The following is a 70,985-nucleotide window of genomic DNA, read 5'->3' on the forward strand; positions in this document are numbered from 1 at the left end:
TATATGATCGTCTATCACGAAAAACTCTCCCACGGCTTGAATACACACCTCCTTCCCTAGAACATCACATGTTAACTGTCAACACCCAATTTTATCCGGATTATACTATATATATTTTATTTATCTATTTATTTATTTATTACTTTTTGTTATTATTATTTTTACTTATTTATTTATATTATTATTATTATTATTTGCTTACTTTACTTTGATTTTATTACGTCCTTTTATCTTATTTTATTTTATTTTATTTTATTTTTTTTTATTTTTCTTTTTTCTTTGTTTTCAATTTTCTTCATATTTATTTTTATTTTATTTTCATTTTATTACTATTTATTTTTTTATTATTATGTTTTTTTATTTTTATTTTATTTTATCTTATTAAAAAAAAAGAAAAAAAAAGAAGCAGATTTGAAAAAAGAAAAAAAAAGGTAAAGAAAAAATAAAAGGTATGGAGCATTTAATTTTTTCTGTAGCCTGAGTTGCCTGTTGCGTGCTGCCCTGCGTTACTGGTTGCTACCACTTTCCTTAATTGATACCCTGGAACATGCATTAATGGAGCTGCTGCTACTTACCATACAAAAAAGGAAATTGTATCAGTGAATAAGAGATGGCACGGTGATTGATCGGAGGGGTGGATTGATTGAAGGGAAAAAAAGTGGTCTGGCAGAGATAGAGTAAAGGGAGAAAACAGCCGCCACTTCACACCTCTTTACATCTCTCAAACCATGAAAAGGGATGGATATTTTTTCAGAACAGAAAAAGGGGGGAGAAAGAGGATTTTTTTAAAGAAAAGAGGATACAGTTCCTACAGCAGAGAAAAAAACGGATAGCGGGGCAACGAAAAAAGGAGAGTTGGGGGAGATCGCAGAGGTTTGGGAGAACAAGACAAAGCCACAGTGAAAAGAGAAAGGGGCTGCACGAGTGAAGGAGCATCAAGAGGTAAGTATCACTGCCATGGAAATGAACTGAAAATGTATGTGACTTGTTGTGCATGGTTAAATGACCGAATATGATGTTCTATTGTGCTGTTCTGTTGTGCTCTTTTGGTTGTTGATTCATACGCCTGTGTTGTGATGTTGTGGTCTCCATTTACACCGTGTTTATGCCATCTAAATAAAAACAAAAAAAGCAAAGAATCAGAATCCAACTACAGCTACTAACTTCAATGTCACGTAATACACTCCATCCTCCTTCACCTTCACCATTCTATTCTCCTCCGCCATTCTATTCTCCTCCGCCTGTACACATGTAACATGACCAGCTTTACCTTCTAACCTTCCACATTCACTTCCCAACCGAACCCCATAGCCACACAAATTACCTCCATTTATCCCTATCGTCTCCATTCCCCAAAGGCAGCCAAATACACACAAACACCAATCCTTCCCATTATCACCACCTTCCCGCCGCACTCATAGAACCACCACCTCAACATCACAGCACCATTCCAACCAGAACACATTATCACTCTCACAACAAACATTCACTCACTTCCATCCATTCGTTCATTCACCTTCGTCGAATCCAACCAACACCATTCCATCCTGCAAACAGAACACAAAGCAAAAACCATAATCACAATCCCACCTCTGCAATCCAATACCGCACCGGATCAGAACCCCTTTCCAGTCTCATTTTCTCCAATCAGCCATATCCAATCAGAAAAGAGAAGAAAGAGAAGTCGCCGATGGCGGGTCGGAGTTCGAGTGGGCGAATCATCGGTGGCTTTGATCATGGCTGGTCGCGCGACGGTAGAGCTTGGTGATGCGGACTCCAAACCTTGGTGACTCGTTGGGGCGCAGCGGTGGCGATCTGGGTCGCGAAGGCCAGGGGTTGGGTTTCCATGGTGCTCGCGTGTCCCAATTGCGGTGGTCGGTATGGTGGCAGCGACGTTGGTTGGTCGTCAGAGCTGCGAAAGACGCAGTAGCCAACTGGTTCTGTGGTGCGCGAGAACAAAGACGTCGAGCCTCCGGCGGAGGTCGTTGGTGGCGGCTAAAATGCAGACGCGGTCCCAGGGTTTGGAGTTATGGTGGTGGCGCGGTGAAGCAGAGACAAAGGAACGACCCCTGCCACACACGCGAAGGAGAATGAAGGAGGAGAGTGGTCCGAACGTTGACAACTCCTTGACGGTGGTCGGCTCACGGTGGTTGGCTCGCGGTGGTCGGCGTTGTCGACGCGGGTTCTGGCCGGCGTGCGGTGGCATATTGGAGTTGTGGTGGTGTCGAGAAGGAAAGGCTGCTGTTCGGGAAGAAGAGCTGCGTGCGTAGAGAAGTTGGGATCTTAATTAGGGTTTTAGTTGATTTTAGAAAGAGATGGGGCCGAACTTTTTGCTCGTTGCACCTCCATCTTTGTTTTTTGCACCCCTCCATTACCACATACACCCCTGTTTTTACCTCATCCACCTCCATATGCCATGTTATGTTTCTCTCTTTCTTTTCTTCGTGCACTCCCACTTCTTATACCTGCACCCCTTCTTTGTATTTCAGTTGGGCCTGTTCCTATATGCTCTCTGCACCCCTAAGTTTACTAACTCCAACACTCACTTGTGTTCACACCTCATTAACTTCATGCACCTCCCATGTTATTCATGCACCATCCTTTTTAAATAATTTCATCCTTTTATTTATTTATCTTCTTTTTATTTTATTTATTTTTATTATAAAAAAACAAATATATTTGAAAATTATAAAAAAATTGCAAAAAAATAGAAAATCAAAATATAAAAATGTTCTCTTTCACTTCATTGTCTCTGTCTGGTCGCTCGCACCGTGTGACACTTATTTTCTAAAAAACATAAAAAATGATTTTCTTTCTCTTTTAGTGTTTGTCCGGCCGCTCGCGTCGTGTGACACATGTTTTCAACTAATTCAAAAATACCAAAAAAATATAAAATTTCAAAATATAAAAACATCAACTTTTTTTAACAAATATCTTCTTAAGAACTACGTGATCCTTGATTCTCTACTGTGAGATATGTAGGAGCAAGGCCAGTCCTTGTCAGGTTCACCTCCAAAAAATTAACCATTTTCCAAATTATTTTCCAAATCGTTTCTTTAGAGAACTACGTAACCCTGATTTCTCATTTTTAATGAGAATACGTAGGACCAAGGTCAATCCTTGTCGGACCCAAAAAATTTAAAAAATATTTTTGTTTCTTTTTAGCATTTTTGCCTTATTATTTTTGGGGGATATTAACATTTTGAAAATCACATCGTCTTTGCATTTTTAATTAAAGGTACCGCCCTCGGGCGGGCGCTGTAGGGTGCTAACACCTTCACTACTCGTAATCGACTCCCGGATCCAAAATCTGGTTTTTTGCAGACTTGTCTTATCTTTATAGTTTTCCATAGTTTTCCAGAATAACTATGGTGGCGACTCCAAATCTCTTTTCAAACCTATTTTCTTTTTTTGGTTCGTCGTCCCGTCGCGATTCCGGTTGCGACATTAACTATAAGGTTTCCTGTGTCTTATCCCATGTTATTATGCCCTCAATCATATCACGACAATCTATCATGGTCTACAATATTTTTGTAATGCATAAAAATATCACCTACGCTGGTAAAAAAGAACTTACAATTAATCATGTGCGTAAATATTTCTAATTACAATAAATAATGCTAAAAACTTTACTGGACAAGCATGAGAGCCCTTTGTCTTCTTTGATTAGGTCTTTCATTTGAACTATATCGGTGACGCATAGGTAGCACAAAGGGTTGATCTTCATGTTTATGAGATAATATAAGGATGTGATACCTTCAAGTACCACTCAATGTAATCCTCAACACATGCGGATGAGTGGGTTGCATCGTTCAAACCTATAAGGACATGGTCATGAAAATGTAACTAGTGGTAATAAATAACACCCAACTCATCGCCATGAACCTCAATAGGAGATATGAGGATCATTTACTAATAACCAAATTGGCGCAAAACTCGCTCCGAAAGATAACGATGCACAGTTGTAGCCGACTGAATAAATCTAGAAAACAAGGATATGGAAGGCAATGCATAACATAAGGGTTCCATATGACCCCATCACATGTTAGGCGATCTAGTTGTGGCCTAACCTCTTCGACCTTGCAAATATATAGAGAAGCAACAAATCGGTTGTGTGGGGCATAGCCTCAGTATATGACCTAGACATTCTCTCTTTCCCAAGCTAGGAAAGTGCATGTATATCCAAGCATGAAAAAGTACAAAACAAAATTAGACCATCCATTAACAAATGAGACAACAAATTAAATTATATAATGTACACCATTTACCTAGAAGAGCATCGCATAACCAGCTAGTTGCTTTGTACGAAAAGCTTCCATCACCTAGTTGGTCATACATGTGGGTTAATACGACAACTCCCTCGTGCAACAAACTACCAAGTCTCCTCCAAGAACATCTGGTGGTACTTATCTCTCAAACAACTAAGCCTAAGTTATTGTTCATGACATTTTCTCATTTCTGCTATGGTCTTTGACTCTTCCACACCTAATAACTCAACCAAAAGCCTAATAGCAGGTGCAAACTCCAATTGTACAAGTGGACAGAATTGGCCCACAATGGGAAGATGAAGAAGTGCAGACACATCATCAAGAGTAATGGTCATCTCACCTATCAGTAAATGAAAGGAACTTTTTTCCCTATGCCACCTTTCCACAAATGCAGCTAATAATCCCCTATCTTCCACCATATCATTTATGTTGCACAAAGGCAACAACCCATGATTGAAGACAAATTCCTCAATATTTGCACCATAAATCGTTACTTTATTTAGCTTCCAACATTTAGAGACTAGTTTCAACTCTCCCCGATCCTACACATGCAATATTATTATCACATTATATAAATTGACAATTAATCATCAAGTTAAGAACAACCTAAAATTTTTTACTTACCTCACCCTCCCAGAGTTTGAAAGCGACGTGTAGAGCTATCAATTCGCCTAACCCACAAGGAAACTCAATGTGGGTTGCGACCAAAAAAGCCCATAAGGCAAAAAAGTCCCCAATTAAAAAAGTCCATAAAAGTCCTATAAGTCAGCGTTGGACCATGGAACGACCCATGAACTTCCTTTATAAACATGAAAATTATATTATTATTTTTTAAATATATTATTAAATTGGTCCAGGTCGTCCTATCTCGACAAACGACCTTGGACCATCTATCTCATCATCGACCCAGCCCAATAAATATCGATCGTCGGGTCGACCTGTCTCGACCATGGACCCTAGTTGGCACGTCTCTAACGTGGTCTCGAGCTGACACATATTGGTCGTGGCCTTAGGCCAGCCCATCTCGATCGTATGCCTAGGCTTGCTCATCTTGGTCATCGGCCTAGACTGGATCATCTTGGTCGTAGGCTCGGACTTGCCCATCTCAACTGAAGGTTGAGATAAGTTTGTCTTAGTCGTGGATTTGGCTAAATATTCACGATTATGGGCATGGGTTTGTTAGTCTCAACCGTGGGTATAGACTAGTTTGTCTCAATCGTGAACCCGACTACACCTATCTCGTATGTTGGCTCGAACCAGCATGTGTCGATCTTCGACCTGGACCTTGTCCTTCTTGCTTGTCGTCGTCCTGAACCGACCTGTCTCGGTTATCGTCCCGGACCGACCTATCTTGGCCATCGGTTCAAGCTAGCCCTTCGGGTCTATGGGATTGAGACAGATTGACCAATCTGGTATAAGTTCTTGGATCCATTAGTGAATATCAGATTAACTAGTTCGATTGACATTACAATGTTTCTTCTTCTTACTCATTACTGACAATCACTTGCACCTGAAAACCAGAAAACCTCAACTTGCAACAATTGTTTGGCGTACCTGTTCTTTTTCATCGAACAAAACAACAGAAGGAATGGATGGAGAAGTGGTGCATCGTTCTCATCCTATGAACAATGTTCCTCCCTCTTGCGGTGTCTTCTTCAACATTCCACACTAGCAAGAAGATAGATGCAACGAAGGCCACAACACGGAAAACGAATGCAAGTTGACAGTGCAAAGAAAGCTTCACAAGATGAGGATGTAGGACGTTGGATGGGGTGTTGTGATGGGGTGTGGCATCTACAATAGAGGAAAGGTGGAAAAGTATATAATTAAGAATTTTAGGGTTTTTAGTGGGCTGAGGATAAACTTGGGATATCAAACATTAAAAGGGTGCAAGAAGAAAAAGGATGTGCAAAAAGAAATACTCCGATTAAGTGAGTCTAGTCAAATTTGATCCATATTGAAAAAAATAATTTTTTGTCAATCCAACCCACTAAATAACTATAATAAAAAACCTGTGAGAAAATGGTTATAAAATAGTAAAGGATTGTAGTTGGTGGGTTAGTGGATTGATGCACTTAAAAAATTTTTGTTCTTTCAATTTATTTTATATAGCTGTTCCGATAAAAGTAGATTGACTTGACTCACTATTTTATAATAGTACAAACAAATTGTTCACTTGTTGTACCCAACATTATTATATAGATAGTATTTGAAAATAAAAGCGTCAATTTACGTAATTTGTCAAAAAAATAATTTAGCATTCAAATTATTCAAAACATTACTTAACAATTTTTGGTATTTAAAAAGATCAAATATTCAACTTACAATATTAGTACTAGTAAATTGTTATAATAAAAAGTTTTGTAAAAAAATGGTAGAAATCAATAAAGGATTGTAGTTGGTGGGTTGTGGAGTAAAGGATTGTACTGGACTGAGTTCCAGATGACTCAACTCGATCAAGTTCAAGCCAACTCAACTCGACTTTGGTTGGGTAGACTCGGATTGATCTGAGTTGATCATACTAGAACTGACCTCGACCAAGCACAACTCAGATGAACATAGGATGACCCCAAATCATATGAACATGGACTCATCCTAACTCCACTGAATGTGGGTTTGCCCCTAACTCGACTCAGCCTAGTCCCAAACCAACTCGGCTCGACCTGGACCCAGACTAACTAGGTTCAACTTGGCTTTGGACTAACTCAATTCAACCTAGGTCGGATAATCTTTACTTGGGTCTAAATTGACTTGACTTGATCTTAGTTTGGGCTAACTTAGTTTGACCTGCACTCGGGCCAACTCGGCTCAATCTAGGCCCAAGCAAGCGCGACTTAATTAAGGCTTAGGCTTACTTGCACAATCTAAGCCTAGACCGAATAATCTTGACCTAGAGTTTGGTTGAATTGGTTTGAATTTGACCCTAGTTGGCTTGACCCAACTTTACATGAGCTCGACCTTGCTAAATTGAAATACTTTATCCAAACAAGAAAATTAAAATTTGGTAAATTTGAATTCACTTATCCAAACAAAACATTTGAAAAATGAAACAAATTGAAATATGATCAATTCAAATGCAATCAATGTATTTGAATGTCTTAAAAAATATGAATTTCTCTGATAAATCACAAGGTTAAGCTTTCTTTACTAATTTGCTAGGATGAACATAAATTTTGTTTTTACGGGACAAGGGCAAAGTTTAGTAGAATTTTGAAACTGTGCAAATGACGACTCTTGTTTTATTAATAAAAAAATGTCTTTATACAGAAGTGACTATTGCAATTCTTCTTTGTATGTTGAGTAGCTTTAAACTCAAATGAATGTATTATTCTTCTTTCTATTATTGTTTGTCTAACTTGGATGATGATAAGCATTGAATGCACTTCATGTTGCGTTAATTGTTTTTCCTTTCTTTATTAAATTGTTATGATAATTAGTAGTACATTAAAGATTGATAAAATTGTTATGTTTGTGTTAGATAAAGTTAGCAAACATTTTAACTTTATATCAAATCCCAAAAGAAACATTTGAATGAAGCTGAACTTAATATCTTAATGACAAATGGTGAAGACATTCCTCGTGCCACATATTTCAGCTTTAGGGATATTATCTAATTTCACGTTAGCTTAACATATTTGATTATACTTATTATTTTATCATCATCTCTCACTTTTCAGACATGGTAGAACTTTGCATGAGATTTTATTATCCATCAGACAAAGCACGTGTGATCATGATCTATTCCATTTCCATTATTCTTTTCATATTTTACACTTTAAACTTTGTTGTATTTGTCTGTCTAATCAAAACTACAATTGCTTTAACATTGCTTAAATCAAAGAATACAATATTTTTTTTATATTTAACATATCATTTATAATTTGAATGAAATTAATTACAACATAGATTTTTGGTTTGGTTAATACTTTGGTCCCTATATTGAAGGCATATATTCAATTGTTTCCTAATATTTTATTTTACTCAATTGAGTTCCAATTTTGTTTAAAATCGTGCAACGTTGTCCTTTTTCTTAAATTAGTGTTAATGTAGTTTAGTGGGTGTCATGTGTCAATATCTTGAATTTTTATTTTTTTGGTTTTTTTTCTAAGTTTTGTTTTTTGCATCCTTTCATCTCTTTCCTCTTCCTTCCCTACCCACCCCTCACAAAGGCTTATGCAAAAATCAACATGGGTTTAAAGTTTTCAGAGTTACTTGTGGTAAGTTCAAATAAAAGGACGAAAGACTCAATTAATAATTTAGTCCCTATATTTAGGCCTTTGATTTGTTGTTTTTTACTTGATTAAGTCCTAATATTTGTTAAATATAGTCATTGTGGTCCCTTCCGTTAAATTGGCACTAACGTTGTTTAGATGGTAACCATGTGTCAGTTCAATAAAAGACTTAATTAGTAATTTGATTCCTATATTTTTCTTCTGACTCAATTGAGTCCCTATATTTTTTAGGTGGAGAGAATGTGGTTTCTTTCCCACCAGTTGGGTTTATATGTCCATCTCTGACAACGCAATAAATAGAAAAAGAGATCTTGGATTTGTGATATTGGATCTAAAGGAGACGATCTCGAAGAAATTGTGTCACTAGAGGAGAAGTAAATGAAGAGAGTTTGGACTTTCACGTGGTTACCTTCTAATGGTGTTAACGCTTATTTCATGGAAGAGATAATGTAAGACCTGTGGAATTTAATTAATTAAATAAATAAATAATTAATAAATGCGGGTAGTGGAAACCTTTATGACATTAAATTCTAAATTGTATTTGATGGAAAAGTACTAGCTCAAGTGGTCGGGAGTACTTGATTGTGTGAAAGGACTTGGGTTCAAGTTCTATGTATGCCAATTGTGTGTTATTTATTTGTTATTATTTTTAAATTACGTTGATCATGATTGAGAATAATATAATCATTGAATTATATTAGTTATTATGAAATATGAGTTGGTTGAATGACTTGGCATTGACATGGTTGTGGGTTCAAGCCTTGGAGAACTTAAGTTAAACTTTATTTTTGCTAAACTTAGTTTTGGCATGGATATGAAGGGGTAGATGAAACCCTAGCAGCCAGGGGAGGCTGAAAAACATATCATAAAGAATCAATGAATGGTAATTAACATTACCATTAAATCTTAAATTCGTTTTTGGTAATTTACCTAACTTTAAGGCACCACTAAAAGGCCAAATTGTGATAATAGTAAGGGTTTTGGCAAGCTGTGATTGTACTCAGAAACTAGAGCACGAATTTTGAGAGTGGTGAGGTTTGAGGGAAGCTTTGAGGCTGATTGGAGGAGAACTAGGGAGGACATTGGTGTTCAAAAGAAGAACCTTGGAATTCTCAAACTTTTAGCAAGGAAACCAGGTAAGAGGAGTTTTACATGCTAGTTTTTACGTCTTAACATAAATTGTATAATAATTATATGATGATTATGCATGAACCCTTGTTTTTCTGTTAAATTTCGTGTTTTTGGGAAATTTCCAGAAACCGCTAGGCGGTGCATCTTGTTTTTGGGAGTTTCTGGGTTCCTTTGAGGAACCACCTGGCGATGAATCCCTGTACCGCCAGGCGACACAAACCTGCAACCAGTTTCTAGGTTTTGTTGATGAACTGTCTGGCGGTGATGAACACCCGTTAGGCGACACGAGTCGAATTTACTTGGTTTTGATGTTCTGTGTGTTCTGGGGTGATTCTAATCGGGGGAAAATGAAGTCCTACTTGATTATTGATGATGTGATGTGTTATATTGTAAAATTATATATGGTTGGAGGTTCAATTTGATAAATTGCTATGAACGCATTTTAGGGTTGAATGTTGGGGTGTTTTTTTTATGATTCGAGAATGAATATTGTGAATAACATTGGAAATTATTGATCAATGTGATTAGGTTATGGATTATTCTGAATGTGAATGAATTCGGGTGGAGATTGATAAAAATTGCAAGGAAGGGAGAATGGTGAAAGGTTGGGGTCAAGGGTGCTGGAAAAATCTGGAAATGCCCAGATGGTATGCACATCCTGGCAGCATGGGGCTTGCCGCCAAGCGCCTGCGCAAAGGCTGTAATACTGCATAGTTGAGAGGGTATTGAGGGTTTGGGGATTTTCTAGTGAGAATTGGTTCATTATGATGGAACATGGGGTCACTTGATCATGAGCTTATGAATTGAATCCCACTTGAATTGTAGATAGGTTATGTTGAGTTAAGTATAATGGATTAATAGAACATAATAGTTGTGAGACACTGGTGTGATGCATAATCTGGTTTAATTAAAATGTAGGATCCTGATGGACCTTGTTTGAATACCAAAGTGAATGCATGAGTTTTGTAACATCCCTAAGGATTATTATGAAAATTTAATAAATAAAATCCAAGATAAAACAAAGAACGCATTTAATAAAACCATTTCCCAAAAACACTGGAAATTTAAAATTTTAATATAACTATCATAAACCAGGAGTCCATAATCATAAAACTGAAATAAAATTCAATGGCTCCTAAAATGATTACATAACTATCTCAAAACTAAAATATTAGATATATATACAAAAATCCCAAGCTAGCCCCCGCTCCGAGTCTATGCGTCTCCTGGCTCACCTGTCAAATCATCTGCTCCCGAATAACGAGTTATCCGATCATCGCCACTCACACACAGAAAGGGTGAGCTATGCATAATATATAACACTGATATAGAAATATAAATATGTTTACCCAACCCAAATAACATAATTAAAATTCTCATACTTTTCAAATCACCTAACCATGACCTCATAATCCTTTGAGTCACATGCATGAACTAGGTCTTGGGACTTCCCTGTGCTCCCACGAAACTAACTCATTCGTGGTCCAACTCTATGAGCATATCCCGCTCATAGTCCTGCCCTACAGACTCCTCGTCTGTAGTATAAACATCCAAGTCTCATAACTTGGACGCTGACACACACGCAATCACCATACTATGGATTCCTCGCCCAATAGTAGCCGACGGGAACATCACAGTTCCTTGCCCATCCTGTGTCCAACCACCGAGCACATCGCAGACCCCTATTGGACTTAGTTCTTCAAGCCCAAACACCACACCACATGCATATACATCCTATCCTTAGGATAAAACATCCAAAACACACTCACAAGCACATAAAAACACATAGCAACTCGCATAAACTCGCTTAAGCCAGGGACACTCGCCCAAGCTAATCCTTCAGCCTCGCTTAGGCTAGCTCACCTCACCTGAGTGAGCTTAAAACAGTGACCACAGTACGTTATCTCGCTTAAGCGAGATCCTCTCGCCTAGGCGAAACCATCTCTTGCCCAAACACTCAAATCAATCTCGCCTGAGCTACAAATCACGCAAAAATATCACACATGACCACGATATCTCGCTTAGGCGAAGTCGTCTCGCCTGAGCGAGACCAGGCTCGCTCAACACGCTAAACTCCTCGCCTGAACGAGAAGTCGCGCTCAACACGCGTACACTTCCTTGCGACCTCGCTTAGGCGAGCCACTCTCGCCTAAGCGAGAGTATCCATCGCTCAAACCAGGAACCATTCGCCTAGACAAGAAGCGCGATGCAGAGCTAAAAACGAGGTTCTGCAACTCTCGCTTAGACGAGATAACCTCGCTTGGACGAGACTTGCAGAGTTTCCCTCTATTTACGCACACAAACCATCCAAAATCATACCCAAACCACATTCCAATTCATGCCAAACAATGGAGAATCATACACCAAACATGTGCACATAATACAGACCCGAAATAATCCCAATAATCCCAGTTTAAAGCACAATTCACATTTACATTACCCAAAACCCTCATTTTCTTGACACCCAAAACACGCAATGCATAAAAGATTCTTCAACCTATAACCATCTAGCCCATTCATTATTTTGATTATACATGCACGAATTCACCACAATCATATTCCAATCGAGAAGACAATGACACAAAACCACAATTCACATCATGAAATTCATATACTCAAAATACAACTCCCCTAACCTGGAATGAGTGCTCAAAAATTGTGAAGATAGGACCCCCTTGATTCAAAATCCCTTCTTGCTTAAACCCTTGCACCCCTAAAACTCAATTCACCCTCTCAAACCCGTGCTCCTCTCAAAAGCCAATTCCCAGCACTGCCAAAACTCTTCTTTTCCCTTAAAATGGCCTTTTATAGGTGTCTTAATTAAGGGTTTAAAGGTTAAAACGAAAAAATGGGTTTAATTATGTTTTTAATTTCTTATTCATTGTTCACTAACAAGTTCAACTCCACTCTAATCTAGAATTAGAAAAAGTAAAGCCTTCTTTATGCCCCAACAAGGTTTGAACCCATGACCTTCCACTCACAATGCTACAGCTCAACCACTATGCCAATTCACATTTGGTGATATACACAAATCAACATAAGTTTACAATACCAATCACATACTCATACATATCTTTAAAATCAATAATAATACAACAACACATAATTGGCATACATAGGACTCGAACCCAAGTCCTTTCACACAATCAAAGTACTCTCAACCACTTGAGCTAGTACTTTTCCACATCACCCTAAACAATAATTAATGCCATAAAGGCGCTTTCTACCCATATTTATTAATTAATTAAATATTTAATTAATTAATTTTCACGGGTCTTACAAGTTTAGTTGAGATAGGAGTATAAGATGGTGAATTGGTTTTGGTATGTATGTAAGATATGAAGAGGGAAAAGTGGGAGCAAGTCTAGTGAGAAACATAGGTACTACATGGAGTAATTGATGGAACATCCTAACTGGTATTAGAATTAATTCTGGCAGATTTGGAATTCCAAGCGTTGAACTTAATGAAGTCTAAGAATGGGAATTTTGTAATTGGGAACCCAAATGGTTGCAGATACATTAGTAACCAGCTAAACTCCTAATAAATGATGTAGTACACTTAGTGAGTTTTGCAGTGGGTGCTAGGGTCTATTAGCACTGAATAATAAGAGTTGGAGAACCTAAATCAGAAGGCTTTGTTGTACTGATACAACGTCTGGCGACGGAGTGAATCCGCCAGGCGATAGATGTAAAAACAGAGAGCACCTGAATCGCGTGTGCCTGGCGGCGTGAGTGGTTCTGCCAGGCAATAGCTTCCCAACAGGGAGCTGCTGGATCGTGTGCGCCTGGCGGTGAAGGTCTTTTCGTTAGGCGGTACCTGCTGAATTAGAGGCGCTATGCGCCTGATGGTACGCATCACCCGCCAGGCGGTCTAGAGGTGACAACGCTTGGCGTCACGTGTTCCTCGCCAGGAAATTTTGCGGCAGCAACCTTTGGTTGCTAGTTCTGCATGCGTGATCTACAAGGCTTTTAGGATGCTTTACAGGTTGGCTTGTTGGTGTTCCTTGAGTTGAGCTCGGAACGTATCCCTTAAGTTGAGCTCGGGATAAGGGTTAAGCACATGACATTCCTCGAGTTGAGCTCATAATGGCATCCCTAGAGTTGAGCTCGAGATGGCGGATGAACACGAGGAACCCTTAAGTTGAGCTTAGGTTGGCGAGTGTTGTCGGTGTGAGTGTGTTGGTTGTGGCCAGTACAGATGGATCCAGATAGATTGCCCTCCTCAGTAGTTAGCTGACGAGTTTGGTTGTCTTGGGACGTTGCGAACTATGTTCATATTTGGGAACTCCACCTGACGTTATGGTGTATGATCCATAACATGGTTTCCCACACGTGTTCTATCGGTTGTGGCCGATAGGTATGGCAGCAAGTCATCTCGAAGTAATCACTAGAAGATGTAGAACACGAATAACATGGTTGTGGCCATGTGATCTAGAATCAAATGAGGGAATTCCTATGGTGTGATTGTATAATATATATGTATATAAGTGTGTTTTATACATGTATGTACCTTTATATGTTTATTCTGTTAAGGTCACCCTATCTGCTTGTGTTTGGCGATGATCGTGTACGCGGTACACGTGAGCAGATGATGTTGTTGCAGGTGGGTCTAGTGAGGCTTAACGCCGGAGCGGGGATAGCTTGGGAGTGTTTTTATTTTATGATTTATAAATAAATTGTAAACTCTCATGAGATGTTTTGAGACTATTTCCTTTATTTATAAATTATGGATTTTAGTTTCTATTATTGGAAGTAATAATTGATTTAAATTTCCCGTGTTTTTGGAAAATGAGGTTTTATTAAATGCAGCGTATTTTTTTTTTCTATTTTATTATTTAAATCCGTAATATCCTGACGGGATGTTACAAATAACATTGTCTTTATTTAAGCAATATAAGGACTTAGTTGAGTCCATAAATAAATATAAGGATCAATTACTAATTAAGTCCCTTTTAGACTAACGGTCACCTTCCAAACGACATTAATGTCAATTTAACGGAAGGGGAAACATTGATTCTATTTAATAAATATTGGGGCTCAATTGAGTCAAGAAACAAATATAAGGATCAAAACAAATCAAAGGCCTAATTTTAGGGACAAAACTACTAATTAAGACGAAATAAGGAAATAAAATCGCTATCACTTGCTTCCAGACCCAATGTCGTACCCATTATTGCTAGTGTTGATTTCCCATAACTTAGAGGTGGTATAACCAATTATGATGTGTGGGTCACACTATACAACAAATCTAACAAATGGATAGTAGGGATATATGTCGTGGTGATGATACCTTGACTCTTTAGAGTTAGAGGTGTGTCCTTTTGTTCTAAATAATTTTGGTTTAAACTTTTGGTATGAGAAATGATCCATGTATAGTGTGGTGAATGAATGTGAAAGGATAGCAAGATTGAGGGTTGGTGGTGTGAGGGAGGAAGAGGAAGAAGATGGAGGAGTGATATGGGGGATGAGGAGGAAAGGTATGAAACGGGTGATGTGGGGTGAAAGAGGAAGGAGATGAAGAGATAAAAAAGAAAAAAAAATTAATATAAAAACATGTGGCACATATAAAAAATGTTAATGCTAATTTAACGAAAGAGCCAATAGTGTATAATTTTAAACAAAATTGAGAAACAATGAAATACACACCTTTAGTATAAGAAAATAAAGACTAAAATACTAATTATCTTATGGATACTTTTGATGAGTAATTTATTATATATATAACTAGAGTTCTTAATATGAGTTAAAATCTGTGAGTCAATTCGGGTCACCATGGGTTCAAATTGGGTTGGGTTAAGTTTTTTTTACAAATTTTAGTACAGGCTAAAAACACATCTGCCCCATTAAGAATCCAGCTCACCCAGGTTGAACCTATGGTGAGCCAGGTTTAGGGGTGGCAAAACAGGGCAACCCTACTTGTTTTATCCCATCTCGTTGTTAGCTCGTCTTAAACAAGTCAGGTCGCGTTGACCCGCTACTTGAAAACGGGTTAGATAACGGAACCCGTCCCGACACAGGGTGGGTTGGCGAGCAACCCACCATTTTTTTCTACATTTCGAACACAAATAATACTTCTCTAGATAGTGAATAACACTTATTAGAGGAGATATTTTTTCACAGTGCAATAATTCTAATCAAAGTCTCTAATTGGAGAAGGACAAAATCAGGGCAACAAATTAAGGGCATAAACCAAATTAGAAAATAAATCAAAAGTCATAAACAAACACAACAAGATGAGGGAGGAGAGGCTATTGGACCCTATTTCCTTTCAAAGGGTGACAATGCTTGTGCTAATAGATCACAAATTTAGCGGTGATTTGGACTTCCAACCGCACCCACACTTGTTGGAGAAGATGAACGCTAGTGATAGAGTTAGAGTGGTGCCAAATTTCTTCCACACTAATGAATTTCTACCTTAACCTATGATCTGTGAAGAAGAGAATCGTCGGTCTGAGGGGTGTGGGTGGTTTATGGTTGCTCTCGCTTGGGCATTCCAATGTGTTTGCGCCTTGCTCTGTGGTGTGCGCGGACTATTGTTGTGTTTTGTGAACAACAACTGATGCGTTGCAGAATTTTTTGTCAATTACTCACGAGGTTGCGGGTTAACCCGTCTCACCTCGTCCTGTAGCGTAACGAGTTGGTGGGTTAGGTGGCTTGGGCCACGTCATGATGGTGGGTTCAAAAATATAACTCGACTCGTTTGATTGTAGTTGGGTTGGTGGGGTGTCTGTCGGGTCCAATCAACTTTGCCACCCATTGCTAGGTTAGCTCACTAACCCAAACATAAAAATAAAACCCACATCACCTTTAACTTAACCGTGCAACCCAAAACACAAGCAAACCTTTTTTCCTTTTTTAATTTTGGGGGAGAGAGAGGCCCATGTCTATGACACTTCATTCACTCTCTACATTTGTCTCTTATTTAGATTTTATTTAGAATTATGATTTTTTTTATGAATGATTATTTATTGTTTAAAATGAGAAAAATTAAATTTTTAAAATATGTTTGGACTTTTTAGATTTTGGTTACATATAAAAATATGTATGTAAGATTGAATTAAAAAGGTTGTAATTTTTTTTTAATTTAATTGACCCGTTTAATCTACCAACCCATAATAGATTTGACTGAGCTAAAATTTATTGAATTTACTAATAAGTGAATAAGATTGAGTTGATACACTAAGTAGTCAATCTATAGTGGATCAGGCATAACCAACCACGTGACCAAGTATGACAATTCTATATAAAATAATAGTTTGAGGATTTAGAATATTGAAATTTTATAAAAAAAAAAGAGAGGTGTCAGGCTAATATATTTTTAAATAATTGGTTAAAATACCTTTTTGGTCCCAATTTTCGTTAAGTTTTGTCAAATAAGTCGTGATTTTGGTTTTGTGTTCAAATAGGTCCCAATTTTTGTTTATTTTGTTCAATTGGGTCCTTTTTTGTTAACATCATTTAAATCATTAATGGCTATGAATGGTGACTGCCATGTGTCACTTCGTGATTTTTTTGAATTTTTTTTAAATGTTCACGTGTCAATCCAGCAGTGTGCCATGTGTCAAAGTCATTGTTCTATATTCTATCTTCAATTTGGTCCCTATATTTGTTATATTTGTTCAATTTAGTCTCAATTTTTGTTAACATGAACCAATTTGGTCCCTCTACAAATTGAAACCAAATTTAATTTTTATATTAAAATTCATATTTTTTATTAAATACTTTTATATAATATATTAATATTCACATCATTATAATTTTGATATAAAAATTAAATTTGGTCACATCTTTTATAGGGACAAAGTTGGTCAATTCTAAACAAAATTGGGACTAAATTGAACAAAAATAACAAATATAGGGACTAAATTGAATATTGAATATTGACTTTGATATGTGACAAGTTACTGGGTTGATACGTGGACATATAAAAAAAATTAAAAAAAAATTAAAAAAAATTACGAAATGACATATGATAGTCACGATTCATGGTTGTTAATGATTCAAACGCAAAAAAAGACTCAAATAAACAAAAATAATGAAAAATAGAACCTATTTAAATATAAAACCAAAATTAAGACTTATTTAACCAAATTTAATGAAAACTGGAACAAAAACTATTTTAACCTAAATAATTTGATCATTATGATCGGACAATGATGCTTAAAAATGTTCCGACTGTAGCGTTTGGGAACAAAACAAGGTGATTTGTGATGTGACTGTGTAAGAGGAAGATGGTCATTAGCAGTGAAGGAAGAGCAAAAAATGAAGAGTTTGAAAGCAGTGCTAGCATCATGCAAAACCTTTCACCAAGCTCTCCAAATCCAGGCCCAAGCGGTGGTCACAGGGCGCCACCACGATCCTTTCCTCATGACCCCACTCATCTCCTTCTTCGCCACCAACCACCTCCACCATTCTCACCTTCTCTTCTCCCAAATCCCCAACCCTGACCTCTTCCTCTTCAACTTCCTCATCAGAGCCTTCTCTCTCTCCCAAACCCCTCACCACGCCCTCTCTCTCTTCAGGTCAATGCTCTCTTCCTCCCCACCCATCTCCCCGGACTCTTTCACCTTCCCATTCCTTCTCAAGTCCTGTGCCAAGCTATCGCTTCCAAAACTCGCTCTTCAGCTTTACTCTCACGTTATAAGAAGTGGGTTTGAGTCAAGTGTCTTTGTTGTAAACGCTCTTTTGCAGTTGTATTTTGTTCTCAGGGATGCCCCCAATGCGTGCAAGGTGTTCGATGAAAGTCCTGTGAGGGACTGCGTTTCATATAACACGATGATTAACGGGCTTGTGCGTGCGGGTCGTGCTGATTCTTCTCTGAAGGTTTTTGGGGAAATGAGAGGGAATCTTGTTGAGGTTGATGAGTATACCCTCGTTGCCTTGTTGTCCGCTTGTTCGTCCTTGGAGGATAGTGGAACTGGGAGAGTGGTGCATGGCTTGGTTTATAGGATATTTAGTTGTGTAAATGAAAATGAGTTGTTGATGAATGCTCTTGTTGATATGTACGCGAAATGTGGGTGCTTGGAGGTGGCTGAGAGAGTAGTGAGTTGTGGGAATGCAAAGAGTGGGGTTGCGGCTTGGACTTCTTTGGTGAGTGCATATGCTATGCGCGGAGAAGTTGAGGTTGCTAGAAGGTTGTTTGATCAAATGGGTGAGAGAGACGTGGTTTCTTGGACGGCCATGATTAGTGGTTACTGTCACTGTGGGTGTTTTCAGGAAGCATTGGAGCTGTTTGTGGAGTTGGAGGGTTTGGGGATGGAACCGGACGAGGTTGCCGTGGTTGCCGCTCTTGCGGCGTGTGCGCGGCTAGGGGCCCTTGAGTTGGGAAGAAGGATTCACCACAAGTATGATGGTGGGAGCTGGCAGTGTGGTACCCACAGAGGGTTCACTTGTGCTGTTGTGGATATGTATGCCAAGTGTGGAAGCATAGACACTGCTTTGGATGTGTTCAGGAGAACAAGTGATGATATGAGAACTACTTTTCTATATAACTCCATTTTGTCTGGCCTTGCTCATCATGGTCTTGGTGAACATGCTATGGCCGTGTTTGAGGAGATGAGGTTGCAAGGTTTAGAACCGGATGAGGTCACATTTGTGTCACTTTTATGTGCTTGTGGGCATAATGGTTTGGTTGATGATGGCAAGAGGCTGTTTGAATCCATGTTGAGTGTGTATGGTGTCAGTCCTAAAATGGAGCATTATGGTTGTATGGTTGACCTTCTTGGTAGGGCTGGACGATTGGATGAAGCATATTGTTTGATTCAGAATATGCCGTTCAAGGCCAATGCTGTGATATGGAGATCACTGTTGAGTGCTTGCAAAGTTCATGGGGATGTGGCATTGGCTAGACTTGCCAGCCATGAGCTTCTTGCGATGGAGCATGATCATGGAGCCCGTTATGTGATGCTATCTAATATGCTAACTCTTGTGGAAAAGCATGATGAAGCCGCAACTGTGAGAAAGGCAATTGATGATGTTGGCATCCAGAAGCCACCTGGTTGGAGCTATGTGGAAATTAATGGAGCCCTTCACAAGTTTCTGGCTGGCGACAAGTCTCACCCAAAGGCCAAAGCAACTGAGCTGATGCTCAGGAACATTGATATGGGACTTAAAACTATTGGGCATGTTATCAGTGCTTAAAAGGTGTTTGATGTAGATTAAGAACACGTATTTAGGTAAAAAAGTTTAATTGATTCTTTATTTAATAAAATTATCAAATGAGAGCATATCTTCGGCTTAATGTGAAATTTTGTGAAATAAGTTAATAATAGTTTTGAATAATTTTCATGAGAATCTTATAAACACGAGTTAAATAAACTAATAAATAAGTAAAAATTCACCACCTGGTTGGAGCTATTTGGGCACGCTTTGAAAGATTTGGGTTGAAAGCTTCATTTTTAATATAAGATAGGATGAGTTTGAGGTAAATGTGGAAATTAAATCAGTTTACTAATAATCGATTATATGTTTTTTTTTATTTAGATAAATAGACTAAAAAGTTATTTTTAAGATAATTAATCTAATTTGCCTAAAATTTTGAATATTTTTTTTAAAATTATTATAAAACTTTCTATATAGAATGTGGAAAAGAAACTTTTAATCTAACTATAGATTTTACACAAATGTTAACAAAATTTTATCTATCGTCTCAAACATATGTTTCAATAAAAAATAATAAAAAATTATTAAAATCAATGTTTTCATAACATGCTTAAAGCTTAATTGGAGTAAAATTCAGGTTTGGGTTAGTGACCGTAAAAACGAGAAATGCTTAAGCAAAGGGTGGAAATAAAATAGTTTGGAAATATCACAACATAGAAAATTCAATTAGACAGCACCGGAATATTTTAGTGGAACACGTGTCAAAATCTGTACCATTTCATCAATCGAACGGTCCAAATATCAAACCGGGGAACACTACACACCTTATCTTTCATTCGACCATTTTAATTTTTCTGCTACTCTCGTCCTCACTGTCACTGTTGAACTCTCTTCTCCTCCCACGCATGCATTCGGCACAACCCTTCGGTAACTGACTCTTCCTATGACCATATCTATTTCTAACTTATAGCATTTCAATTCTCTTTTTCGTTTTCCAAACAATTTTTAATCTTTCAGTGCAGAAATTTTCCAAACCCTTTCTTGTGTCCCTTGCAAAATTGTGAGTGTGAATCATCGGGTTTACATGCCTGTTTGTGTTGAACATAGTGTTATGTAACCTTTGAATTTGAATTGTGCTAAGTTGAGAGCTTCATGTTACTCTTCTAGTTCTATTGGTGTTTGCCTATGTAAGCTAATGTTTATTTCTTTATTCCCAAAATAATTTATTTTTAGTGTAAAATGGAGATCACGAGCAGCAATAACAGCTGCAGCAGCATGATGTGGTTTTTCAAAAATAAAGGGTTTGATGACAACAGTGTGCAAGGAATTTTCCGACGGTGTAGGCGCCTTGAGGATGTGCATCAGGAAAGAGCGAGTGAGAATTGGGAGTATTTGAGAAGCATTGGCATTGAAGAAAGGAAGTTGCCCTCAATTGTTTCAAAATGCCCCAAGATTCTTGCACTGGATCTTTATGACAAGATTATGCCCACGGTTGAGTGTCTAAGGACTCTGGGAACAAAACCACGTGAGGTTGCTACTGCCATAGCCAAGTTCCCTCACATACTTTCAAACAGTGTGGAAGAGAAGCTTTGTCCCCTTTTGGCCTTCTTTCAGTCTTTGGGTATCCCTGAAAAGCATATTGGGAAAATGATACTGCTCAATCCTAGGCTTATAAGCTACAGCATTGAAACAAAGTTGACTGAAATTGTGAACTTTCTTACTAGCCTTGGTCTCAATAAAGATGGAATGATTGGAAAAGTTATAGTCAAGGACCCCTATATTATGGGTTATAGTGTTGAGAAAAGACTCCGCCCTACTTCACAGTTCCTCAAGTCAATAGGTCTGAGTGAGCAGGATCTTCAAGCAGTGGCTATGAACTTCCCAGCAATCTTGAGTAGAGATGTGAACAAGCTTTTGGTACCCAATCATACGTATCTAATGAGACGAGGATTTCAAGACAGACAGATAGTTGCTTTGGTGGTTGGTTTTCCTCCAATCTTGATCAAGAGCATTCAGAATTCATTAGAACCAAGGTTCAAATTTTTAGTGGATGTCATGGGAAGACAAGTTGATGAAGTTGTTGATTATCCTAGTTTCTTTCATCATGGCCTCAAGAGAAGAATAGAGCCACGGTACAAACTTCTAAAGGAGAGGAATATAAATTGTAGCTTGAGTGAAATGTTGGATTGCAACAAGAAGAAGTTCTTCATGAAGTTTGGTTTGTTAGAAGGACAAGCCTTGAGTAACTAGGTCTAATCCCTATTTTATTGATTTTCATAATTAGTTAAGTAGTTTATTGGTATTTGTCTTCTGATGTGGTGTCCTGTAACTTCCACAGATTTTTGTGATTCCATATAAGCTTGTTCTTTTGTTCAAATTCATAATCTCTTCATACATTATATCTATAAGATGATAGGTTATCCTTTAGATCTATGATTGAGATATGTTTGCCTGGAATTGGTGCTGAGGGTTCATCTGCCGTCATATGCATCTGAGTCACTAGATGAAACAGCTTTTGTCATAGCTGCAAGGGAGCATGGTTTTCAGTTTTCCACAAGGACACATGCAGGCATATTATTGAATTGCTTCATGAATTGGATTATGAAAGTGGAAAAAAGGTTTACAGGTTGGCTACCTCCTTTGACCACATTTTTGTTGTAGTTATTACATATCTTCCATATTTTGTGACCAAGGTTGGCCTAGCGGCCATGTTTTACTCTGTGGTGGACAAAAATGTCTTCTCAGATGTGAGATTATATAATTTTTATTTAGTTCAGCTTCTTTGTTAACAAATTTTGATCTGGCTCCTCCCTAAAACAAAGTCATTATGAAATTCAAATGTATGATTTACTCTTCCTTTCACATATTCTATCTACTCAACTACTTTATCGCTAGGAACCCATGAAAGAAGATTTCCAATTACGGCTTTATTGTTTTTGTTGGATGATAAAAGTTAGAGTAATGAGGAAATGTTCCTTGTGCATGATAATCTATAATGGGAAAGATTTTCAAAAACTGTGCTTTAGGGTGAAAAATTGAGGTGTAGAAAATCATTTGCTTAAAGCCTTTCATGTCGTGGAAAAATATGGGCTGAAAAGGAGAATAGTAAAAGTCATAAGAATCAACATTTTAAAAGAGAAAAGCAAATAAATGTAAAACAAAATTACCAACTCTAAGAAAATAATCTTTAAATCTCAACAAGAGAAAACATTCCACCAGAAATTTTACAAATAATTTGATTTATATACACAACTTGAGTTATATATTTCTAGTTTGTATTATTGGTCTTTTTCTATGAATAAGTGGGGTTAAACTTCACTAGTTAACTCGGTCCATTACGAGTATAAGTCGAGTCAGTTTATATTTTTAGTTTGTATTATTGGTCTTTTTCTATGAATAAGTGTGGTTAAACTTCATTAGTTAACTCGGTCCACTACGAGTATAAGTCGAGTCAGTTTGAATTAAAAAAAAGTACACATTTTAGGCTTTCTTCCTGCACCCCTATATTAACAAAATCCTAACTTTACCTCTAAGTCAAAGTCAAAAATCTAATCCAACTTTTCCATTCTTATTTGCGCCACAGCTCCTTCTCTCATGTGTATTTAGCTCCTTCTCTCATGTGTATTTCAACACCTCCAATCCCTAGCCATTGCCATTGACCTTGTAATTAAAACTTTTTTGCTCTAAACTACTTTTGGACTTTGGGTTATAATTGTTAAGAACAAGACAATAAAGGAAAGAATAAAGGAGAGAAAAATAGACACGAAAAATTTAACGTGGGTCGGCGTACAATGTGTATGCTTACGTCTACGATTACACTAGAAAGTATTTATTATTTATCGTGTATCTCAAGCTTTACAAATGGTCTCTTATATAGAAAAATAGATAACCATATCTTACAATTCTTAGCGATGTGAGACTAAATCAAACACTATAATACTAACAATTCTCCCACTTGGGGTTTGATTTACATTACCATCTAGTGTAGTGTCTTTATCATCAATTTTCTTGAAGGCTAGTTGAGATAATGAAAAGGCGCAACTTAGTTGTTGTGACAGTCTTGGTCAACATATCAGCTAGATTCTCTACACTTAAAATCTTCAACAAAAACAAGTTTCCATCATTTATCAAGTTTTTGATAAAATGATACTTCAATTCAATGTGTTTGCATCTGAAATGAAGAATTGGATTTTTAGCAAGACAAATGGTACTTTGACTGTTACTAAACAACGGAGAGTCATCTTGTTGTTTTCTTAATTCTTTTAGAAGGTTCTTCAACCATATTATCTCCTTCGCTACTTTTGAGATGATTATATACTCAACTTCAGTGGTTGAAAGGGAGACTCTTTCTTGAAATTTGGACTTCCAATTGATAGTTGTACCACCTAATGTAAAAATGTAACTTGTTGTGCTCTTTCTACCATCCAAATCACCTCCCAAATCTGCATCAGAAAACCCCTGTAAAGTGAGATTACTTCTTCTAAAAGACAAATGCATCTTTGAAGTGCCCTTCAAATATCTCAATATCCACTTCACACATTTCCAATGCTCTTTTTTGATATTTGAAAGAAATCTGCTCACAACTCCCACTGCATGTGATATATCAGGTTTGGTGCAAACTATAACATACATCAAGCTCCCTACTGTAGATGCATATGGAACTAAGGTTACATAATACTGTGAACCTCTAAGGGATTTCACTGGAGCTGGCCCCTAAACATCTATATGCACCAGTTCTAGTCTTTCAACTTTAGACAACTTACTTGTTTTGGAGAAGCTAACCTTTTTTTGCTTTCCAAAGATACAATGTTCGCAAGGTCAGACGTCAACATGCTTCAAGTTAGGTATTTTACCTTTTGAGACCCTGAGCTTCATTCCTTTCTCACTCATATGCCCAAGCCTCTGATGCCACAAAGAAGAAATGTTGCCAACTTTTACAAATAATATCATATCCTCATCTGCAATCATGTAAAGAGATCATTGCTTCTTTCCACGAGCAACAACAAGATTACCTTTCATTACCTTCCAATGTCCATCTCCAAAAGTGGTGTAATGTCCCTCACCATCCAACTGCCCTATAGATATTAAGTGTCTCTTTAAGGTAGGAACATTTTTAACATTATTCAAAGTCCACACACTTCCATTAGAGGTTTTGATATTAATATCACCTTTTCCTATATCAAGAGATTTTCCATCTGCAAGGTAGACCTTCTCAATTTTTTCTAGAACATAGTTAGATAATAGTTCTAAGGAAGGTGTAGTATGAAATGACGCACCTGAGTCCATAATTCACGAGTCAATAGAACTATCTAAACTACATAATAGTGCATCTTCAATTTCATCAGTTGCTGCATTTATTGATTGATCATCATCTTGCTTCTTGTTGTTGTGCTTCCATGGAGTCCTACATTGATTTGTAAAGTGACCCCTTTTCTGACAATTCCAACAAGTGATATCATTCTGAAATTTTGGTTGTGATCTCCCTCTAGACTTTAATCTGCCTCAGCCTTGATTACGACCTTTCTAGCTACTTCTTCCTCTAGTTTCAGTACTCAATGTTGAAGTAGAACTAGAACTGAAAGATTCTCTTGAACTTTTCCTGCAAACATCTTCTCTTAAGATCAAGTCATAGATGTTATCAAGCTTCAACTTGCTATTACTTGCAGAATTACTAACTACAGTAACAGTTGCACTCCATCATCAAATGTTATCTGCACTGATGTCAAATGCGCAATACTTGTATTAAATTTACTTATATGATTAGTAATCAAGTTACCTTCACCCATTTTTAGGTTGACTAGCCTGCAAATCAAATACACTTTATTGGCTGCAGATGGCTTCTCATACATATTTGACAATGCCTGCATAAAATCTATGGTTGTTTTCACGTTCATGATGTTGAATGCAACATTATTGACTAATGTCAACCGGATCACACCGAGTGTCTTTCGATCTAACAAGTCTCATTCTGGTTGCGCCATGTCGGTTGGCTTCTGCCTTGTTAACATTAGATACAGGTAGTCCTCTATCTACATCTTCCAGAACCCGAAGTCACTCCCATCAAACTTCTCAATTCTCACATTTCCTTCTTCCAATGCCATTGATCCTGCTATTTTGACGAAAGCTCCTGCTGCTTTTGATGAAAGCCCCCGCAACTTCTCTAAACTGAGATTCCCAAGAAGAAAAAGAAACCAAATCTTTTCTGATGTGGAAGATCAGACAATGCTGCAACCACAGAGCATACTAAGAAAAATGGTTCTTGATACCAATTGTTAGGAACAAGACAATAAAGGAAAGAATAAAGGAGGAAAAATAGACATGGAGAATTTAACGTGGTTAAGCGTACAATATATACGTCTACGACTACACTAGGAAGTATTTTTATTTCTCATGTATCTCAAGCTTTACAAAGAGTCTCTTATATAGCAAAATAGAGAACCACATCTCACAATTCTAAGCGATGTGGGACTAAATCAAGCAATAATACTAACAATAATATCCTAGCATTCCAATTGTAGCATGAATTCTTTACTCCACTAGATTTCGCTTTCCACCATCCATTGTTGGAGCTGCAATGGTTGCCTCTTCTCTAAGTGTGGTTTGGTCATCCCTCTTGTTAAAGAATTACAATAGAACTTTGAAGCCAAACAATATGGAGATAAATGGTGTAAGGTAGTTTAGTTATACAAGATAAAAGAGGAGATAATGATGAATTGGAGGGCTGATGGTGTTGGTTGTTGCAAACAACTCCCGAAACAGATCAATGAACGAAATTGTATTCATGGACCTTGCAAGGTGTGGGAGACGACCTAATGATAAATATATGGAAGTGAGGAACGAATGAAGAAGATGAAGAGGTGGGGGTGGAAACTCAATTCATGGGAGACGACCTAATGATAAATATCTGGAAGTGTGAGGAATAAATGAAAAAGATGAAGAGGTGGGGTAAAAACTCATTTCGGAAGAAGGAATCCAATCTGAAAACATATTTTGGACTTGAGAATGTATTTCGAATTGCTTAATCCAATAGGCACCTGTATTTTCCAGATTGACCAATCCGTTATGTAGTACCGAATCTGAGAACTATTCTGAATTGCTCGATCAGGTATGCATCAAAGAATTTCAGATTCTGGATTCAGTATTATATTCCAGATTTGTCTAATCTGATAATTAAAAACTGAGTACCGATTGGACAATCTGGAATGTAGTATCGGCTATGAATTACAACCAAAACTATAAGCTTCCAATTTAAATAGCATCTTCTACAGGTCAAATTCTGATGAAAAAAAAAATTCTAATTTGGAAAGAGCCACAACATAATCCTAGTTGAAACCTTGAATCAGGGTGGCGAGGAGTGCCTTCGAGCAATGAACGGAGAGGGTTGTGGTGGCAAAAATGGAATCTTAGAGGGAAATAAGCAACAATTTAATATATTTTAAGCACAACAATTTAATATATTTTAATCATAGCAACAATAATTTGTATTAACAACACCAATAATTCACACTAGCACAAATAATTTACATTAACAACACCAATAAATTCACATTAACAACGTCAGCAATTTCACATTAACAATCAACGAATTATTTAAAACATATAATAAAATTAATTTAAAATCAACAAAATTATTTTCGTAAAGAAAAATTTCGCTAATATAATAATAATTACTAAAATACATAATAATCAAATTTATTTCATATTTTACAAATATTTCCTCAAGATAATTTTCTTGTAAAACTATACCACTAACATAATTTCTTTCCATTTATTACTCTCTCTTCTTTTTTTTCTATAACCCAAGCCATATAATGATCTCATTCAATATATCAAATTATTTCTAACCTAATAAAAAAATTAAATTCTATAAAATCAAATCTTAATAAACCGAATCATATACAATTTTAATGTATCAAAATCATATTAGATTAATTCCCCTCATAGAATTTCTACTTCATAAAATCAGAATAACAATCTGATTATTATTAATCAATGTAAGAGAGTAATTTCAAAGCTTACAGGTAAAATTTCAGTATGTGAAGAATATTGAAATCAAAACTTAGAGGGTAAAATTTCACTCTCACCTCATAAAATTTGAGTCTATCGTTTTAGTGCTTTCTTTTTTGAACTTTTTTGTGAATTATATTTCTTGTTTGTACGCATTCACTCTTGAGGAAACTCTGAATATGATCTTGAGAGTATTTTCTTTCTTTCAATCTTGGATTATCCTTTTTTTCTTTCTTTGGATTTTTTCTTCAATCTATATTTCTTCATTTTTAATTTATATTAACTATATTACCGTTGTTACTTGAATATGATTTTCAAGATATTCTTCATGTAATTTCTAATCTTCAGAGTTTTGTCTTGCTCGTCATTGATTTAAATCATATGAGGTATTATTTAGTATTCACAATTCTTAATCAGCACAAATATTCTTCTTCTTCAATCTTTCAGATTTATTCTAATTCTTGATTTGCATCATGATAAATTTGATTTTTTGCTTATTGATTTAAAATTTGTATTAACCACTCAAAATTCTTTTGCTACATAATGTATTAAGCTTAGTTCTTTGTTTTACCCAATGTGTCAAAGTTTTGTTTTGTTTTGACTTTTATGTGTCATCTGGTCAACTTGTTTCTGACTCGTCTACTTAGTATATTTATTTGACTTATTTGATTTGACTTTCAACTCGTTTGGTCTTACATGAATTTTACTCATTTGGTCAATATGAATCGTTTGGTGAACAAGTTTGACTTCTACATAGTTTGGACTTGTTTGGTGAAACTTTTGACTTTGTCTTGTCTAGTTGACCTTTTTAGCTTAGCTCATATAATATTCTCTTTTAGACTTATTTCATATGTTTTTTCACAATTTTATTTCTGATAAAACTTGTTCCAACTCATGAACACCTATAAAATAGCAAATGTATACATTTTATGATCGGTATATCCTAGATAGCACCTAACCGGTGTATAATCTAGTATTGACTTAGTTTAGTCTAAGCATTCAATCTTTATATGAGTTTATTCTACTTATTTTTTTGGTTGAACTAGATCTTAAATACTTGAATCATTTTAATTTATATTATCATTTTTATTATATATTTTGTTATAATCAAAACCTACTTTGACTATATTAGCATCTAATTATAACAATTTTTTTATGATGAAAAAATCATAATTATGAAACATAACAATTAGCTTACGGTTGTAATTCTATGTAATATATTTTTTATTAAAACATTTGGATTGTCGGCAGAAATTAATTCAATTATGTTGTACCACTTTCTGAATTGTGACAATCTTAACTTTATCAACTATTTCTTTTGAATAGCAATTAAAATTTCTCATTCATGTCATACCAATTAAATATACCAATGTTATTGCAACAACTTAACTTATTCATGTTTCAACCGTGTCACCCGTGTTATTATGTTCTAGTGTAAATTACTTTTCAATAAAGAATACCTTATACAATTGTGTGGTTTTAGTGATGCGGATTGAGCCATTTATGTGAATTCACACACCTCCATTATACATTATTGTTTCCTTTTGGACATTCTTAGCCTCATTGAAAGCAAAGAAGCAAGATATTGTCTCTTAGTTCTTTGTAAAAGTTAAATATTGCATACTTGCTTAAACCATTTAAAATTACAATAAATAAAGTTAATACACTTCTTCAATTTATTTTCCCTTTCTCTCCTTCACATCTCTTATATTATAATAAACAGAATGCTCTTGTGAGATTTATGTTTGATGATCAAACATTGATTAACACATTGTTTATGAAATCAAACATTATATAAATTATAGCAAACTATTTTCTCAAAGCGTGGGCGTGCCGGAGTGGTTATCGGGCATGACTAGAAATCATGTGGGCTCTGCCCGCGCAGGTTCGAATCCTGCCGCTCACGATATTTATCATTCCTTTATCTTTTGTTTTTGTTACTTTCATCTATTTATAAAATATCACATAGTTAAATAATTAATATTATTAGTCTATATTTACATAATCATGATACTCTATTTTAAATTATATATATATATATATTATTTATTTTTTATCCGAAAGAGAAAAAACCTAAACCAATTCCAATTACAATTCAAACAGCTCTAGATTGTATTTGATCTGTTAAATTTTAAACCACACTAGTTAACAAATATTTGGATATTCTCTTTTATTTTTGGTATCACTCATGGTTTCATTTTTTTAATCACTTTTTCTGTTGACAAAACTTAACTTGAAGATCTTATTTAAAGTAAAAAGAGTTTAAATTATATATTAAATAAAAGTTTATAAATTGGAACACTTTCTATTACATTAAAAAATATTTTTTTTCATAACTTGATTCTTTTACTGACTCCCTTTTGGTGATTACAAGAGAATTTTCCGTTAATAATTAATTTTAGTGATAAAAAATTGTTAATTGTTATAGTGACTAATTTAGATATTAATTTACAAAATAAAAAGTTATTTGTTATTAAATTTAACTATCAAAATTTTGACTACTAAAAGAATTATTTTATAGTCACTAAACATTAACTTCCAAGGTTTTGGTTACAAAAAAATTAATTTCTAAATTAGTTTCTTATTTAGTAAGGATGAATTTAATGATCAATTATAATTTTTTTATTCATAATGACTATTTTAATAATCAATCATTTTTATTTTGTAAATTAATATATAAATTAATTGGTAATTATAGTGATTAATAATTTTTTATCACTAAAATTGATTATTATTTTAGAGTTTTTTTTATAATGATTTGGTTGAATTTTCATTCATCATTAATTTTACGGGTGTTTTTAATTAGGATTTTAAAGACTTTTTTACATAAGAGATTATATGTGTAGAAACTTAATCTATTTAAATTTCAATCAATGTGAAATGATCCTCAACTTTTGAGAACTATTGCATGGTACGATCAAAACCTAAAAGAGAAGAAGAATTTGAGAGCAAATGGATGATGAAGAATAACTTAAAAAAAGGGTGAGTGGAAGATAGGTGTAATCTTCTACGTTCTCTATCTAACCTTTTTTGTTTTATTATATTATTTTTTAAAACAAACTCACAACTTGATAGTACATATTCAAAAAAGTAAAATTATAACGTTATGTAATATGTAAATATAATAATGATTATTATTTATGAATTGTTTTACTATTCAATTTTGTATTTTATTTAAATCAAAGTACAAACAAGAAAAAAATGAAATGTATTGTCGCAACCGAAATCGTGACAGGACGGCGAACAAAAAAAAAACGAGTTTCAAAAGAGATTTTAAAGTCGTCACCATAGTTATTTCTGAAAAACTATGGAAAACCATAAATATAAAGTAAGTTTACAAAAAACTAGATTTTTAGGTTCGGGAGTCAGTTACGCAAAGGAAAGGTCTTAGCACCCTACATCACTCGTCCAAGGGTGGTAGCTTTAATCAAACATGCAAAGTCAATGTGGTTTTCAAAATGTTAATTTTTCCCATAAATAATGAGAGAAATAATACTAAAATGAAAAAAAACATCTATAAATACTATAGTTTCTTTCTATAAAAGTTGTTAGAGAAACTACATTCATGAAAGTTCAATAAAATACCTTTCTTTTCTCTAATCTCTCTTGAATAGCTTTCTTCCTCTTCCATTCTCTGTGGCGTAGAGCAGGTGCGTGTCCTACAAGGAGCAAAGTTGTGAATGAGTAACCTGTGAGCAAAACACGGCTTACAGTAAAAGAGAAAGCAAGAAAAACGTAGCTGACGCGTTTGTGAAGAAGCAATTGTGTGGCAGAGGAAGTTTGGTGAGTGCGGGAAGCTTCGAGACAATCTGTAGAGAAAAGATATTTTTATATTTTTGTGTGTGCGTGTGTGTGTATGTGAGAGAGAGAGAGAGAGAGAGAGAGAGAGCTAGCAAACAATAGGGTAGTGGGCTCGTGTGTTGATCACGGCCCAACAGAGTGGTATCTAGAGCAAGGTTCAAGAAAAGGAATCTTGGGAATATTGTTGTGTGTTTTGCTCATGGCTAGTGGAGGTTTGATCCCAGGAAGCTTACCCATATTTGATGGAAAGGACTATGATGATTGGTGTGTAAAGATGGAGGCTATTCTTGGATTTCAAGAAATTGATGAGATCGTGAAAGTGGGTTTCAAAGAACCACCCAAGAATGCTGATGAAGGAGCTAAGAAAACATATAAGGAGATGAAGAAGTTGGACTGCAAGGCTCGTGTATTGGTGCATCAATGTATTGGAGCCCCTATCTTTCAGAAAATTTCAAAAGTTGTTACAACAAAAGAGGTTTGGGAGATATTGCAAAATGGGTATGGAAATTCTGGGAAAATGAAGAAGGTGAAACTGCAATCCTTGAGAAGGCAATATGAACTTCTCTCTATGACAGAAAAGGAGACTGTGGCAGAGTATTTTGACAGATTACAGGTGATCACCAATACCATGAGAGTGTGTGATGAGAACATAGAAGACTGTAGAATTGTAGAGAAAGTTTTGAGGACTTTAACCCCACAGTTTGACCACGTTGTGGTGGCCATAGAAGAGTCCAGGGATCTTGATGTTATGACAATAGAAGAACTGTAGAACTCTCTTGAAGCACATGAATAGAGAGTGAATGAAAGGAAGAATGGTGAAAAGGTGACTGAACAGGCTCTATAGGCAAAGGTAAGTTATGGAGGCAGAGGTAGAAGTGGTTAAAGAAGTAGAGGTAGAGGAAGGTCTAAAGGCAGATCTAAAGGCAGAAATGGTGGCAGAAATAGTGAAACAATGGCCTAGGAAAAATCCGAGAATAATGGGTTTGATGGTAGAGGCGGATACCAGAACAAAGGAAAAGGAAAAGGTGGCAGAAGACCATATGATAAAAGAAGAGTTCAGTGCTATAATTGTGAAAAATATGGGCACTATTCTTATGAGTGTTGGCATAAGGACACATCAAAGAAGGGGGCAAAAAGGAGAAGAAGCAAATATGGCATAAGAAGAAGGAAAATGAGTCTGATTCAGACCAAGTAATACTAATGGCGACAATAGGTAGTGAGGAGGATAACATATCTTGGTACTTGGATACAAGGTGCTCCAATCACATGAATGGAAACAAGAATTGGTTGATTGATCTTAACCCATGTTTGAGAAACAATGTTAAATTTGCATATTATAGCTGCACTGTGGCAGAAGGAGTTGGAAAGGTGATGATCATAAGGAAGGATGGCAAGGTGGCCTACAGGAATGATGTTCTATACGTCCCAAGCATGAAGAATAATTTACTCAGCCTTGGACAACTTTTAAAGAAGGGTTACACCATGAACATGCAACAAAAATTGATTGAGATTTATGACTCACATCAGAGGCTCGTGATTAGGGCACCACTATCCAAGAATAGGACAATTAAGGTGAATCTAGACACTACTGAAATACAGTGCCTAGTAGCTGCTAATGTGGAGGATGAGAGTTGGTTATGGCACTACATATATGGTCACCTGAATTTTAAAAGTTTGAACCAACTTAGTAGCAAGCAGATGGTGGAAGGGCTACCACAAATCCAGCTACCAGCCAAAAAGAGCCAAACAAGTACTGGAAGTGGTGCATTATGATATGTGTGGTCCCCACACCATCACTAGAAGGAAATAAATACTTCCTAACATTTGTAGATGATTTTTCAAGAAAAATATGGGTGTACTTGATAAAGGAGAAAGGAAAGGTGTTTTCTATCTTTGAAAAATTTTGTGCCCTGTTGAAAGACAGGCTGACAATAGGTTAAATTTTTTTAGGACTAATGGAGCTGGTGAATACAAGTCTAGAGAGTTTAGCAAGTTTTGTGAAGAGAAGGGAATAGTACATGAGGTGACTGCCCTTTATACACCACAACACAACGAATTGACTGAGAGGAGAAACATGATGTTGGTTGATATGACAAGGTGTATCTTGAAAGGAAAAGGCCTGCCACATGGCTATTGGGGAGAGGTAGTAACTATTGCTGCCTACATTCTTAACAGGTGCCCAACCAAAAGACTAAAGTTTGTGACACCAGAAGAGGCCTGGTCTGGTGCCAAGCCACACGTGCAACACTTGAATATTTTTGGGTCAATATGTCATTGACATATTCCAGATGAGAAGAGGAGAAAACTAGATGAAAAGAGTGATCCCCTGATCTTGATTGGGTACCATCCAACAGGTGCATACAAGTTGTATGACCTAGAAAAGAAAACAATGATGATTAGTAGGGATGTGGTAGTAGATGAGACAGTCAACTAGAGTTGGGAAGAGAAGGAGAATACGATAACACATACTCCATGTGTTCTTGAGGATAAAACTAAGCTTTCAGCTGCTATTTTAGACAACATAAGGACTTAGAGGATGAGGTTTCCTTCCACTAGGCTTGTTGGACATAAAGTTTATGGAGATGGTGTAATTACAGGAACTAGTGATCTAGTTCACCAAGCTTTGATTGCTGACACATAACCTATAACCTGGAAGGAAACTTTAAAGGTGAGAGAATGAAGGGATGCTATGAAAGAGGAGTTGGAGGCAATTGAGAAAAATAGAACATGGGAATCAGTTAAAATGCCACAAGATAAACTACCTATTGATGTGAAGTGGGAGTGTGGCCAAGTATAAGGTAAGATTGGTAGCAAAAGGGCTTCCTACAGCAGGAAGGAATTGACTACACAGAGGTATTTGCCCATGTAGCTAGGATGGAGACCGTGAGGCTAGTTACAGCAGTAGCAAGTTCTAAAGGTTGGAAGATGGTTCAAATGGATGTGAAGTCAACATTCCTTAATGGCTACTAGAAGAGGAGGTATACATTGTACAACCACCTAGTTTTGAGAAGGAAGGGAGAAAGCACCTTGTGTACAGATTAAGAAAGGCTTTGTATGGGCTCAAGCAAGCCCCTAGAGCCAAAAACAAATTGATTGATGCAGTTCTAGCCAAGCTGGGATTTGTGAAATGCACAGTTGAATTTGGTGTTATGTGAAAAACACAAGTCATACAAATACACTCATTGTGTGCTTGCATGTTGACGACTTAATCATTATAGGAAATGAAGATGCAGAAAGGTTGGAGAATTTAAGGAAAAGATGAAGGCTGAGTTTGAGATGATAGATTTAGGAACACTGAATTATTTTCTTGGGCTGGAATTTGTGCACACTCACAATGAAATGTTTTTACACCAAAAGAAATACACATAGGAGATTCTGAAGAGATTCAAGATGGAAGAGTGCAATGAGGCTATAATTACAGTGTTGTCAGGAGTAAAATTGATCGAAGAAAATGAGGCTAAAGTGGTAGATGGAACTTTATACAAGCAGATAGTAGGTTCACTTAGGTTTTTGTGTAATAGTAGGCCAGATTTGAGCTATGGAGTAGGTATGATCAGCAGATTCATGCAGGACCTCAGAACACCCCACCTGGCAGTTGTTAAACACATCCTAAGGTACCTAAAGGCACTAAAGATTGGGGAATTTTCTTCCCAAAGGTTGATGACCAGAATGGAATAGTGCTTAAGGCATTTTCAGACTCAAACTGATGTGGGGATAGAGTTGAGAGAAGAAGTATCGATGGGTACTTATTCAGATATTTGAGTGCACCAATCTCTTGGTGCTCAAAGAAGCAAAATTTTGTAGCCCTATCATCATGCGAAGTAGAGTACATAGCTGCATCAGAAGCAGGTTGTTAGAGTGTATGGCTGGAAGAAGTTTTGAAGGAGCTAAAGTTGGAATACATGAAACCAGTTCAGCTCAATATAGATAACAAATCTGCAATCAACCTATCGAAGAACCTTATACTACATGGAAGGAGCAAACACATTGACATGAAGTTTCATTTTCTTCATGATCAAGTGAGAAAAAGGATGTTGACACTGACTTATTATCACACAGAAGAGCAAACAACAGACATTTTCACCAAGCCATTGAAGCAAGTAGGGTTTGACAAGCTGAGGAAGGATCTTGGGATGACTAGTCTAGGATTTTTGGATTAAGGGGGGGGTGTTGACTTGGTTAATCAAAAATTGAATCAATTGTAAGTAATAAATGCAAATAATTATTCATTTCTGTCTTAGGAGCAGAAATAGGAGTAGCATAAAACATCTATAAATACTATAGTTTCTTTCGGTAAAAGTTGTTAGAGAAACTACATTCATGAAAGTTCCATAAAATACCTTTCTTCTCTCTAATATCTCTTGAATAGCTTTCTTCTTCTTCCATTCTCTGTGGCATATAGTAGGTGTGTGTCCTGCAAGGAGCAAAGTTGTGAGTGAGTAACTTTTGAGCAACATGTGGCTTACAGTAAAAGAGAAAGCAAGAAAAACATAGCTGACGTGTTTGTGAAGAAGCAATTGTGTGGCAGAGGAAGTTTGGTAAGTGCGGGAAGCTTCGTGACAATCTGTAGAGAAAAGATATTTTTATCTTTTTGTGTGTGAGAGAGAGAGAGTTAGCAAACAATGGGATAGTGGGCTCATGTGTTGATCAAGGCCCAACAACTTCCACGTTTATTTTGAAACACTTATTTTTTGTTTAAAAAAATACATTATTTCTATTGTGTTCAATAAAAAAACAAATAGAAATAGTGACATGTTACATATATCCTCTAGATTGTATTAAGGAGTTTTGTATATGTTTATATATGTTGAGTGCTTGTATTAAAAATATAAAAATAATGGATTCTAGTTATTCCAAGGTTGAATAATTGAGATTGGATGTAAGAACACTTATGAATTGAAAAAACATAAATTTTTGTATGATCTCTCTCACTTTCTTCATATCTTTTATCTTGTCATTTGCTAATCGTTAAAAATTTTGCTACCACAATCAATTGCATTTAATATTCTAATGAGAATAAATTTTTAAAGAGGTTTAAGAGAGGGTTAATCTTTTACAAAAGAGTTTTCAATACCCATCCATTCCTTCTTGGTTTTAACTTAGCCTCGCATGCTTTTCAAACAAGGAAAATATAAGGTTGTAGGTTATGAAACTTTATCCCTTGGAATTATATTTTAAAGAGATATGTTGTCTTTTAAAACTTTCTTATATTATATTTCTAGAATCACCATTAATCTAACATATAAAAATATTAAAGCATAATATTATATCTTAGCAATTGTTTTATGGAAATTGTTGAAAATTATCTTTACCTTGATTTTAAAACACAATTCCCATTGTGATAAAGTTTTAAGTATAGTCCATATTTCATGAGTAGTTTAGAAAAGAAATTATAAGGTGTTCTTGTAGAAAACATATCACCCAAATAGTATTCAGGTCTCTATCTCTAAATAACTCTGAGGATATGAGAGTCCCCTAAGTTTAAACTTCCTAAGGGGTTATAAATATTTGGAATTCATGACAGTAACAAGTAGGAATGCATTGGTTTCACATAAACCTTTGCACCTGTCGCATGTCTTAAAGCAATAAGAATTTTATCAACTTTCACCACTTTCAAAATATAAATATTTTTTCAAATGGATATAAAAAGGCTTTCTTAAATGCTTTTATTGAAGAAGGGGTTTATGTCAAACAACCTTTAGTTTTTTAGGATATTTCAAAATTAGACCATGTTTTCAAACTTAAAATGCTATGTGTGGTCTAAAGAAAGTTGGAAGAGCTTGGTATGATATACTAAGCAATTTTCTTCTAGAAAATAATTTGTAAGAGAAATGTTTACACAACTTTATTTTGACAAGAATGCGACAAGGATTTTATAACTATTAAAATTTATGCTAATGATATTATCTTTGGTGATACTAGTGAATCATTGTGTACGGAGTTTTCTAAGTTGATATAGGGAGAGTTTAAGATGTCCTTCGACTTGCAAATCAAGTAGAGAGAGAAGGACGAGAATAGTAAGACTCCAATGCATATGTCTATTCCTCTTGATAAAGACAAGAATAGTAAGAAATTAGATTAGATAATCTATGGAGGTATGATCAAATCTCTTCTTTACCTTATTTCAAAGTATGATGTTGAGCACTAGGAATGATGTTGAGCAATGGAAGACAGTTAAAAATAAATAAAAAATTTTTCTTCACAACTGAGCAATGAGTTAGGCATTGAAGCCATAAAGCAAATTTAAGTTGAAGAGCTTGAGTGCCAAGATGAGGATTTAACCCTAGATGAAACCTTATAAGAGAGCAAACCTCAAGTGTTGAACACCAAAGCATAAGCTTGAGCTACAAGAAAACCATGCACAAAAGGAAACTTATTCTGCTAAGCACTAAAGTTTGAGGTTGAGCACCAATTTCATTATTATAAAAATAGAGTGTTGTTGTTTTAGGAGACCTTTTTCATCTAGACAATTTTACTCTTTCTTTTTGGTAATATTTTGAGAGAACAAAGAGAGAGGAGGCAATGGAGGTGAAGAATGAATCCTGGGTCAACTGGAAAGAAGATTCGAGCTTCAATCTTTTGCTCCCAGCTCCATATGGTTATAAGCAGAGTCATTATCATGAGTGGCTGAACTTTCTTGTATTGAGATTAATGTGTGCTTGAATTTTTGGATCAGTTGATCACTCATCTTATTTAACTAATTTAAATTGAGTTAAAAAAAAACTAATCTTGAATCTAAGGTAGAACCAAATCATTTTAGTGTTAGGAATAACTTTGAATGCTTTAGTTGAATCAAGTCCTGCATTTAAAGCAAAGGTTCTTAAACTGTGATTTGAGGACTTGTGCACTATGATTCAAGTCCTTAGATTTCTAAACTTAAGGAATTAATTTAGAATGAGCCATGAACTTTTAATGACTTTTAAATAACTAGAGGAATAGTTGAAGAAAATATGTGAAGTTCAATCTCAATAAGTTTATGTATTGGTTGTTTTTAATCGCATTCTATTTCCTATCGAACTTTTTCAACAAACCTTGTTAAACACTACTTTGGAAAGTATTATTATGAGTTAGTGACAGACTGGGATTACTTGAAATTTTGCACAAGTTATTGTGGATATGACATTTGTTAATGTATTTCAACTAGCTTAGTACACTCTCTAAGAGGAAGGAAATCATCTAACAAGATTTTGGTGTCGTTGCCAAGGACTTATGTCAAGGTATATTAAGTGGTTTTAATTAGTTTTAGATTTGCATGTAAATCTTTTTAGATATTTAATAGTTTTGATTCTAGTGATTACTTGATCTTTTTGTACTTACATGTTTCTTAGTTTTCTCTTATATGCGAGGTAAAATACAAGTTGGAAATTTTCTTTTTGATTTTGAGATAGAGAGAACAATAAGAATACTTAACAACAAAATAAGAAAACATAAGCAACTAGATAAGGAAATGCAACAATTGGAAGAGTCATCCACTTCCATCTCAGATCAACAAGACCAAATAACAAAGTAAATGGCAACCCCTAGAAGTACAAGTGTAGTAGGGAACCTAGGAGAAGATATATAAAGAAGACTCTTAGGGAAGTATGCTCATTAGTAAGGTTCAAGACACTTTTCTAGCATTTCTAGGCCAACAAAATGAATGGAAACGAAGCCAACTCTACTGTCACTTACATCTAATCGGTTGGCAAGAATGAACCATAAACACCCTTATATGGCACTATAGGAGTACCTAGAGAGGATGAAGAGGGAGATTATCTAAAATTGTTCCCCTTTTCACTCCTTAGAAAGGCTAAAATATGACTGTAGTCTCATCCAAATCAGAGTTTGACTAAATGGGAATACGTAGAAAGGAAATTTCTATCCAAGTTTTCCCTTCCTTCTAGATACATCAGTGCCAAGTCAGCATTCACAACTCTTTCTCAAGAAGTAGATGAACCAATGCATGAAGCTTGAGGGAATACAAATCCTTGTTGAGAAAATGCTCATATCATGGATTTGATGATGTAGCTCGGCTAAGCTGTTTTGTAATGGGTTGAAACAACACACCAAAACATTGTTAGGTACTTCTGCATGAGGATCAATGATGATGAAAATGATAAATAACTAATCACAATTATTAATGCTTTGGAAGCTAGTGATTATCAAGCTCACCATGTTACAAGCTAATCTGTCAAAAGAGGAATTCTGGAAATACCTATGTAGAATTGATAAAATGAAAGAAGGGCCAATGTCTGGGAAAATGTCAAGCATTATACGTGGGAAACATGCACCTCATTTAATGTTCAACCACCATTAATAAGGGGTTAACCCTAACTTTAAGGGGTTAAAGAAAAAGGTGGCAAAAATTTTCTGAAAGAAGAAAACAATTAAAACAAATCATTATAAAAAAAATTTCAGAAATTAATGGATTGACACAAAAAGAGGAATAAGTTGTAAACTCCCCGTACTGATTACAAAAACAAAAGAGGATGAAAAACAAACTAAGTACTTACCTTAGAAAACACTCTAACATTTTAATGGTGCGTAAATAAGCCATTAACACCTAAAAATTGAGAATTGAAGAAGACCAAATTAAAGAAGAAGATGAGAAAACGGTGAACATAAATATCATTCAGATCTAACTCAAAAAAAAAGTTCAATTTTTTAGAAAAATAAGGAGATAAATATTAAGATTTAACCCAAAAATTGAAGAGTGGAAAATCGATTTGAACATTGAAAGATCTTACCAATTTTAAATAATAAAGTCAAAAGATCTTAATGATGTTGTCAATGAAGAAAAATGCATTCTGGTATGTGTTGGGATATCTTGGAGAGGAGATCGACTAAGAGATGTAGATTGAGATAAGTGAGTGACAAAAAGAGTAGATCAATCAAATCTATTTCTAAAACAGTTAAATTCCTTTGAGAGTTTGAATAGGAAGTGCTCCATATTTGCATTTTAAGAAGCCGGTGTTTTATTTTGTTGAGTTAAATTTTGATTTCCTTTTGTTAAAAAATTTCTAGAGATTACACATGTTAAAACTTTTTTTTGTGTCTCTTTCCTTTTTTGAGTTAAATTATATATAAGCATTTAATGCTATATGAAGTGAATTTAATACATGTCTACATTCATGCATGAATACACAAAGTCCTGAAGATGTAATTTTTGAAGTGAAGTCTTCCAATAGGCCGAAAAGATTTGCAATAATTGTTTTTCCTTAACTCCTTATTTAAGGAAATCTTTCAAATTGAATAACAAGAAAAGTGACCAAGAGTTGCAAAATCAATGTCAAATTTGCTTCTCAAAGCTTTTGGTGCCAAAAAATTCACAAGAATATTGTTTGTGTTTATATACCAATCTAGTTGATTATTTAAATATTGTATTCGTTCAAAGACATGTCTTCTCAACCTGGTGAGCAAAGCTTTATCTTTCAGATAACTTCTTTCATTAACCAAACCTTTAGGAAAGAGTGACTATTTTTCAAATAATACTCAGTTTAGTTAGGAGTGACTAAGTTCCAAAGAAAACTCTAGGTTGTCTGGTCCATGGTACTAAAAGTTTAAATAATACTTGGGTTAGTTTAGTCATAAATGACTAGGTGTTCAAATAGTACTTTGACTAAGAGTGGGTTAGTTTAAATATTACTAATTAAGTCTCTCTTTCTTATTAGATTTTGAAAGAAAAAAAAAACTAAAAAACAAGGTATATGGATAAAGAATAAAAGAATAGATTCAATTTTTTTAAATGATAAAAGAGAAGATAACCGGTGAAGACGAGAATAGACAAATTTAATTTTTTACATATCTTTCTTCACCTATTTTGAAGGATGATACTAAAAAATCTCAATTGTTGAATTAGAGAGAGATCATGGTCATTTTTTAAAATTCGAATAATTACACTGCAGGTGAAGGGTATCTAAATTTAGAAACGTATCTAAAATTTGAATATATTATTTTGACCTTCCATCTTTTTGAAACTTTACAAATATATATAATTATATAGTTTTTCTTCAATTTAGTTTTATATGGTTGATTGAGGAAATGTCAATATATAACAACAATATGCTAGGTAATACAATTTTATGTAAATTTTATTATTTACGTACTTATTATTTATCTTATGACCAAATCCTAGCTAAGATGTTAAAGGACAAACACAATGAGAATCCATGTAGACGGGTCAATTGAGTGTACGCCATTTCTGATGTGTCCATTTATCATTTTGCTATGGAAAAAGGTTTTGGATCATCGTGGGATTCTCGACGAGAGCCTATTTCGAACTTATTGTATAGTTACAAACATGTATTAATTCTTTAAGTAAAATCAATAACATAAGGACAGGAGCTTGTTCTTTCAAAGTAACAAAGTCTTAGTAGAAATTAGAAAATAGCTAAGTCTTTGCGATTATGAACAATATGATAAAACAAAAGTGACAAGAGAATCAAATAAATGGCATTCTAAGTTTATCCCACCCACACAAGAATGGTTGCAGAACAATCAATATCAGGGAGAGAAAAACAAAGCAACAATGAGAAATTTAAACAAAGATGAAAAGTGGTATAGATAGCTAAAGCTGCATGCTCCAATTGTGCGAACGCCTCCAGTTAGGACAGCACGTTTCTGCTCCTAATTTCTCATCCAAGCTGAAAAATACATCTTAAATAAAGTATGTACTCACCGAAGCTTCTTTATTGTTTTCCTAACACAAAATCAGAAAGATGATTACGATGGCACTTTAAGAAACACCACCAAAAGGCCAATGAATCAGGCTTTGGGCTTGAGCATCTTCACGGTCTCCCATGTGAAATCAGGATCATCTCGTCCAAAATGCCCATAAGCAGCAGTCTTCTGGTACCTGAACTTGCCTCCTCTCATGAGGTCAAGATTGATTGAAATCATTCCAGGCCTAAAGTCAAAATTTTCCTTAATCAAAGCCAGAATATCACGGTCAGGAATCTTCCCTGTTTTATGGCTATCAACAAACACAGATAATGGCTCAGGCACTCCGATTGCGTAGGAAACCTGCACAAGGCAACGACGTGCAAGCCCTGAAGCTACCACACTCTTTGCGGCTTGCCTAGCAATGTATGCACCGCTCCTATCGACCTTGGTTGGATCCTTGCCTGAGAACGCACCTCCACCATGAGCACCCCACCCACCATAGGTATCAATGATTATCTTCCTCCCAGTGAGGCCTGCGTCTCCATGGGGTCCTCCAATCACAAACCTACCTGAAGGGTTGAGATGGAAGATGGTCTTGTCATCCAGGTATTCAGCTGGGATCACAGGCTTTATCACATGCTCTTTCAAATCCTTGGCAATTTGCTCATTTTTCACTGTTTCATCATGTTGGGTTGAGATGAGGACTGTGTGCACACGGATAGGGATCATGGCCCCACCATCATTCCTGTACTCAACAGTCACTTGGGTTTTACCATCAGGTCTCAGCCAGGGGCATGTTTTGTTCTTTCTCACTTCCGTGAGCTTGGCACCAAGTTTGGTAGCAAGCACATGAGTGAGTGGCATTAATTCAGGTGTTTCGTCGGTGGCATAGCCAAACATGTGCCCCTGGTCACCGGCTCCAATTTCCTCTGGCTTTTTGGACAAGTGACCGTGAACTCCCTGGGCAATGTCAGGGCTCTGTTGCTCAATGTTGACAAGAACGTTGCACTTATCAGCATCGAGACCAACATCAGCAGACACGAACCCAATGCCTCGGCAAGTGTCGCGAACTATTTTCTCGTAGTTCACCTTGGCCTTGGTTGTGATCTCTCCAAAGACCATGACCATGTTGGTTTTTGTACAGGTTTCGCAGGCAACCTTGCTGTCTGGGTCTTGCTCCAGGCAAGCATCGAGGACGGCGTCAGAAACCTGGTCACAGATCTTGTCGGGGTGGCCTTCGTTTACGGATTCTGAGGTGAAGAGGAAGGTATCCATTTCTGTTGTTCAAATAGAAAAGTGTCGTGCATTACATTCATGTGGATTTACTTAAATAAAAGAAAGTACCTTGATTGATTAATGCTGCTACATTGATTATTGAATATTGCCGATAAAAAAATAGCTAAATATGAGTTATTTGTGATGGGATGATTTTAAAAGTCAAAACATATATTATTTATCTTAAATGCAGTGTTTAAAAAAAAGGCATGTTCGTAAGAACAGAGAAGAAATAATGTTATATTCGTTTTAACATCTCAAACAGAAGCGGCATTGTCTCATGTTCTAACGTGAGCTACAATTGCAATTCACAAGCAGAAAAGAGAATCACGAGCGAGATCCGCGAGTGCCAGATCCAACAAGGATCAAAGGCGTCGCAGAGCAGGTTCCTATTGACAATTTCGAATTTGCAATCATTTCGCATTGCATTGTAAAACAGAGAAAGGAACGAGCAAAGTAACTAACAATAATCAGATGAATATTCGTTTACCACAGAAACGAAATCAAATGTGAGACCTAAATGCGAATTATAAAATGGAAAAAGAGAAAGAATAACGATAAGGAGCATTCATTGAATTGAGATTAGGGAGAGAGAGAGAGAGACACATACCGTGAACTTTTTTAGTGTTGAATTGAGAAGGAAATTGAAATGTGAAATTGAAGAGGAAGAAGAAGACGGAGAGGAAGCGGAAGAGCAGAGATAGATAGTTATATGTACATATATTAGAAGGAAAAGCAGTGAGAGAGAGAGAGAGAGAGATTACGTAGACGAAAGACTCGCTCCATCTTCTCCCTCTCTCTTATTTCGTGTCTAATTTAATTAAATTTCCATTTATAACACATGTTTTACACTATTTTTCTTTTTAATTCTGCAACTGTTGTTTACATTTTCATCGTCCTAAAATGGCATTAACTTTCTAGTGTCATTTTAGTCACTTCACTTTCCCTATACTTGAATTCATAAAAATATTTAAAACACATAAATAATAGAATATATTTCACTTTGATTTGTTTACGATAAGATAGGAAGAAAAACATTCTATAAATATATTTTATTAACTTCCGTAGGTATCATAAGTTTTTCTTTTTCTTTTATTGTTAAATATATAAAGCTCGAACTTCTCGCCCAACTCAATTCATCAAAGGTTTGAACTGAGCTAGGTTAAAAAATTAAATTTTTTGTTAATTATAGAACAAAACGGGTGTGTTAACTTAATTTATGGATTATAAGAGTTCGACTTGTAAAGAGTTAACAGTAGAGATGTTAATTTGGTCCAGTCCACTGGGTTTGGTCTAGGTCCACGTGGACTAGGACCAAAAATGCCCACAGAATAAAAGAGTCATTCATTGAAAAAGTCCACAGGACCAAAAATCCTACAAAAGTCCTGTGGATCAGGACCAGCCGATGGATTTTCTTCTTGAACATGAAAAATATATTATTAAACTTTTTCATCTTCGACTTAGGGTCGACACTTCTTGGTAATCGGCACGGCCTGGCCCGTCTGGCCTGCTAGACCTGTTCATGTCATCGGGCTAGGCTGGGTCGTACAGGTCATCAAACTTACTCAACCAGTCCGGGTTGTCGGGCTCGTCTGGCTTGTCCGAGTGGTATAGGTCGGATGGTTTGACTTGATCTTATACTCTGAATCAAAGTAGTAATTTTAGAAGGGCCTAACCCACCTTAGCCTTGGCTTTAACCCACTTGAGAGGGAACTTTAGGGGCTAGGGTTTTTGTTTGGCCCCTCATTTGGGGACCCCCTAAAAGGGGCTTAATGAGAAACATTAAAATTATCTTATATTTTATGGAGTGATTAATTTAACTCATCCAAATAATTTCATTTTTTATTGGTCAAGCACATCTCAACTTCAAAGTGAAAAAATAAATTCAATCCTTTGACACACTCTATTACAAAGCTTATTTTCCTTAACATTGTTATTAAAATATAAGCTTAATTATTGATTTGATCCTCAGATTTGTTGTTTTGGTTTACTTTAGTCCTTTATTATTTTCTAGTTCAATTTAGTTCTTCAATTTTTTTAAAAGGTTAAATTTAATCCCCTTATTATTTCTTATTCAATTTAGTCTATTTTTTGTAAAAAATTTAGGTGAATTATCAAAGATTAAATAATTTGAGTATTTAGGTAGAGTGATTTGATGTATAAATTATTTTAATATGTGCATATAAGTTAAAAAAGGAGAGAACAAAATTAAATTTAAAAAAAAGGACTAAATTGAATAAAAATAATAAAGGACCAAATTAGAGAAATAAATCACTAATTAAGTCATATATATATATATATATATATAATACTCAAAATATATTTAATTATATAAGTATTTTATAAAGTTTTAGATAAATAATTAACATACGCAAACAAATTATTACTTTTATATTATAAATTATTCGGTTACACCATATGACCAGAACTCAATAACTGACACTCACTTTGTAAGTATTTATTATTTAAATTACAAATTCTACTTTCAAACAATACAATACATATTATTTTAAGGTTTAATTACTCGAATGGTACTCACTTTCGTACAAATATGTCAATCTGGTATCCGCTTTTAAAAAAATGTCAAATGCATCACAACTTTTGAAAAAGTGCTTCAATTAGGTCCCTTTCAGACGGAGTTGACTAACGCCGTTACCAACATGCCATGTGTCGGTCTGTGGTTTTTCTGATTTTTTTTAAATTTTTGTTTTTTTTTTTTATTTTTATTTTTTTTTTGAAAAAAAATATATAAATGTCACGTGTCAGGTCCCTGTGTGTGACACGTGGCATTGTCAGTACCACGTGGCATTGCAATGTCACGTGTCAGTGTCACTATCAGATGTCATTGTGTTGATTTCGATTTAGTATCCATATATGTCTTTTTGTTTCAATTTAGTACCTACTTATGTGTAGCTGATTCAATTTTGTCCCAATTTTTTTAATAATTAAAATATTTTTGTAATCCATTTTTTATAAGATTAAAACTAATTAAGTATAAATATTTTTACAAAATTAAGTACTAATATTTATATTGTTTTTCTCAATTTGAGACCAAATTTATTATTTGTATAAATGTTTTACTAATAGTTTTTATTAAAAATGACTTTTTAACATATTACATTATTAATTAATTTTTTATTAAGTACTTATTTTTTGTTAATTTTTTTTCCAAAATAGAACAATATTGTCTCTTACTAATTTTAAACCAAAATTTCTATTTGTATGAATGTTATACTAATATTTTTTTATTAAAATTACTTAATAAAATGACTTATACCACTAAATTTTAATATAAATATCAAATACTTAATTTTTGTATAAATTTTATACTTAATTACCTTTAATTTTATAAAAAATGGATTTTAATTATTAAAAACAAATAGGTCAAAATTGAATCAGATACAAATAAGTAGGTAATAAATTGAAACAAAAAGACATATACGGGGACTAAATCGAAATCAACACAATGACATCTGATAGTGATACTAACACGTGGCATTGCACTGCCACGTGGCACTGACAATGTCACGTGTGACACACAGGGACTTGACACGTGACATTTTTAATTTTTTTTTTGAAAAATTAAAAAAAATAAAAAAATAAAAAACCATAGACTGACACTTGGCACGTCATTAACGACGTTAGTCAACTCCGTCTAAAAGGGACCTAATTGAAGCACTTTTTCAAAAGTTGGGATGCAATTGACATTTTTTTAAAAGCGGGCACCAGATTGACACACCTGTACCAAAGTGGGTACTATCCGAGTAATTAAACCTTATTTTTAAGGCTAAAATACTCCTTTGGTCCACGTTTTCGTTCAAAAATCTGAATTAGGTCCATAGATTTTTTTTAATCTCAAATGGATCCAAAATTCTGCAAAATTGTTACAATTAAACCCATTTCATTATTTTTTTTTCATAAACAACGTTTACACTTGATGATCTGGACTTTTCTATATGACTTGGTGTCATTTAAATTTGAAAAGCAAGGCAAATGACATGATGTTCTCCTATTTAGTAACATCAATTACTTTGCCCTAGCATTTTCGGTGGCAGGAACTCAAAGGAGAGAAGAGAAGAGGTTGTCTTCCACACTTGTCTATGGCTCCTTCTCATTCATGGTCTTTGTGGTCCTGTAATGGGTTGGGGATGCAAAATTGAAGTGATTCTTCTCATGGAGGTGGGTCAAAGAGGTTGGGTTCAATGCTAGTTTGCTATTGTGGTGAGAAAGGTGTCTTGAGAACTACTAGAACCCCTAAAATAGGGGAAACAATTTTGGGGATGTCCTAAGTATAAGGTAAGATCCATGGAACTTTTTTCCCGTTTAAGTTAAGGAGGAGAGCTTTGATGGGTGTATGTTTGCTTTTTAGACAGAGGGGTTTTGAACAATTGCTTGGCTGCAATTACTTTAGTTGGTTCAGTGGAGATGAAAATGAAGAAATTATTGGTCCAGTAACGAAGAATGAAGAAAGGGATGTTAGTGTGCTGAATATGGAAGAAATGTATAGGCAAAAAATGAAATTTCTGAGTTTAGAAAAATTTGTCATCATTTTGGAAAAGAGGATAAAGGTGTTAATTTGGGGGGTTTGTTTTGTTTGTGTATTGAACGTAATCTTATTTTCATTGTTGATGAAAAATCCATAATGCATTGTAAAAGTTTGATTGTGTATTGAATGAAAAAGTTTGATTAATTTAAGCACAACATTTTGGTCTCCAATTCCAATTTCGTTGTTCTAATTTACATTGATATTGAAAAATTGATAATAAAACTACTGATATATCAGAGCCAATTGCCTCACATACAATTGAGTAACTGAAAAAAAAAACGTGGTGCTATAACAGACCCAATTTCAGAACATAATATCCAAACTGTTATATAAGTGTTGATCACGAATGTACTATAAAGTTACACAATATTGTTGCTCATAACAGAGCCAAAATAACCACAAAACACAAAATAACAACACTTTATCAACAAAATAACATCATAGTATCTTTGCATTGGTTTCATCATAACAACAAATGCATAAAATCAAAATGGGATCAACACTTCAAAAACATGCATGTTCAACTAAAACACGTCCCCTTCAAATTCATTGCTTCCAAACACGTCCCCTTCTAGCCTTCAGCTTGTTCCTCATTGGTTGGCCTGCACCAGGTGGGCGTGATTTTCGTGGCCCTGCTGTTGGTTGGCCGAGTGGGCCAGATTGTGATGAAACAGATTGTGGTGAAGCAACTGTTGGGCCAGATTGTGATGAAGCAGATTGTGGTGGAGCAAATGCTGGGCCAGATTTTGGTGGAGCAGATTATGGTGGAGTAGTGTGTGGTAGAGCACTTGCTGGGCCAGGTTGTGATGAAGCACCTGCTGGGCTAGGTTGTGATTAGGGATGTCAAAAAAATCCGTACCCGCGAACAAAACCCGTAACTGGTAGGAAATAGATATTAAAAATGAATACTTGCTACCCGCGAGGACGAGTATATTTGATACTCGCATGTTAACGGGGCGGGTACGGGTATCATAGTATTTGTACCCGTGGATACCCGTATCCGCTAAACTTTAATTCATAAAAATACTCTCATATATATATATATATATATATATATATTAATAAAAGACATTCTGAGTCTTCATTCAGTAATGGTGGTCAGATTCTTACCCCACATCGGAGTAAATTACTTTTAGATACTATGAAGGCATTGATGTGTCTCCAAGACTGGTTATGGATCAACAAGGAAGGAATGAAATTAACATTTTTACTTAGATATTTTAATTAAGTGATAGTTAGAAATTTTTAATGAACTTCTTATGTTTTCAGGCTCTTCTAGATTAAAATTGGACAACATGAAACTTTATACAATGTTGCAAGATGTGGACATTGATAAAGTTAGTAATTTCTTTAATATTTCATTAAAAAATAAACTACAATATAAATTGTTAGTGATTTTTTATTTGTTTGTTTTTCAGGAATCAATCGGAGAAAGTGAGTTTGTTGATCAAAGCACTAATTATGGTTAAATATTTGTTTTTTAAAATACTTTTGTAAATACCCACGGATACCCGTCGATACACGCGGATATGAAAAAAATAGACGGATACCCGCATAATGGATACCCGACGGAGATGGTACGGGTACAAAGCGAATTTTTATCCAGCAAGTATGGTATGGGGGAGCTACTACCCATACCCTACCTGCTCCGTTGACATCCTTAGTTGTGATGAAGCACCAATTGGGCCAGATTGTGTTGGACCACCTGCTGGGCCAGATTGTGATGGACCAACTACTGGGCTAGATTGTGATTCAGTTGGTTGTGGTCGAATAGGACAATAATTCATGTTGTGTCCAAGTTGCCTGCATACAGTACACCTTTTACGAAACCCTCCCTTATCCATTTGAGTATTATCTTTCTTTAACTCCCAGGACTACAATCTTCTCTTTTTCTTAGGTCTTCCAAGCAAGATTCTTTTCTTTGGAGGCATGACATCTGGATAAGAAGTTATTTTCCACACTTGGTGACCATTGATAGGGTAAACAATTGATGCATATGTTTGTTCATAGGTAGACTTCTTAAAGCAATCTGGAATAAAATCCTCTGCATTGATATTCAAAAACTTCATTGCACTTAGTGCGTGACAGCATGGAATTCCACTAACACTCCATTTTCTGCACGTGCACTCCTTTTTGTCAATGTTAACCACAAATTGTTCTCCAAGTGCTGATGTGTGGCGGACTTTAAACAACTTATCTCCTGCCCACCTAATTACAACAAAAAATACAAATATTTGATAATGACAAAGGACCAAGTAAAAGGGACGAAAAGAAGGACCAAAGTGTCAATGTACCTTGGTAACCAGTGCCTCACTAATTTTGATTCGTGTTTAAGTTTGTCTGCAATTTTTGGCATGATTAAGCCCTTATAAGCTCCAATTTTCTTTCTGTTGCTGGCCCATTTCTTCATGATGTACACTTGAATATCCTCTAACTTGCTTATAATGGGCTTGGTCCGAGTTTGAAGTAGCATACTATTGAATGACTCACACATGTTGTTTACCATAGTGTCACATTGAGGTCTTATAATGAACCTAGTTCTTGCCTAGAACCTAAAATAATAGTATAAAAAATTATTAAATCATTAAATAATGAAAACAATGTCCATTAACAGTGAATATTTGACTAACCTTGGGGGAATCACAATTAAGTATTTGAATGCATCCTGATTGACCTCCTTAATTTTCAGCATTTCTTCCTCCCAACCTTGTGGATATGTGGAATATGCAACCATCCACATGAGACGCTTGAGATTTTTTTCTGGGAATTGCTTGCGGAAATTTGCATACAGATGTCAGACACAATACCTCTTATCCACTCCAGGGAGAAGTTCTTGGATAGCTTGTAGTAGACCCTGTCAAATACAAACACTTTAGTTATGAACATACTTTGTCAGACATAGTAGAATATTATAAGAATCCCACCTTTTGTTGATCTGATATAAAGGTGCATGATGCACCGACTGCATCCCCACCCAAATTATCTATTAGAAGCTCCAAGAACCATCTCCATGAGTCCTTGTTCTCAACTTTTGCAACTACAAATGCTATTGGTAAACTTTGATCATTGTCATCTCTTCCAACTGTTGTCAATAACTCTCCACCATACTTGCCTTTCAAAAAGAATCCATCCACTCCAATGATAGGTCTACATGCGACAAAACTATCTTTGCATGCCTTCAGGCATGCATAAAACCTACTAAATATTACTTCACCATCAATGTTTTTTACTTTAACCTTTACTATAGAACTCGGATTTCCTCTCAATAGCTCATGTGCATAATTGTATATTCTTCTATACTGCTCTGTGAATGATCCATCAACATCATCTCTTGCAATAACTTTAGCTCTGAAAGCCATATTTCTAGAGATACATACATTCCACTTCCTAGAGACCTTGTCACGAAAATCCATCACCTTCATATGTGGGTTTTCTCTAACAGTCTTTTCCATCTTCTTACTTAACCATTTTGCATTCACTAATTTGACATTAAAGTCTCTACTGCAACTATGCTCATCAATTATTTTCCTAAGTTGCCAAGACTTCATTGCAGACATATATGCACAATAAGCATACCAATTGCACTTTCCCTTGGCACCAGCACATTTGACAGTAACTTTATTCTTGTCATTTCGGTCAAATATTAAATTCTTTCCATTTGCCAATGCATAGGTTCGAATGATTTCTATAAATTCTTTTTTCTCTGTGAAATAAGTACCTACTTCCCATTTGTATTGGTCCATACTTTTTGGCATTGAGAAGGTTGGAAAGCTTCCATAACTTTCTTTATCATTCTCTTCCTCATCATTGTCTGTAGTAGTAAGTATCATCTGAGTGCCACTCAATATCAGAAAATTCGTCACCAGATTGTACTCCTCCAACCTCATCCTCATGTGAATTACTACATTGTTGTTGACTAGAACAACCTGCTCCTGCAATGTCTTCTGGAATACCTCCAACTTCACATTCCATGTAACCATCCCAAGACTCATTTGTTGTATCACCTTCAACACTGACATCCATTAGCCCTTCATCAGAAAACTTCTCAGCAACAGCATTAGTCGTTGTATCCTCACCCTCCTCATCTGACTTATGTTTAATTTCATCATAAACCTCAACCTCATCCACCTCATGTAAGTTGTCTTCAACTTCAACATCAACTTTCTGCACATCCTCGTTATCTATCTCTTTTTCTCCATTTACTTCACCATTATCCAACTCTTTTTCAATTTCACCATCAGCCTCCTGCAAATACTCGTTATCTATCCCTTTTTCTCCATTTACTTCACCATCATCCAACTCCTTTTCAATTTCACCATCATCCAACTCCTTTTCAATTTCACCATCACCCTCCACTTCTTAAAGCCCTTCATTATCAACCACAACCCCTTCAATCATGTTAATAACCTCAGGTTCAGTCATCCTGTGCACCACATAAAGATGAACAACACCATTTATCATAGATATGGTGGCTATATGCATAACCCCCTTGTCATCAACCAACAACACCAACCTATCTTCCAACACTGATTCACCTCCAACAGAGTACCACAACTCTTTCGGATTAACATGTCCCAACTCTCTTAGTCCATGAAGAATCTCGAAATAGTTCCACGTATCAAGATCACAGAACCACAATACATTTTCCCCATTGTCATACTGCAACTTGCCATCACTAACAAAATGCCCACTATGGTGGACCACCACTTCAAAACGATCCTCAGACATCCAACCTGAAATTAAAATGCCCACAAAATGATACATATATTATCGTCCATACCACTGTCAAACCGACAAATTAATATGGGGGACTACAAATAATATAAACTACACTACTCAAATCAACGGGGGACCACAAAGCCACACCCAAAATGGAAAATATTACTACTTAAACCCATCGATGAAAACAAACCAAATAAAATACCAACTTCGAAAAAACCTTAATTCCTAATCAACGAAATTAACCTACCAAATTCCCAATCGAACTACTAACCTTCACTGCAGATCACCTTCGCTCACTAATGAAGTCACGTCCAAAGCCTGAAACACGATTGCAAACAAACTTCTCGATCATAGATGGAAGCGTCTTCCACAACGTTGCGTTTCACTCACAATCCCAATTTCTCGCAATCCTTAATTTTAAAATCAAAGGAAAACGACGTTTTAATTAGCATAACAGTAAACAAAACGATGACCTTAAGGTAACAGATAAAAAAACATTTTCGTTTTTAATTAAAAAATTAATTTCCACATTTTATTGTTCACATTAAAAAATAAATTCACATCAGCCATCCACTCCAACGTTTGCAGTCCTATACAAAAAATTGTTAGTGCATTTAACATTGTTAACGATTTGGGCTTAATTGTATCAATTTTGTAGAATTTTGGACCCAATTAAGATTAAAAAAAAATCTATGGACCTAATTGAGATTTTTGAACGAAAACGTGAACCAAGGAAGTATTTTAGCCTATTTTAAATATACTTTTAACACTTTTAAATAAATAAAATACTAGCTTAAGTCAATTTTACTTTTTATTAAACTAAATCTTTACGTTAGTTTAATCAACAATAAGCTTGTAAAATTATTTTAAAATTAAAAGTTTAAAATCATTTTAACCATGGTAAACATATTTTAAAGATATCATTATTATAAAAACATAAAACAATTAAGCCATCAAAATAAGTTATAAGTTATTTATTATATCAGTTTTAATTTTGTGGTGATAAGTGCAACATCAATATGATCTGATTAGGAAATGATTGATTCAATGAGTATTTATGGAAGGTTTCAAAAGGAGAGTAAAAGGAAGGACATTGAAGAACAACAATAAAGGTGAAAAGTAGAATTAAAAGTGGAGGTTAGGTGAGATCAACCAGAAGAAAACGAAGAGGCCAACAAAAAGGAGAATAAAAGGGACAACCAAGACAAGGAAAAAGGGAGATTACTCATTGTGTTCTGGTAGATCAGACTTTTACCCTTTTAATTGGAACATTAGGGTATCCACGTGGGGCAAGTAAAAAAACAAACAAAATAAAAATTCTGATGGAGCTCGTTGAGACACTTCCTGATGCCCAAGTGTTTTATTTTTTCAATGCATAAAATCATAAACAATTGGTGGCGGTATGGAGCTTTCATGCGTTCTGTCAACGATGTCATCTTGATGCCTTTCCCAACCATTGTGTTCCTTAGACCCACCACGTTGAATCCACATCGGTTTTTCTAAAGGAAAAGTGTGGCTTCACACTCTGCCTCTCGAAGCACCATCATAATCATACTCCTTTCGAACTTTGGAAGACAAGCAAGGGATGTGTAATGTCAGAATTCATCAAGTTCTCCTAGATTTTTAACTCATAACTTTATCTATTGTTCTATATTTCGATTTTATATTCTTACATTTATTGTCTTCTATTACTAGTTATAAATTTCATGAGTTGTTATTCTTTACAAAGATTTGTGGGGTAGGATGTGAAAACGGTGGCAGGAGATCACGTGAACAACGCATAACCAAATTTATAGTGGAGGAAAAGATTGTCTTATTTTAGCACATGATCATGACCACTAGAGTGGATTATGATTTTTTTTATCTCTTGGCAGTTTGCATTGTGGTGAACTTTAAGGAAAAGACCAATGAATGTGTTGTTGGTTTTTGAAGTTATAGTTGTCTTGTTACATGGTTTGGTGTTTTTTACTACTTATTCTAAAGATGAGAAGACAAAAATGAGCATTAGTCTCCTAGAAGAAGAAAATGGGCTTTAGTCTCCCAGAAGATAAGAAGGAGCATTAGTCTCCTTAAAAAGATGAAAAGAAGCATTGGTCTCTTTTAAAAGAAGACGAAAAGGACCATTAGTCTTCTTAAAAAGAAGACGAAAATGAGCATTATCTCCTAGAAGACAAAAAGGGGAATTAGTCTCCCAGAAGATAGAAGGAGCATTAGTCTCCTTAAAAAGAAGACGAAAATGAGTATTAGTCTCCAAGAAGGCGAAAAGGGGCATTAGTCTCCCAGAAGATGAAAAGGAGCACTAGTCTTCCAAACGTTGATCTACTTGTTAGTTGAGTAGCTAGACTCCCAACTAATTTGGTTGGGCAATGAGTCTCCTAACTGGAAATCCACTTGTTGGTTCAGCAGTCAGACTCCTAACTAGTTTGGTCGAGTAATAAGTCTCCCAAATGATAATCTACTTGTTGGTTGAGCAGTTAGACTCCCAACTAATTTGATGAGAGCAATTAGTCTTTTAAGGAAAAAAAAGAGCAAAATTTGATGAGAGCAAGCAGACCTTTAAGGAAAAAAAATCTCCTAAAATCCAATGAGAGCAATCAAACTCTTAAGGAATAAAAAGGAGCAAAAGTCCAATGAGAGCAATCAAATTCTTAAGGAATATAAAGTCTTCTAAAATTCGACAAGAGCAATTAGACTTTAAGGAATAAAAAGTCTCCTAAAATTCGATGAGAGCAATCAAACTCTTAAGGAATATAAAGTCTTCTAAAATTCGATGAGACAATTAGTCTCTCAAGAAATAAAAAGGAGCAAAAATCCGATGAGAGCAATTAGACTCTTAAGGAAAAGAAAGTCTCCTAAAATCTTATGAGAGCAATCAAATTCTTAAGGAATAAAAAGGAGCAAAAGTCCAACGAGAACAATCAAACTCTTAAGGAATATAAAGTTTCCTAAAATTCTATGAGAGCAATTAATCTGTTAAGAAATAAACAGGAGCAAAGGGCAATTGAGAGCAATAAGACCTTTAAGGAAAAAAAAGTCTCATAAAATTTGATGAGAATAATTAGTCTCTTAAGGAATAAAGAAAATCTCCTAGAATAACAAAGAAGATCTCCAAAGATTTCTAAGGAATTGAAAGTCTCCTAAAATACAATTAGAACAATTAGTCTTTTAAACCCAACATTAGTAATTAGGAAATGGCTTATTTAATGAGCATTTATGGAAGGTTTCAAAGGGAGAGTGAATGGTTGGACATTGATGAACAACATCAAAGGTGGAAAGTAGAATTAAAAGTGGAGGATAGGTAAGATTAACGGGCAAAACAAAAAGGCAAACAAAAGGGAGAATAAAGGGTTTAGGACTATAAAAAGGGGAGATCTTTCATTGTATGTTCTAGTAGATCAGATTTTACCCTTTTGATCGAAACAAATTTCAACGGACATAGTAAGTCCACCCAAACCTCGTAGCTCTACCCCCTCTTCTCTCTTCTTCAACAACAAAAGTACTCGAATTTTAAATTCTTCTCTCTTTTCTAAGTGCAAAAACAATCATGATTCATCATTCTAGTTGTCTCTAACAGCAAGAAGAACTCTAGTTCATACTTCATCTTGTGCTATTAATATATTTTATTAACTTACTAAAATATTTTATACATATATATATATATATATATATATATATATTTATTTAATAAGTTAATAATTTTAAATTTTTTAAATAAAGACCTATACTTATTATTTACTTTCTTATACAGAATATTAAAGCATCAATTGAGCATCATTTCTCACATGTGGAGGACATCTCAGAGCCCAAACAATAGAATTAGAAGAAGGTGTTAGATTGTAGATTTTATTGGCTTAATAGTTTCAAATATGTCTGGATGATCTCATCTATCTTTGAGAAATGTTAAAGAATAGACATAGCTGTTTCCAACAGATGACAAATGTCCTAACAACCTATGTTGTTTTTGTGAAATTTTTTATATGTAATATTGATTTTATGAGACCATTCTCTCTTTCCTTTGGTTTTATAATAGGATTCTAATGAATTAAATTGTTATTTTAAATAATTTTTGTCTTCATTACAATTTAGTCACCTAGTCTTTAGTATTTTTGTCATCCTCTATTGTCTTTAATAAATTTCACTTTAGTGGTAGGTATTTTCAAAACTCTTCAAAAAATTGGTTTCTTGATTCATATTTTTTATTCTCTCTAAACTGTCAAATAAGTTAATTTCATTACAAGAAAATCATTAAATAACAAGAAACTTTAAAGACAAAAAATAATTAGTCATTATAATAATTAATTTAAATACTAATTTATAAACTAAAAACTATTAGTATCTAAAATAACCTCTATGAGGAAATTTTTTTAATTAGTTTGTAAATTAGAATCTATATTAGTCATTAATATTAACTACCAATGAATTAGTGTCTAAAACTTAATTCTTTTTAATTGTTTTATGATAATCATATAATAACTTATGAAGAATTCAATCATCAATGAATTAGAGAATGAATTTTCCTTTCTTAATTGTTTTACTATAACTTTTGTAGTATCGTCTAAGTCAAACAAAAGTCCTTAATTTTATTGTTCTTTCTAATTTTTGTTTCTGCAAACGCTCTTGAAATTTGCTTTAAATTAAGAATGCAATTTCATGATTTTGGGTTGATTAACATATCTATACTTAATTTCTAATAACTTTTTTATGCAGTGGACAAATTTGGACTTTGCATTGAAATGTATATTCTCTTGTCTACTCTATTGAAGGGAAAGAAATAGTTGGTTTTGAACAGGCAACCCATCTTGTCCATTATGAGGCTTGATTATCTTAAATATCTGCAATCTATGACTAGGTTCTTTCTTCCTCAACATCCCTTTTTTCTTCCTCCACCCCATCGAGTGTGTGAAATGTTAGAATTGCCCTTATGAGTTTTTAGTTTTGACTTACTTTTCTCCATTCTCCAACCCGCGCATGGCCGTTAAAAATGTGGAATGTGGCAAGTTATTAATACTGAGAGTGTAGCCCAATAATATTAAATTACGGCCGGGATCGCTGTAGACCAAGTTATTATTCACCAGCACCGTTACTAACGTTAGTTTTAGAAATCTTTCTGAAGAACCACTACCCCATTGGCAAATTGCTTATTAAATTATTGGGATCAAAGTTTTGAATACTGTGAGCAGCGATGCGAGTGGAATACCTCATCATCATCTTTCTATTGTGGACTTCATTACAATATTCTTATTCCTCCCAAGTTGATGTTTATTAATGTAGTATAAATTATTTAAGTTATATTATTATAATATCTAAAATAGTTGTCGCTTCCCATTATCTCACTACAGTTTTTTACTGAGTTAGCTGCTACACGCCACTAATAACAGCTCAGTATTTTTTACCCCTTGAAAGATCTCTTGGTTCAAAACTTGTAATTAGACTCAGACAATTAGTAATTCTACAATTATTATACTGAAATCTCAAGTTCCAACTCCCTCTCTCATCTGAAGTTTTGAGATAGGTTGTAACTGTAGTCATTTTATCCTTAGATAGTGCGTGGGTATGTAAATAATCTCTGAGCTATTTTCAAAAGAAGAATGACAAGTCTAGAACAAAAAATCATGGTAATTAGAGCTTACAATTGGAACTAAGAACCTGTGCAGGAAGGAATGTACACCATAATTAAAATGAATAACCTCAACATAACAAGACAGATCCAATGGAAACTGCAATTAGTAACTAAATCCTAATTGAAGTCCAAGGGCAAAATGAACTAGAAAAAGTGTCATGATACCACTACCCAAGATACCATGAACATTCCTTAGTCCGGGATTTCCCTGCATATCATTTTGAAGTAACCCAAAGTAAGGACAAACAAATTGAATGATGTAAAGCTTCTAATTCCGTTCATGAACTAATTTGGTGTAGTTGCTTCTTGACAGTACTCAAAACAAGACTGCTCAATTTATAAACTCATTTGATATTCATAAACAAACTTCAGTATTTACCACTAGCAAGTAACTGATTATCCGAAGAGGAAAGAAAGAAGCATTAATTACCTCAAAGAGTGACGGCAATACCGTTTGTATTGTCAACAAAGCTAGGCCAATGACGCCTGTAACAGCATGAGGACTGCGTGCAAACAACAGAACATAAAAACAGCAACATGATTCTTTTCCGTTTTAATTGCAGTAGAAAAAGAATAATTTCTATACAAAAAAATAAATAAAATTCGGAGATTAAAAAATGACCTCTCAAAAATGGGTTTATCCGAAGTGAGTAGAGCGGTTATTCCACCAGTAGCTCCAAGAGCAAAGAAGAAAAACATACCAGCTAAAAGCTTAGGGTGTAAATCCTTAGCCTGAGCCTTTTCCTCCTGCAAAATACTCAAATCACAAAATCTCTACAGTAGTAATAATGAAACGGGAAAAGATTTGATCAACATACCACACTATCAGAATAACGAATTCGAAATCCCAGATAGGTGCCATAGCCACCCATGGCAAAGAGCACAACTGCCTGAAAGTAAAAATAGCAAAATCCATTAACAAACTAACATTTTTCATGATCATTCTCGAAAAGAAAAAGAAAATAGGCTAAATTAGTTTCTATAAAATTCACAAATAAAAACAGAAAGACACTATAAATTCTACTAACTAAAGAGAAATTAATTTAAATTTTTCGTTCTAATTTAATTCTAATGGAAAAACTAATTAAGTTATTGTTAGTTACCATGTTGGCAGGGTGGCCCCAATGAACGAGCCAATCTGGAAGATTCCACGACTTGACAAGGTCAACGAAAGGCCCGAAAACGGAACCCACGGCTTCACCTGTTGATAGAAAGCACAAATTGGTGCGATAGATTGTTACGAATAACATAAAAAGAAGAGAAATGTTGGGAAGTGTTTACCTCCGGGTAAGAGAGCGGCGGCGCAGAGCAATGGGAACGGAGAGAAAGAGTGTAGAGTGATTGGGGCGTTGTCTCTGGATTTCATCTGTTCCATTTGCAGGGGCGAGTTTTGCTTTGATGCGAGACACTTGGCGAAGGAGTGGCGGGACTGGAACAGAGCAGAGGAGGGAGAAGAGAGAGAAAAAGCAACTGCCATGGCCATTTTTGTGAAGTAAAGAAGCAGTGTGGTGTTACAGTGTGTGTGAATGAGAGGAACGTGAAGTAATAGTAGCAGATATGATGTGGAGATGAATCGAGAGTGGAAAGGTGTGGAAACAGACACGCAAACTATGTGAAATGCTCTTATGCTATGTGATGCGATGGAAGCTACTACTACTACTCTACGCCTCTCCGCATGGCGTGGCCTCCACACGCTTCTTTCTCTTTTCTTGATGGGTGATAAATAAATAACACTCTATTTAAAATTATTCACAATATCATTCATATCATAATCATATAATTATTACAACTAATTATCTCCTATACTTGCATTTGGGAATAATTTAGAAAAAAAAAATTCACATGTCAAGTTATTCTATTCTGTTTTCCTGTCACTAAAAACTTATTGATTTATCTAACTAATTAAGATGCTTTAAAAAATGGAGATATTTCATCTTCACCTACTAACAATCATTCTTTCTATTTGAAGTTCATCATAATGCATTGTATTATTTCTCAACTATCATTAGTTGAAATTTTCTTAATCAATACTAATAAGATTTTTTGGCTAATATCACATCAACTAGCTTTAATTTCATCTCATATAAATTAATATTATTCTTTTACTAACATCAATTAGATTTTTGTTTTTTTGTTTTTCAACTTACTTTGTCATTATTTCTTTATTGACGTTAAGAATTTTTTTCATCCATATTAGCAAGATTATCTTTCTAAAGATGTTAGCTACATTTTTTAATTAACAAAGGTAGAACTATTTCTCACTCAAGAACTTTTAGTGGATGTAGTTATGAACTTTTTTTTTTCTTGTTGATATTGAAGAAATTACTTTTGTCAATATAGGTCAAAGTTATTGTTAATCTACGTTAGTCAAAAAAATTATTTTTTTAATTGATGTCAACTAGTTTTATTTTTCAGTTGATGTTTATTGGATTTTTTTTAATGTTTGCATGAATTTTGTTTTATCAAATCATCGATTTTTATTGAGATGATTGATCCTAAAATCATGTGTTTGGTGGAAGAGCATACGGTTTACTACTGAGCGTCTAATAATGTTAAGTTTAGATAAATTGTCTACCACATATATTAAATGGTGTTCATACTTAACTATTTTAATGATTTTTTGTTATTTTGTTTTCTTAATTATATAGAGAGGACTCTCTCTGTATGGTGGATACACCGCATTTGGCAAATAAATTTTATGTATAGAACCTTCATGTTGAATATAGTTGTTTTCTTCATGTATGGTTGGCTAGGGACAGCCACCATCAGGTTTGGATGTTTTTGTGCCTCTGGTTGGTTTGACTGATGTGATTTCAGGTCTGCAAGTGTGATTCTTGTAGGGTGTGTGTCTAGATTTTTGTGTGAGTCAAAACTCTTGTGAGTTTTGTTGTTCAAAAGTGTAATCTTGGTGTTTAATTTGTAAAACTTTTGAATATAGTGGAAACTAGGCTCAGGTTGTCCTGATAAACTGGATGTAGGTCTGTGATTAAGTGAACCAGAATAAAAACATTTGTGCATTTATCTTTCCCTCATCTCACTCTCTTTGAAACTCTTTAAAAATTCAAGAAAACCAAGCAATTTGATATTTAGTGTCATTTAATGCGTTCTTGCTTAATCTGAGGCTTTATACTTGTTATAAATACTGATTGGAACATATCTTGTATGTAAAATATTGTTGTTTGAGTTGAATTCGCGAATTCTACATTCTGCATAATTCTCCAGTATTTTAGCCGACTGATTTGTCTTTTTAATCAAATGTTTCATAGCATCAAGAACAATTTAGTCTGTTGTTTATATTTTTAATCGACTGAAAGTGTACTGGTCTGCTGCATTTACATCCAAACTTTCCAGTCCATTAGATTCAATTGAAAAGAGGTTTAAGCTTTTGAAAAAGTTTTGTAAAGCCAATTCAACCCCCCTTCTTGGCTAAACTCACCATTTCAAAACTAACAGAAGTCACAAAGGAGAAGACTATTATGTCAATATGAATGAAACTTATATGACTAAATCTTTAGCACATAGACTCTAAAGCAATAATTGTATTCATTCATAATGACTGAGTCAAGAACAATGGTAGGCCATCTAGCAGGATGAAGATAAGTCGTCATTGCTTCTTAACACCTTAAGACATTTAAGCTTTTACAAGATGTTTTGTTGCTCGAGAAGAAACAAATTATTGTGTTGGAGGAGGTGTAGACCACAGTTCAGACTAAAGAGTTACATTAGCTTCAAGAGTTTAAAGCAAACAATAGTGAATTGAGCTTGAATGTCTCAAAGTCAATGGGCGAGAGAAAGAAGGAAGTGAAAGAGAAGAAGTTATATTGAATGTCTTAAAGTCAATGGGTGAGAGAAAGAAGGAAGTGAAAGAGAAGAAGTTATACCATTATTTGATGATAGGCAGATAGTGTGTCCATGGTCTAAACCAAGAAAAATAAGATTAGTTTTCTATAAATAAGAGTGGACTCCAATAATTAAAGTTGTACATTTCATTAGTGAATAATCTGATATTTGACTTAGAGAGTTTTTGTTAACTTGATCGTTGGAGTCCTTTATGTAGGTAACTCTCAATAATCCGTCAGTTGTTAAGTGGTGAAGACATGTCAAATAGGATAAAAAACATTCGTCCGAAAGGCTCAAAGATTATAATAAAATAAAATTCAAATCTCATAATGATCTAATGTTGTCCCTATGTGTACATATAGTATAGGTTAACCAAAATTGAATAATGTATCATAGAAATGTTAAGGGGGCGTCTACCGCGCTGCTAAGAGGTGAAATGAGTTATTTTTACATATTAGATAATTTGAACATTAAATGCACATGCACATGTGTTTGTTCTAACTAAAAGCAAGGAGGGGTTGTAGGTTTTAATTTCTATAGAAATTCTAGTTAGGTTTTCTTAAGCCTAGCCAAATTTATATTTGAACTATTAAATGTATCTTTCATCACCGCATTATATATTCTTTCTGTTGTAAATTGCATTATGTGCAAATGAGTTCTTTGATTTCAGTTGCTGTTCCCTTGGTGCTCGAGTGGCAAGAACGTATAAGCCCGTACAAATACGCCCTTCCCTGCATAACGTTTTTCAGATATAATTTCATGTCTCTTCCTTCGTGCCAACTTTAAACTTTAACTTTAAAACGTTGTAAGTCACCATATATCACATGTAAAATTTACAGAGTTCGGCAAAACGAACTTTTATCACGATTCTTGTGACTGGCTTTGACAGCGAAAACTACCAAAAGAATAACAAACAAGAGATTAGGGATACAAAAACGAAGGAGGCTACAATTCTCCCTTGATTCATACAATGATTGCGTGGTCTGAAGCTACGGCTTCTCAGTTATGGATTAACCAAATCCTATCCGCTAACCCACCCTAAATTCCTAATTTCTAATTTTAGACACAAATGTACAAAACAGGAGGACGGTAGCAAAAGATACTCATCAAGATTCTACTCATTATTGCATCCCTCCTCCTGGTCCATTAGCTGTCAAGCATGGTGCTTTTAGAAATTCATAGCAAACCATTTTCTTCAATCTTTATGTACCCTGCAGTAACAATAATATTAGGACACTAACAAAAATCAAACAAAAACAATTTTGTATTCTGTATTGTATATAAATTAAGAAGGTATAAGAACATGCTGAAAAAGAGCAAGCAAAGCCCTGACTGATTAATAATAAAAAAACAAGGCAATAATTATGTATTTAAATATATCAACAGTCTAATCTTAGAATGTTGCACATCCACGATTTTCAATTTTTACTTGAAATCCATAATTCGATTTTGTAATTTCCAGTGTCTGGCAACATTTTTATATTGAGTATTCAGAACAATCAAGATGAAAACCATCGGCTTACCATTTTATATACATTTAACAATTGTGACCTGAGTCATAATGCATCATCTATCTACTCTTAGAATGTTGTTACATATGTGTCCCCTTGTTACCGACTCCCTTTGAGGATCTGTTATCCATTTGCCATCAACAACAAATTTTATCTACAAGGAACAAATACAGTAATTAAATCATCTACAAGTATTTATGCTTTACGAGTAGAAAAGGTAACTAACAGAAACAAATAGGTATCAAACCACCTAACAACCTATTCCAACTGCTACCCAACAAAACAAAAAGACATAATAACATAATTTAAAGGGAAAAAAAATGGAAAGAGAACCAGAAAGCTGCTGACTCTAATGATTACTGATTCTAATCATTAGTATCGTTGAAGATGCACGCACCTCATATACACCAGGATAAAGCCACAGTATTATTGACCAAAATCTGGAACTCCTGGATATTATTACATGGAACAGCATATATCAATATTTATAATCAAGACAAACTCTTCTAATATAATTTTTATCACGATATGAAAAGAGTTTTTCATTCTGTATCCTAGATAGCATTGGTCGATCCAGTAACAAATCATTGAAATGATGCTTCCAATCTTAGCCTTAACACTAGTTGGCCTCTAACAAAGAATCTTATACACATTTCCTCTTGTATGATCAACAAACAATACGTAATCAATTAAAAGTAACTACTACAACCTTGATTCACCAAGGTCTACAGCACTAGTTGATGGTTCAGGATCCAGTTTTATTCGGTGATGCCAACCGTTGAAGCTACCAGCCACCTCTACAATGTCACCATCACCACAGAACCCAATCTGAACCTGGAATATAAGGGCAACAGAACTATCACTATGCATACAAGTTTTAAACTAAATAATCTATTTTTCATCTTTTTGGATATAAAGTCTTTAAATCATATCGATTACCAAATACACCATATACGGGATCAAATAGAACCTTCTCTTTCATGTGAAGAGAACACACTCCTGTCATCATGCATTCAATGAAGCAAACAACCACATATAGCTGGATTAACATTTTAATTCAACTATAGATTTTTCATAATATCAAATATGAAGTTTCTGGTCAAATAGTAAATCATCCCATTGATATTTTAACATCCAAGAGCAACTGACATATATACTCAGCTAAACTTCCTCTTGTCCAACTGCCCAAAACGCTGTTGCTTCTGGTGCATCCCTTGCGTACATTGCAAGGAATGTTTATACAGTTTCGTATGGATTATACTATGTTCAGGAACAGATAAGAAAATCTTTCATACCAAGGGAGTATTAAAACTGCAGCAGCTCTCCATGTGCAAAGAATTAAATATAGCGTTTGAAGTGTTTCTTTCAGATGAAACTCAGCTTCTAAATGGTTCCAAATTGTTCTTTTCGTAAAAGTAGATCACGACTCTATAAAGTCAGGGATCGGGTGGTTTTATGGTGCGATACTCAAGTCTTGTTTTGCAGCCATATGTTTGGGGAATGTTGAATGTTCTAATCCAATGTATGAATAATTTAAATCAATTTCTCTTCAATTTCATAAGCAATAATCGTACTGAAACTGCTAAAAATTTTAGAAAAGATAATCACTGGCCCTAGAATGCCAGGGGCTCCAAATACATTACTGGATTACAAGTAAACAAGAAGACAAAGGCAATACCTCCTTAAGTCCTGAAAGACTTTCTTCAGCAAACTGTAGTTCTACATCTTTTTCGGATATCAGTTTTCGAGCTTTGCTGATTTCTGCTTCTGCCTTGGTTTGCAAGATAGACAAAGCAAGCTGAAAGCAACAACATGTAACTGAGTCATATGGACTATGGAATAACTCTCTTATATTGAAGAAAAAGGTGAGAGGAAAGGCTGAACATTCAATTGCTTCTAGTTTGCTATGATTAATACTTCCACTTTAACAAAAATATGTTGAACTTCGTCAGATGAGGGACACAAATTCAGATTGAACTACACTAATTCAAGTTTTAAAACCAAGAACCTTTCACACATGTTGTGATCTTGGATGATCATCATCCCTAGAAATGACTTGCATTTATGATTAAATTCAGGACATTCAAATGTTTTCATTACAGGAATGCGGGTGATAAGTACTCAAATAGTTGGGGAACCCACCATTAAAACCTAGCAATTAAGGACGGGAAACCAAGTACTCAAACACTTAACTACTCCACCGATCATCTAAAATACTAATTGATGTGGGACTAGGTACCCCATAATATCCAAGTTCCCATCAAAGGTTTAGAGAATGTTTACAAAGTTATCTCCTGAAGGAGAGCATCATATGTACACATTAAGCAAACAGGACTTCATGGCATCACAGAATTTATTTTTCATCCAAAGAGGGAGACATCCAAAGAGGTAGTTGTTAAAAAAAAAAAAAAAAGAGAAAATGAACAGTACAAAATAAGTTACAATCATCTATTTCTCCCTGATACAGTTGATGTGGCCTCTCAATCTTTGTCTCTCTTTTTCACTCATTCAGGCACACATGTTCCTGTCTTTCTATAATATTTACTCTTAGGTCTGTCAAAGTGGCCAAAGCCCAGAGCAATGTCAGATTGATGCTAACCACTAACATGGGTGATGCCAGAAAATATACATAAGAATTGAGAACAGGTTGGTAGATTGGTTCAAACTCAACTGTAAAAGCTAGTTCAAGTCTTCAAGAAAGGAGGAGTGCCCAAATAGCAAGTACTCTAGCACCTAGCTAATGTAGGATCTTAGCAATATACACATACATCTTGTAGTGCCAGTTTTCAGAGATTACTCTCTTACCTTTTCCTTTTCAATCTGTTCCTTCAGTCGAGATAGTTCCAACTCCTTCTGATACTGAAACATTTGAAAAAGGAAGAGGAAAAGTGTGAGAACAGGTTATATTCATAAATATTCTAAACAAAAAATAGTTAGCTTTATCGACATGTAAACCGAAAAAGAGACTTTTAAATAATTACTACCAGCATGTACTTGAGATGATTTATCTCACTTTCGTTTTGCACTTTTGGAGTCTGCATAACAAAAAGTAAAATGAATTAAGATCACAAGAAGCTGTTGATTGAGATAGAATTTATGGATACTTATACACAAGATGACCTCAGTATCTGCGCTCTTGTCAAACTGAGTAGTTAGATCCTCATGTGGCAAGTGATCATCCCTGTATATGATTTTGAATTCAGAAAAAAGGAGGGGTTCAGTTCAAATGAAAACATCAATCATCGGACTTCCCAGAGTCCCAGTTACAAGCATCCACACAATATAAAATACTTACCAAAGAGGCTTTTCCAAATCCAATGGTCCAGATAGATCTAGTTTGGATGTCAATGAGTTCCCATGAGCCATGACGGTATTATCTTGAGGAAGATAACTACCTGGCAGAGTATACACGTCTAGTTCTGATTCAAAGTTCTCTTTGCTTTCCTGAGGATCATCCCGAATCAAAATGCCAGAGACATGATCTAAAAAACAAATACAGGCATTGTCAAAAATTGGGGAAAAAGTGTGCATACAATTTGCACTGAACGAAGAAAAGTTCCAACTTTATCTGTTCATTAGAAGGGGTTTGACTAAAGCATATTTACTTGTTGGCAAAGTTTTTTTTTTTTTAAATTTAGTAGCTAACGTTTAGAGAGAAATTGAGTTGAGGTAAGATATATCATCTATTCGTTTGGTCACCGTTTTCTTTTCACTAAATATGTTGAAACTCAAATCCGAAACCACTGCTATCAAAGTCATAACTGTAGCCATTCATAATAACAGATAGAATATATGAATATATCTTCTCACATATATTTCCTTATCTTATGATGATTTTGTTTCCCAAATTTGCTTGGAATATGATTAGAACTTATATGGGCTAGTGTTCTGTGTGTTGTGAGTATATTTAATACATCAATATACAGTGCAATACATATCAGTTAATATCATAGCCAGTGTTTCATTTTCTTTCATCTCCCTCCCTCTAATACATTAGTTAAAGTCAATTCAGTGCTTCATTTTCTTCATCTCTTTTCCTCAATATTTAAAACTCCATAATTTTAACAACTCTGCAATGAGCAATTACCTTCAACTGGATCCAAATCTCCATTCTGAATAAATTTTGTAACCTTTTCCTTCAAAGATAAGTTGGCCAAAGTGTCAACATTTGTAGAACTGCTGTCAGCAGAATTAACAATTGAATCAAGTCTGCCATCATCAGATAAATTTTCCCGAGTGGAAACTTCAGAAATTGTGGCAACATTTTCAACATCATCATTGTCATCATCTAGACCTTCTAATGCACCCAAGTCCTTTTGCTCCGAATCATTGAACTCTTTTTCTTCAGCACCAAGATTAGAATCATTAAATGAAGTGTCAGAATGGTTTTCCTTCCACAAGGTTAACTGTCCAACTGTTTTTCCCACCAAACTATCCTCAGAATCAGAATTTCCAGAAGACACTGTTTCAAATGGTAATTCACCAGAGATTTCTACAGGCATGATGGAACTTTGGCTACTGAAGTTGGGAAAGAGACTATCACAATCATTATCCTCAATAGGCACTTCATTTGGGTAGAAATTCTCCTTTGTCGCATTGCTTACCACCTCAGCATGATCATTGAATTCTCTTAGACCATCCCCAATAGACAAATTAGCCAAGGCTTCTTGCACGGTGTCAGTACCTTCACCTAAACTTGAAGAAGAATCCACAAACAAACTACTAGAATTACTTCCCACAAAATATTCTGATGATGTTTTGACATTGTCTACTAAACTGTCCACCTTCTCATTCTGACCTTTAAATTGCATTAGATTAAGTCATCAGTCGTGAGCAACACAAAATAATACCCATTCATAAAGAAGAAATTTAATTGACCTGTTAATGGATCTTCAAAAACATTCGGGGTGTCCAATCTCTCGTCTAAACTATTTTCAGCACTTAAAAAATCAGCGTCAGCTTTTAATGAGCTGCCAGTGAGAAGCTCCTGAATCTGTTTATGCCCTCTCCTTCTGACAATGTTTGCCAGGTCATTCCTATAAACAGAGGAGACTAGGCTAATAAAGAAAAACTTCCAACTATATATAACAAAGAGCAGACCATCAATTTGGTGGCTCAAATATACACAAGTAGTCATTAAAATATTAAACATCCGTCAATCTAGTCCCTACGTTGATATATTGTCTTCACGTCCAAGGACTAATTTTGTGGATTTTCCCATTCTCGGAACTATTTAGTGTACTTTCTTCTATCGGAGGCGTTACTTATATATATCATTTGTGTACTTTAAAAGACTATTTAGGAGGTACATACAGCAATACTTTAGGCTTAGTTTGGTACTTAAGATGGAAATAACATTGAGTGGATAGAAATAAGTTGGTGTTGGTATTATAAAATTAGAGGAGAATTAATTTTGAATTCGGTAAAACCTAATGCAATAATTCTAACTTATTTCCACCCATCTCTTTCATTCTCTCCTCATCAATTCTAACTTATTTTCACTGATAATTATTAAGTTCATTTAGTCCAACCTATCTTTTCTCCTCTCTACCAGTATGGACATTACGGATGACATTGATGGTTTACTAAGGAAAACTTACGCAGAGCAGTATGCATGCAAGAGATTCGCAATTTCATAGCATTTCAGCTAAACAAAATATCACTACTCAGTTCCTTTAAAGTTGCAGAACTTGGGAGCAAAATAATGAAGCGATTGAATATCGCGAATTAACTATGCTCATTCTCAAAAGCAAGAGGCGCAAACAAAAGGCAGAGTTTCGAAGGAAAGAGAAAGGACCATCCGTGGAGCAAAAGTTCCTTGGTGGAGGGAATGTGGTCATCCGGAAGGCCAACCGAAGCGAGAAATTCGCGGACATCGTTGCAGATCTCGGCGTCGCTCTTGATTCTCCGACTCCTTCTGAATCGCGAAGAGACCGAATCAATAAACGCAGCAATTGAATTGAAGAAGAAAAAATGGAGAGTGAGCGAGAGGGAAAACCTTGTTCTTGTTCTTGCGCTGGTGGTGGTTTGAGAAGCACGTGCGCGGAGAGAGAGAGTGGTGGAGTGATGAAGAAGGTGCGTTGGAGAGAAAATGCAGTGGCGACAAGGAAGCGTGGTGCAGGTGGGGAAATAGCAGACCCATACACTTCCCATTTACACTTCCGCTTCTTTTTCTTCTTTTACGAGTACTTACTCTCTTTCTTTTCCCTAACTATGCCTCACCTCATCGAGAAGCACCGGCAATGAATGAAGATGATTTGAAAAAGTTTCGTGTTTAAATAAACGTTGATTGGAATTGGGTGATTTACTACCGCTTCATCATTGGATTGTTGAAAGGTGATTTGGTGTTGAATCAGGACCGTCAGCTTGGTGCCAGGCGTCAGAGGTGCGTCACCTTCTTGCCATCGACCTCTGTTCTATTGAAATTATTTTGTGTTTTTAGATATTAGTTCATTTTGAAAATTATTTAGTTGAAGTTTATCCAAACAAAAAGCAAGCCAAAATATTTTAATTTTTGTTAAACTATTTTTATAAGGATTTATTTTATACTATTCATTATGGCAGCGCTATTTATATTGTATTATTAATTAATAAATAAAAAATTTACAAATTTTTAATTGATTTTTTACAAATTTAATTTATATTACAATAACTATAATAATTAAATTTGTAATTGTATTAACAGTTTTTTTATAATTACATAAATAACATAAAGATGTTACGTAATGGGTAAAATTAACTTCGTTAGAATTTGAACAATCAATATAAAGAGTGGTATAAAACTGTGATAAAGATTGGACTAACAAAAGAGACCTAAAATGATCTCTTGGAAGGACTTCAGGCATGCATGCGAGGAGGCTTCATTTCTTATCTATAACAATATAAACAATCAAATGTCCACTAAATTTACTCCCTTACCCCTTCTTACTATTTTAACACATGTTCAATTTTTAGATTTTTAAGTTCTCCATTTTTTTTCGTCAATTTACAATAATATCCATCAACCAATTTCAGGACCCAAGAAGGTGCAAAACATTTTTTTATTTAGTTGTATTTTTACTTTTTTCACCGTTCCTTTTGTAACTTAAACCATGTTAGTAATTGATTGATGGATGGAAGTTTAGATAGCACAACAAAAGATAATAGACCGAGTCTTCTACAAATTTTATTTTGCGTTTTTCATTTCGTGTTTTTCACATGTTGTGAGGTTGTTTTGTTAAGTTGTAAGGTATTCTACTTTTCCAAGTTTCTGATTTTTTCAGTAGATTATGAAGTAGGTTTCTATAGATG

General features: G+C 35.0%; 7 protein-coding genes, 1 long non-coding RNA gene, 1 other non-coding gene and 1 pseudogene across 10 annotated transcripts; 5 read left to right on the forward strand and 5 right to left on the reverse strand.

Annotated features, from left to right (window-relative positions):
- The first annotated feature begins 491 nt into the window (after positions 1 to 491).
- LOC146884595 (uncharacterized) lies at positions 492 to 14,420 on the forward strand. Its single transcript, XR_014996788.1, has 2 exons — positions 492 to 942; positions 14,220 to 14,420. It is a non-coding gene; the product is annotated as an uncharacterized LOC146884595 (long non-coding RNA).
- Positions 14,421 to 17,495: 3,075 nt separating this feature from the next.
- On the forward strand, positions 17,496 to 19,849 carry LOC114190260 (pentatricopeptide repeat-containing protein At2g29760, chloroplastic pseudogene; annotated as a pseudogene).
- A 691-nt stretch (positions 19,850 to 20,540) lies between these two features.
- Positions 20,541 to 22,508, forward strand: PDE191 (Mitochondrial transcription termination factor family protein). Its single transcript, XM_028082651.2, has 2 exons — positions 20,541 to 20,659; positions 20,966 to 22,508. Exon 2 carries the CDS (start codon positions 20,972 to 20,974, stop codon positions 21,980 to 21,982), a length of 1,011 nt encoding a protein of 336 aa, XP_027938452.1. The 5' UTR covers positions 20,541 to 20,659; positions 20,966 to 20,971; the 3' UTR covers positions 21,983 to 22,508.
- Positions 22,509 to 29,563: 7,055 nt separating this feature from the next.
- On the forward strand, positions 29,564 to 29,645 carry TRNAS-AGA (transfer RNA serine (anticodon AGA)). The gene has a single exon. It is a non-coding gene; the product is annotated as a tRNA-Ser (tRNA).
- Positions 29,646 to 31,739: 2,094 nt separating this feature from the next.
- On the forward strand, positions 31,740 to 32,309 carry LOC114191132 (uncharacterized). The gene has a single exon (XM_028080317.2). It carries the CDS (start codon positions 31,740 to 31,742, stop codon positions 32,307 to 32,309), a length of 570 nt encoding a protein of 189 aa, XP_027936118.2.
- Positions 32,310 to 41,938: 9,629 nt separating this feature from the next.
- Positions 41,939 to 44,221, reverse strand: MAT3 (methionine adenosyltransferase 3). Its single transcript, XM_028079076.2, has 2 exons — positions 44,067 to 44,221; positions 41,939 to 43,458 (listed from the first exon to the last, which is right to left on the reverse strand). Exon 2 carries the CDS (start codon positions 43,454 to 43,456, stop codon positions 42,284 to 42,286), a length of 1,173 nt encoding a protein of 390 aa, XP_027934877.1. The 5' UTR covers positions 43,457 to 43,458; positions 44,067 to 44,221; the 3' UTR covers positions 41,939 to 42,283.
- Positions 44,222 to 49,474: 5,253 nt separating this feature from the next.
- Positions 49,475 to 53,465, reverse strand: LOC114190264 (uncharacterized). Its single transcript, XM_028079077.2, has 5 exons — positions 52,996 to 53,465; positions 50,927 to 52,735; positions 50,633 to 50,856; positions 50,297 to 50,554; positions 49,475 to 50,210 (listed from the first exon to the last, which is right to left on the reverse strand). Exons 2-3 carry the CDS (start codon positions 52,019 to 52,021, stop codon positions 50,797 to 50,799), a joined length of 1,155 nt encoding a protein of 384 aa, XP_027934878.2. The 5' UTR covers positions 52,022 to 52,735; positions 52,996 to 53,465; the 3' UTR covers positions 49,475 to 50,210; positions 50,297 to 50,554; positions 50,633 to 50,796.
- LOC146884596 (uncharacterized) lies at positions 49,877 to 50,508 on the reverse strand. The gene is made up of 2 exons (XM_085675935.1): positions 50,297 to 50,508; positions 49,877 to 50,210 (listed from the first exon to the last, which is right to left on the reverse strand). The coding sequence occupies exons 1-2, from the start codon at positions 50,506 to 50,508 to the stop codon at positions 49,877 to 49,879; spliced, it is 546 nt and encodes a 181-aa protein (XP_085532061.1).
- Positions 53,466 to 58,322: 4,857 nt separating the features above from the next.
- On the reverse strand, positions 58,323 to 59,956 carry LOC114190638 (translation initiation factor). Its single transcript, XM_028079599.2, has 6 exons — positions 59,626 to 59,956; positions 59,448 to 59,545; positions 59,163 to 59,234; positions 58,967 to 59,091; positions 58,775 to 58,847; positions 58,323 to 58,552 (listed from the first exon to the last, which is right to left on the reverse strand). Exons 1-6 carry the CDS (start codon positions 59,825 to 59,827, stop codon positions 58,448 to 58,450), a joined length of 675 nt encoding a protein of 224 aa, XP_027935400.1. The 5' UTR covers positions 59,828 to 59,956; the 3' UTR covers positions 58,323 to 58,447.
- Positions 59,957 to 62,972: 3,016 nt separating this feature from the next.
- Positions 62,973 to 70,032, reverse strand: LOC114192273 (5'-AMP-activated protein kinase-like protein). Of its 2 annotated transcripts, none has more exons than XM_028081941.2 (13): positions 69,694 to 70,032; positions 69,493 to 69,609; positions 68,574 to 68,731; positions 67,783 to 68,493; positions 66,991 to 67,177; positions 66,816 to 66,876; positions 66,680 to 66,730; positions 66,501 to 66,554; positions 65,374 to 65,493; positions 64,405 to 64,529; positions 64,093 to 64,144; positions 63,708 to 63,849; positions 62,973 to 63,395 (listed from the first exon to the last, which is right to left on the reverse strand). In XM_028081941.2, exons 1-12 carry the CDS (start codon positions 69,846 to 69,848, stop codon positions 63,751 to 63,753), a joined length of 1,890 nt encoding a protein of 629 aa, XP_027937742.2. In that variant the 5' UTR covers positions 69,849 to 70,032; the 3' UTR covers positions 62,973 to 63,395; positions 63,708 to 63,750. The 2 variants fall into 2 exon arrangements, with proteins under 2 accessions (XP_027937742.2, XP_027937741.2); XM_028081940.2 differs by having other exon boundaries at positions 69,493 to 69,612; positions 69,694 to 70,027.
- Positions 70,033 to 70,985: the final 953 nt, after the last annotated feature.

The sequence above is a fragment of the Vigna unguiculata genome, chromosome 7, assembly GCF_037176805.1.
Source record: "Vigna unguiculata cultivar grain cowpea cultivar isolate G323 ecotype 2 chromosome 7, ASM3717680v1, whole genome shotgun sequence".
In the NCBI taxonomy this organism is placed as follows: domain Eukaryota; kingdom Viridiplantae; phylum Streptophyta; class Magnoliopsida; order Fabales; family Fabaceae; genus Vigna; species Vigna unguiculata.

What these genes read in the sequence shown, in the direction of transcription:
- LOC114190264 (XM_028079077.2), bottom strand. Translation starts at nt 52,021, where the DNA reads ATGTCAGTGTTGAAGGTGATACAACAAATGAGTCTTGGGATGGTTACA. An exon ending in TTATATCAGATCAACAAAAG is followed by an intron (nt 50,857 to 50,926) that starts GTGGGATTCTTA and finishes TGTATTTGACAG; the next exon opens with GGTCTACTACAAGCTATCCA.
- LOC114191132 (XM_028080317.2), top strand. Translation starts at nt 31,740, where the DNA reads ATGGCTAGTGGAGGTTTGATCCCAGGAAGCTTACCCATATTTGATGGA.
- LOC114190638 (XM_028079599.2), bottom strand. Translation starts at nt 59,827, where the DNA reads ATGGCCATGGCAGTTGCTTTTTCTCTCTCTTCTCCCTCCTCTGCTCTG. An exon ending in CGCCGCTCTCTTACCCGGAG is followed by an intron (nt 59,546 to 59,625) that starts GTAAACACTTCC and finishes TTCTATCAACAG; the next exon opens with GTGAAGCCGTGGGTTCCGTT. An exon ending in TATTGCCGTCACTCTTTGAG is followed by an intron (nt 58,553 to 58,774) that starts GTAATTAATGCT and finishes AATGATATGCAG; the next exon opens with GGAAATCCCGGACTAAGGAA.
- LOC114192273 (XM_028081940.2), bottom strand. Translation starts at nt 69,848, where the DNA reads ATGGGAAGTGTATGGGTCTGCTATTTCCCCACCTGCACCACGCTTCCT. An exon ending in GAACTTTTGCTCCACGGATG is followed by an intron (nt 68,732 to 69,492) that starts GTCCTTTCTCTT and finishes CTCTGTTTATAG; the next exon opens with GAATGACCTGGCAAACATTG. An exon ending in GTAGACCTTGGTGAATCAAG is followed by an intron (nt 64,145 to 64,404) that starts GTTGTAGTAGTT and finishes AATAATATCCAG; the next exon opens with GAGTTCCAGATTTTGGTCAA.
- PDE191 (XM_028082651.2), top strand. Translation starts at nt 20,972, where the DNA reads ATGGAGATCACGAGCAGCAATAACAGCTGCAGCAGCATGATGTGGTTT.
- MAT3 (XM_028079076.2), bottom strand. Translation starts at nt 43,456, where the DNA reads ATGGATACCTTCCTCTTCACCTCAGAATCCGTAAACGAAGGCCACCCC.
- LOC146884596 (XM_085675935.1), bottom strand. Translation starts at nt 50,508, where the DNA reads ATGGTAAACAACATGTGTGAGTCATTCAATAGTATGCTACTTCAAACT. An exon ending in GTGAGGCACTGGTTACCAAG is followed by an intron (nt 50,211 to 50,296) that starts GTACATTGACAC and finishes TGTTGTAATTAG; the next exon opens with GTGGGCAGGAGATAAGTTGT.